The following is a 72,089-nucleotide window of genomic DNA, read 5'->3' as shown; positions in this document are numbered from 1 at the left end:
ATATAAATTATTGGAAAAGGTTTAAAAGTACGGGGTTAAGAGGGTCTTCGAACGATTCATAAAAATTGGCTGTGAAACCATCCGGGCCTGGTGCCTTATTATTTTTCAACGCTTTGACCGAGGCTGAAATTTCTTTGATTGTGAACGGGGCACCTAATTTCGCATTGTCGTCCTCAGAAACATGTGGTAGGTGGATGGACTTTAAATACTCTAGGCAATCCTCTGCATTGAATTGTACTTTGTTTTTATATAGATCTTCGTAAAAAGATTGGAAGGTGCGTAGAATATCCTTCTGTTTGGTATGGGTATTGTTAGTTTAATCCTTTATAGAGGTAATGTGGAACTGTTTCCTCTTGTGTTTAAGGTAGGACGCCAGGAGTTTCCCGGCTTTATTACCTTCGCAAAGTTTCTGCGCTTTAAATTTATTGAACCATACCCCAGCCCGTTTGCTTAGTATGGCGTTGTATTTATATTTCAGGTTGGTCAGGCTGTCCAAAATGGATTTATCTTTTAAATTAGTGGTGTGAGAGGATTCCAACCTTTTAACCTCCTTCTCTAGAGACTCCAGCTCCGAGTTTAGTTCTTTATTCATGCGTGCCCTGATCCCTATGATTGTGCCTCTTATTGTGGCTTTAAAGGCGTCCCAAACTATTGCAATATCTGCGTCTGGCCGGGCCTTTAAGTCAAAGTATTCTTGTATGGCGAGCTCTATCTGTTTCTTATTTTCCGGGACCAATAGGATCTCCTCGTTAAGCCGCCATCGTTTTGGAGGGATAAGAGTATGTGAGCCTGCTAGCTTCATGTGAATGCAGGAATGGTCTGAAACTAATTTTGGGGCTATTCCTGTCTCGTCTATGAGGTGTGTAAAGGGGTTTGAGATTAATAGGTAATCAATTCTAGAGTAAGAATTGTGTGGTGGCGAATAGAAGGTGTAATCACGTCCGTCTGGGTTTTGGAGACGCCATGAGTCATGTAAATAGAATTTAGAGGATAATCGTAATAATGCCTCGTGGGAGTGTGAAGGGGGATACGTGCATTTAGATTGCCTGTCTAGGAGGGGATCCAGGGGGAGATTGAAGTCCCCGACAACCACCAATAACTCGTCTTCGGGAATGTTCTCCATTTCTTTCGATACATACTGCCAGAATTCAGGCTCGTCTGCATTTGGCTCGTAAATATTTACCAAGTGTATGTGGTCATCATCTCTCTGTAAATGAGCTATGCTTAGCCTGCCCTCATTATCGTTGGTGTGGGAGATCAGGGCTATGTTTGATTTCTTTGAGATAAGAGTGATCACACCTTTCTTTTTATGAATAGCAGGGGAGCACAGCGTGTGGGAAGTCCAATGTTGTTTAAATAGATCTGCATCCTCTTTATCTAGCTTAGTCTCCTGTAGGAGAATTATATTGCCTATAGTTTTTGCAAGATAGTCTAAAAAAAAAATTGCGCTTAACGGGGTGGTTAAGACCCTTGACGTTCAGCGAGACAATGTTCAGGCTATCTGCCAAAGTTTTGTTGGGTATCATGACAGCTATGGGAATGGCAGGAAAGTGATGACCACAACAATCTGTGACATGGAGCCGGGGAACCCACTCAGAAGCTCCAGGATCAGGTAGCTACATTTTCGCTGGTAGAACATGTGGAATGGATATCGTATGAAGCAATAGGCTTTGGCGACAGAGGAAGATATAGAAAGAAGAAAGAAGAAAAAGACAAGGAGGAAAGAGAACAGAGCACAGCAAGACAGAACTGAAACATCCAAATTTACTATTCCTTTGTCGAACACCCTTCCCCCCCTTCCCACCCCTACCCTCTCACACCCGCCCTCCCTCCCCACCTTCACTCCCACCCTCCCCTCCCCCCCAGAAACTCGACCTTATGAGCTGCGACGGCAGTACTGTCTAAGCTCAACACAGGAATAAGTATAAATAACTAACTGAAACAGCGTGCATACTAACACATCTCTAGTTATTGCACTGGTTGAACTGTAATCCTTATACCCTCAGATAGACATCATGCAACTGGATGCGACTTTCTTATGGGATCATGACTAGTATAACAAAACACAACTAGTTATAGCAGAACTGTAAGGCAACTCTGTCCTACAAAGGACACTTATTTAAACTAATGACGAGAGTGGATTAGCTCGATTAGCTGGATTAGCTCGGGTCGACCATTTTAGGACTACCCTTCCACTTATGTGGGTATCAGCCCCTTCTTGGGTGACTGAAAGGGGCATGACATGCATATCCAAATCATGGAGAGACTATTTATAACTAGGGATTAGGAAGATAGAGCTAGTAGCATGTCGTATAACGGCGTACTAGGTAATTTAGGTATAACTGTCATAAGAGTATCTGACAACTAAGATATATGACCACTGAAATCTGGAACGTTTAACTACCTGTACTACATCGGTAGGCAGGCTTAAAAACACGTCAAGGAAGGTATCATGTAAGGCACAGTCCCTTCTTAATAACCTGAGTGACATGGCAACACTGACTCATACTGTTCCTGACTTCATTTTACTGATCCTGATTGACCGCTTCATGGGATTCAGGTTTCCTTTTATTGGAAGGTCAGCCAGAGGAGTCCATAGCTTGCTGTAGTGACTCTTCTAAATAACATGACAAGTCATGTGGGTTGAAGAAGAAGCGTGGTCTCCCATGGTCAATGATCTTGAATTTGGCTGGACCTGCAAAAGAAAATTGGATACTTCTAGCCCGCAGCTTATCCCGCAAAGACAGGAACCCTTTTCTTATCTCCACAGTTTCTCTGGAGTAGTCCTGGGTAAAGAGACTAAATTATTGATAGTGTTGCAGTGCCATCCGCCTCCCCTTCAAACCTGCTCATGAGCCGGTGACTTATAAGGGAACTCCTGCTTTTCCTTAGCATAACTGTTCGGTTTAGATTGTGTTCTTTGTAAGATGTAGGAATGGGTGCCACGTTTTTTGATCCATGGTGCTTATCCCAAACAGTACTTCAGTAAATATTACTGGTAGGCACAGCAGAGCAGAATCTTACCTCTGAAGTGTTTTATGGCTAAAACGAATTCCAGTCGGCGTGCCAGCCCGCAGCCAGCCGTCCGAGAATACAACATCTTTTTAACCAAGTTGCATCTACTAATTATCGTTGCAACATGGGGCTCGGTGCTAAGCACTATACAAAGCTCTACTAAACAGTTTCCTTGCCAAGCTGTCTAAGGTGCCAGCCTTTCACTCCAAGGCATCCTGAAGCATAGCTCGCCACTCATTTGCACACCTGGGATCATCTAAGTAGCCTGAGAAACAGCCCAAGAATCTGATTGTTTATTTAAACGTGTCTCTCTGTTTCATTTCCGAGATTCGCTGGTTTGGGAAGAAAGGGAGTCATCTGTTCACCCTGTGTACACAGCAGCAGGGAGAGGTGACATCAACCCTGCTGTGGCTAAAGAACCAGGCAGGCCGCAAGACAAGGCAAGAGCCATAAAGTATGTTGACTGTGGCCAAGGCATGCTCTGTTTCCAGGATTGTGTACATTGTATACGTGCAGAGTGCAAGTGAGCAGTATGTCATGTTTGAGTATGCATGTGAATTACCAATTGTGAAGCCAAATGTAAATCTTGTGTTTGTATTTATCATGTACACACATTATATGTGCACAAATATAGCATTTGTTGCCATGTGTGTGTCCATATTATGTGTACATCTCCACTAAATGCATTAAGTCAAGAACTTTTACATGATGTGTTCCGAGCCAAGCAGGATTTATGTTTGATTGGAAAATGTCTTTTGTTGAATGCCCGTTGGCTGTCCTCCCTCCCCGCCCTAACATCCTTTATTCTCAGGAATGGTGAGAAGTGCAGGATCCCTTTAACCCTTGAACCAAGCTGCAGGTTATTTAATTGCACCAGGTTTGCATCACTCCTTTTTTCACAACCACCAGCCTGCTGTTTAATCTGTGGAGTCGAGTCCAATCAAACAGGGGTTTGTAAAGCGCACTCCTCACCTGTTAGGGTCTCAAGGCGCTGTGGGGGGAGGAGGGGGAGGGGTGTGCCGCTCCATTGGGGTAATTCGAAGAGCCAGGTCTTGAGGTATTTCCTAAATTAGTGCAGTGTCGAGCTTCGCCGGAGGTGAAGGGGGAGATTGTTCAAGGTCTTGGCTGCGAGGTAGGAGAAGGACCTTCCACCCACTCTGTTCCTGTTGAAGCGTGGGACGTTGGCTAGGGCAAGATTGGCTGAGCAGAAGTTTCGATTGGGGACATGAAAGGAGAGGCGGTTGTTGAGGTATTGTGGTCCCATGTTGTGGAGGGCCTTGTAGGTGCAGCTTGAAAGTTATTCTTCTTTCAAAGGGGAGCCAGTGGAGGTCGTTGTGATGTTGGATGTCAAGGATTAGTCTGGCTGCAACGTTCTGGACGGTCTGGAGTTTGTGGAGGAGTTTTTTTGTTGATTGTGGCATAGAGGGCATTGCTATAGTCCAGTCTGCTGGTGATGAGGGCATGAGTGACCATTTTCCTGGAGTTGGAGGGTATCCATTTGAATGTTTTACGCAGTATGTGGAGGCTGTTGAAGCATGCAGAGGAGACGGCGTTGACCAGGCGATTCTTAGTGAGCGATGAGTCGAGTATGATGCCGAGATTACGTGCATGGTCTGTTGCGGTGGGTGAGTTTTCGAGGGTGGGGGGCCACCAGGCGTCTTCCCATATGGAGGGGGTGGAACTGAGGATGAGGACTTCTGTTTTCTCAGAGTCGATGTAATAAGTATAGATGTAGCCGAAGGTAAGTTGATTTAGAAGGTTTATTAAGTCTTCAGTACAGGATTACATGAAGAATCAGATCTTAAGAACTTGAATAAGAAAGCCCCACCAGGAGCAGCTCCCTTGCTGCTCAGCCCAATCTCCCAACTGTCATCCATCCACCAGGCATCCACCACATTCTACCATTACATCACACTTACCAACATTCCACTATTCATCCACACTGGCTGAGCAGCAGGACAGGTAAGCGGGGAAGGTACATAGCACCCAAACCAGGATACCACAGTTAAGTTTCAGGCAGCTGCTCTACATCCAGGTTGCGAAGACTTTCATTCCTTCTTGAAAATTGTGCCTGGTGATGTTGGGTTTCTTGGTGAGGGAGAGGATGAGCTGGGTGTCGTTAGTGTAGGAGACAATATTGTGGCGTACACAGCAGGAGATTTTTTAATCCCGGCTGGACCGCTAAATGCTACTGATACAATAGAATCAAATGAAAAATAAAAAGGAATTGATAAGGAAGAAGGTGTGAGAAACATAAAATACCTACAGGATTGGTTGCTTACTATTGGTGCAATTTGAAAAATCCCCTCTAAGTTTGCCAGAATCTTACTGGCTGTGGTAACTTTAAAGAAGTGTTTCTACAACATACTCTGGAGGCAATATTTTGCCACACTGACCAATAAGAAGAGAGCCCTTGAAGATTGTTGGGGTAACCTGTGTTAATCATGATGCACAGTCTTGGAATACATTTGTAGCAAGCCTGAAGAAGGAGGTGGGACCAATATAATCCTCCGAAACTTGAATTTACCTATTTTTGTGACTTGGATTCTCATATGTTTTTAATGTGCATATTGATGTGCTATTTTTAATAATTTTTAATGATTTTATATGAACTAATTAAATAAATTTTTCCAAGAAAAATCTTTTTTATTGTTTATATATTTTGACTTTCTGGTAACTGACGATACTGACCCAATGTATGTTTAACAACATTGTAGAATATTGAAGTATGAATGTGCTTTGAAGTATTGTATGTGTAAGTGGTATGCCAATAGAATATCCCAAAGGGAATCTTTTGTAGACTTAGGAGACAATATTGAGCCCATGGTTTCTGATGATGGTTGCGAGGGGGGTCATGTAGACGCTAAAGAGGGTGGGGCTGAAGGAGAATCCTTCGGGTACTCCGCATCTGGTCTCTGTCGGTTCTGAGAGGAAGGGCAGGAGTCTTATTCTCTGTGTTTTACCCGACGAATGAACGTATCCAGTCTAGGGTCTTTCCTTGGATTCCGGCGTCGTGGAGTCTGGTGTCAAAAACTGCTGATAGGTCCAGGAGGATGAGGGCTGCCATTTGGCCTAGGTCGAGGAGGGCGTAGATGTCATCATTGGTTGCGAGGATGGCAGTCTCTGTGCTGTGGTTGCTGCAGAATCCAGATTGGGAGGTGTCTAGGATGTTGTTGGCTTCGATGAAGTATTGTAGCTCTGTGTTGACAGCCTTTTCGATGACCTTAGGCTGCAAAAGGAAGCAGCAAGATGGGCCTGAAGTTCTTTAGGTGGGTTTCTTTAGGAGGGGGTTGACTTTAGCGCGCTTCGGGGAATGTGGTGGTCTCGAGGGAGCAGGTGATGGTTCGACGTAGCTTAGGTGCGATGGCTGTGGCGGCCCTGTGGAAGATGTGTGGTGGGCGGGGGTCTGTAGGTGCTCCAGAGTGGATGCACTTATTGGTCTTTAGGGTGTCTTCTTTCATGAGTGGGGTCCAAGTAAGTAGGGTCTGTTGGGTGGCATCACTGGGGGTGGGGGTTGAGGCGGTACAGAGGCCTTGGACGTCGAAGTTGTCATAGAGCGTCTAGATCTTGAGTGAAAGAAGGAGCTGAGTCTGTTGCAGAGGTCTTGGGAGGGAGGGACATTGGTTGTTTTTGTCTGGGTTTGGCAAATTCCTGTATGATGGAAAAAAGTTCCTTGAAGCTGTGGGTGTTGGAGAGGATTCTGTCTTGGAGGAAGTTCTTCTTTGTGGAGTTGCTGAGTTGGTGGTGTGTGTCATGGTGGCTGTTTTGTAGGTGGTGTGTGTTTCCGGAGTTTTGCTGTTTCTTCACGTCTTTTCCAGTCCTCAGCAACGAGCGCTTAGATTCTTGGAGTACCGTGATGAACCAGTTTGCTTTCTTGTTCTGTCGTCTTGTTATCTTCTGGAGGCGGGCGACAGTTGGTGATCCATTGATGAAGGTTGCTTGTCGCAGTGTTGGCGTCTGCCATAGTTGGGGGTGGAATACAGGTGAGGGCGGAGGTGAGGTGTTCTTCTGAGACTATGTTCCAAATTCAGCGTGAGAGGTGATGCGCATGTTTGTATGCGGTGTGTTTCCTAGAGGAGAAATGGATGCAGTGGTGGTCAGTTCAGATCATTTCCGTCGTGTGGCTGAAGAAGATGCTGTTTCCTCCTCCAAAGATGGGCGTGGGGTGCGATGAGGTTGGATTATGATGTTGGTGAACATAGCAGGGGGGCCAGGGGGTCTGTAGGCTAGGGTTTCACAGAGGGTTATTCTGGGCTTGGTTTGGATTTGGAAGTGAATTTGTTCCATGGGGTGGGGGGAGCGAGGCGTCGTCCGAGTCTGTGGTTGTCAAGCAGAGGGAGCTTTTGTGGATGATGGTGAGGCCTCCTCTGGGGCGAGTGGGCGATCTTTTCTCAGGCTCTAATATCCGTCAGGAATAGTGTTTGTGATGTTTGGTGTGAAGTTGGCATTTGTCCAGGTCTCTGTGAGGAAGGCAACCTCTGAAGTGTTGAAGAGGTCCCAGATCTCTATGGTGTGTTTATGCAGGGAGCAAACGTTGACGAGGATGCAGTTCAGTGGTTTGTGTGCGCTGGTGACCGGTGGGCTAGGGGCTACTGCTGGGGTCCGCAGGTGGGTGAAGGTGCGGTGACAGTGTTGGTAGGAGATCGGGCCTTGGCTATTGCTCGGCGTTGAGAGCGTGGAGGGTGCTGGGGTTGTAATGGCAGGAGGTCGCGGGACCGGGGTCTCTGGTGTTGGTCGCTGTTGGGTCGCCGATGGGCGTAGATGTGCACAAACGGGCACAGGTGTGCTTGCCTTTGGCTCGCCAGCAGCGCGCCCCCTGCACGTGCCTGCCATTAAGTAGGAGTCAGGGAGGGCGATCAGCTGGGAGGCGGGAGTGACATGCTGGGGGGGAGGGGCCGGGGCAGCAGCGTCGGGGAGCGCAGGGAGAGGGAATGAAAAAGAGGCAAAAGAGAAAAGAGGAAAAAGAGAAAAGTCAAAACCAGAAAGAGCAAGGCAAAAAGGGTAAAAAGAGAACGAGCCAAACAAAAAGAGCAAAAAGAGTCAAATGGGCACAGAGGACACAGAACAGAGTGGAATAGAAGAAGAGCAGAGTGCTCATCCACTAGACCACCAGGGATGAGGCACAGGCAGGAGCCTGCGGGTGAAGGAGGACCTTGAACACCCACCTGGCAAGGAGCTTGGGCTCAAGGGCAGTCCCTCAACGGTGGAGCTGCGCAGATGGAGAGCAGTGACACTGACCAGGAAGGTCAGAGGTCTTGCTCCAGAGTCTGGAGACCTTGCTCCAGAGTCTAAATTTAACTCAAACAAGATTATGAATGCCTGGTGCTGCCTTTGTTGAGCTGGATCGAATGTTCCCAATTAACCAACTAATATCTGTAGGCTGTGCTTTCAGATGCTTTGAGTGTACCATGCACGTTGACATCATTGCCCATGCAGGTGAGGCATCATTCAGCACCAGCATAGCACCATCTCAGCATTACTCAACACCACCTCACCATTACTCATCACAAGCGCAGCACCATCTGAGCACTACCTCAACATCACTCAGCACCAACACAGCACCACTTTAGCACCATCGGGGCACCACCGCAGCATCAGCGCAACACCACATCAGCACCAATGCATCAGTGCAGCACCACCTCAGCACCACCTCAGTATCAGCACAGCACCTCTTCAGCACCCGTCAGTGTTACTCAGCACCACTTCTGCATCACTCAGCTGCACCATCACAGCATCTCCTAAGCATCACTCAGCAGCACCTGAGTACCACCACAACACCACCAGAGTACCACCACAGCACCATCTCAGCGCCAGCGCAGCACCATATCAGCACCAGCACAGCACCACTTCAGCACCAGCATAGCGCCAGCTCTGCACCAGTGCGGCACCACCTCACGACCAGCGCTGTTTATGTCCCCCCTATAACAAGAACAGCTTTAACAATCAACCATTAGAACAGGCAAGAAGAATCTTTCAGCATTGCAAGGACAAAAAAAATAGAAGAAATTTTTATATTTATTAGTTTTTCAATAGGGTCATTCAGTTGTACATAATATCTTTTTGCTTATATATAAGGTAACAAAAATGCATATAAGACTTTTTTATATAACTTTTCAACATGCTGCACAGCAGCCATGCTGCTCTACAACATTGCTTAAAGACATTGGCAAAGCCATTAGCTCTGGCTAAACACTTTTAAGGTCCCAAAGGAAAGACTGATTGGCTATGCCAGTGCTTGTTAATTGTGGTTTCAAGACATCTCTAGCTGTTTTCCGAGCCACATAGTTGTATTTTCCAAATAAAATTATTAAAAACACATTCCTATAGAGAGGATTTTAGGCATCCCTCTTTACCCACTGGACTGTTTAAATATCACACAAATTATACCTCCTCCCACCACAGCACACAGCGTAAGACAGTGAATCAGCCCACTTCAGCCATTTCTAATTTCACTTTGAGTGGCTACATTTTGCTTTACATTGGCACCACTTAAAATAGCCCACCAGGTTCGAAATTTGAAAGCATTTGTATTTAGCAGTGGCTGCTGGTACCTATGTATGTCCTTGTATCATCACTTAATAACAATCAAGGCATTTATAGAAAGCTGCATTACTGACTTATCATCATAAATCAGCTTTGGCATATTTATTTATCCTAGCAATACAATCACAAATCATTAAACTAGCAAAAGTGTATATGCAAATGTATTTGTTAAAGCTACAACTCCAGAGCTTTCTGAAGGGCATTTCAAGAAACGGCATATGACACGAGGTACTGCAGGATGGAGAAGAATTTTCCAACTAGTGCATCTGACTCAAGAGGAATGTCTACCAATGAGTTGAGTAACAGCTGTTTAGTGAATGTCTTTCCACCCTCAAGTTTTCTAATTATGAGATCCTCACCTGCTCCCAGAATAATCAAGACATTTATTGAAAGCTGCAATATTGACTCATCATCGTAAACCAGCTTTGGCAGATGTAATTATCATATAAAAACAATAGCAAATCACTCAAATAGAAAAAGTGTATATACAAAAAAAATGCTGAAGCTACACCCTCTAAGCCTTGTGAGGGACACTTCAAGAAATCGCATCTCACTTCAGAAGGATATCTAGTAACAACTAGGTGCTACAGGTTTGCAGCGTTTGCAGAATTTTAAGGCTGCTGAAGGTGACTTGAGAGGGGCACGTAGTGACAACTCGAGGGACTGTAGGATTGTGAATATCATGCCCACCTCAAGTTTTCTGACAAATAGAATCATAGCTAAAATACATACATGTATAGATAAAATGATGTATCAACAAATATATTTATCCTTTGGTTTTGCTCAGCTGACTTTGACATTTTGAGATCTCTTTCACAGCATTGGACAAGAGTTCAGTAAAGGCAGGATTCATAATATGAACCTGCAATTGAATGCTCTACTTGTAGCATCAGTTAAAAAACAGTCTAGTAAGAAAAAGACTGCCCACCCCCACGCTGATTTCTACCATATGGTTTTGTTGTGTACCGCGATCCAGAGATATTGGGAATCTTTAACACAAGATCTGACAGGGGTCCTGGGCTGGGAGGTGCCTCTTGATCCCACTCGTGTTCTGCTGGGTGTCACTGACGGATTGGACGGCTCCAGGGCTGAGAAGCTCTTCCTCAACACAGCATTGGTGGTCGCCAAGAGGGACATTGCTGCGCATTGGCTGGACACTGCTCCTCCCACTCTAGGGCGCTGGCGCCGGGGGGTGGATTGGTGAGCTGCGCAGGAGCGGCCTTTATATGTAGCCAGGGGGTGTCCTGCGAAATTTCGCCGCATGTGGGGCAAATGGGTCGGACTGCTCGATGACTGAGATGGAGTGGTCTGCTCATCAAGTACACGTGGATATGCTCTCATTGATTTCCCTATGTAGCCTTGATGTCACTGCAATGTGTTTTTCTCCCTATTCTGATAATGTACCTGTAGCACTAAATGGTGCTGTTCGTTGTTACATCCAAAACTCAATAAAATTGATTGTCAAAAAAAAAAAAAAAAAAGACTGGATGCACTTTTACAGTAACTGCTAGTACTTATGGGTATGCACACAAAATATCGAGTTGGAAATGACGAACTACAGAAATATCGAGTCCTAAATGTCATGAATCAAAAATATCGACAGCAAGAATATCGTGGTCAAGGATATCGATTTGAAGGTAAGAAATATATTTTTTTAAATATTGAAGTCATTAATAACGTTTGCAAAAATATAGTTGTTTAAAATATCGATTTTTAAATTAGTGTTATGTATTTTAGTATATATTTTAACTCGTTCCGTACGCAGGTCGGCCAACGGCCGTTGCCAGCACTACCTGGCTAGTGCTGTGCACGTCTTTTGGCCGACGCGGCCCGCCCACTCATTAAAAGTCCCGCACCGTGGCTGAATATGCGCCGCGGTTAATGGGTTAAATGTATGTGATGTATTTGTTTTGTATAAGTATTGTTTATGTTTTTAATATATGTGTTCCATTTTTAGTAGTTATCAATTTTATTTTAATTACATTTTGCCTTTTTTAGTTCAGTAGCGGGATGTGGGTTTATCGGGGACTAGGGTGGGAAGGAATTTATTTATAATAAATTATTGATATTTTTTTATTTATTACTATTTATTTAATTGAGATTTTATAGTGTTAATTGTGGGGAGTCATTTATGTTTAATTAATTATTATTTTTTTGTTAACTAATATTAATTAATTGGTAATTAATTTTGGTAATTGTGTAATTCATTTTAGGTGCAGGTTGTGGGGTTTATAGGGGTAAAGGGTGGGAAGTTATTTATTTTTAATTAATTAATATTTAGTCGTTAATTAATTGATTGACAATTAAATATGGAAATTGTGTAATTAATTTTAGGTGTGGGGTTTATAGGGGTAAAGGATGGGACGTAATTTATTTTTAATTAATTAATAATTCAGTGTTAATTAATATTAATTAATTAATTGAAAAGTAACAATGGGAATGATGTAATACATTTTAGGTGTTGGTTGTGATGTTTATAGGGGTAAAGGATGGTAAGTTAATTAATTTTATATATGTTTTAATTTGTTTTTATTATTAATGTTAATTTAATTGATAATTAATTATGTTAAGTATGGAATTACATTTTATTTTTAATTTAGATGTGGGTTGTGAATTGTGTGGTGTTATAGGGTAGGATATAAATAAAATAAATTTATGTAATAATGTTTTTGTTTATACATATTTTCTAACTAAAATTATTTGTTTCTTTGAAAAATATTTTTATATTTTATTTAATATAATATTTGTAGGTATCTGTGATATGTAATTAACATTATAATATGTTTTTACTTTTTTTAAAGTTTTTAATATTAAATATATTTGAATTTTAATTTTTAACATATTTATATATTTTGTATTTTATTTTGTTTTTTAAATATTTATTGTTGTTGACATTTTGTTTGTTTTTAATTTTAAATGGACTTGAGTGGGAATAAAAATGTGTATTCCTGTGCAATTCAACACTTGCCCTACTGTTGCACTAACTGGAGTGGGAATAGTAAATGTTATCTCTCCGCTAGCCAAAACTTTCCATTCTGTTACACTCACTGAAGTGGGAATTGTAATTTTTACCCCTCCGCTATCCACCACTTTCCCTCCTGTTGCACTAATTTGAGTGGGAATAGTAATGTTTACCCCTTCGCTATCCAACACTTTTCCCTACTGTTGAATTAATTGAAGTGTGAATAGTAATTTTTACCCCTCTGCTATCCAATACTTTCCCTACTGTTGCACTCACTGCAGTGGGAATAGTAATTTTTACCCCTCCGCTATCCAACACTTTCCCTACTGTTGCATTGACTTGAGTGAGAAATTTAAGTGTAAATATTTTTAAATAGTTACATTTTTAAATAAATAATAGAATGATTTTGTTACCTAAATTTTAGGTTATTCGTATATGTATATGTATATTTATTTGTTACATTTTTATATAATTTTAGAATTATAAAATAAAATAAAATTAATAGTAAATTAATTGTTTTACAGTATCTGTATATATTAATGATTATATATGTGTGTTTAGCTTTTTTAAGTTAAGTTTATTTGTTATATTTGTTGAAATGTATATTAAATCTATTTTTAATGAATTGTATTATTTAATATATTTAATATTTTATTATATCTATATATATAAAACAATATTTTGTACATCTCTATTAATGTTGTTGATATTTTTTTCTATATTTTTGTACTTGCCATTATAAATATAGGATGTCAATATTTTTTACATCGATATTTATAATTCAATATTGTTGTATGGGGATGTTTTGGGTGTCAATGTTTTGTCAGTGAACCTACTTATGTATATTAGGGTATCTTTATAGCTTTCAAGCAATATGTATAGCATATTGACTCATGAACGTAAGCCAGCTTTTACATATTTATTTATCTTATAGAAAACACGCACCAATCATTAGAGGAGCAGAAGTGTGTATATCCATTCACCACACCTCCTAAGCTTTCTGATGGACATTTGAAGCAGTTGCACATGACTCAAGAAGGACATTTAGTACTGTCTGGAAATACTGCCGCTTTTTAAAGACTTCAATTTTGAGAAAGACTTTTGTAGTGGTTGCATCTGGCTCGAGAGGAATACCTAGTAATGGCTTGGGGTACCACCGTTTTGTGAACACTTCAAGCAGTTGATTTTTACTTGAGAGGGATGGACACTGTAGCATCGCGCTACAAATAATCACAGACACTGATTATGATTTGACTGGAGCTTTATTAAGTACATCCAGTATCAACCCTGTCCCTAGTCTAACTGTCCTAGTTCCTGTCCCTGGCTCCTCCCGTTCCTGCTCCTCCCTTTCACTCCACCCCCAACCACTAGACTACATCCCACAATCTCACATCTCCCCCTTTCTTAACAAAATGAACTTAATTTCCACAATGTTCGCAATTCTTCAATCAGCCGCACAGGTCGGCGGACGGCCTGTTCTTCAAGCATCAGTAGTGTCGAATCAGTGGTGGACCTAGTTTTGGTCGATCTTTCTGTCGTCTTAACTAGGTCATCCTTGACTACGGGATTGCACTGTTGAGGACGCAGACTATTGCATGTGTGTTGCTTATTCTTAGTTCCGTGGTTGCCATGTTTCTTTCTTGTTGTGTGACTGCTACTGCCTCAGCTCGGCAGTGACAGTCTGTTTTCTTTGGTGGCTCTTGTTCTATTGACGTTTGATCTCTCTCATGAATGGATGACGTTCTGGTTCTCTTCCGAGCTCCCACATGTTCGGCTACTTCCTTTTGTCTTGTCAGGTTGTGATCGGCACTGTTCTTCTGTTCACCGTCGGTCTCGCCAGACGTTAACGTACTGTCTGAAATGCGTGTCCTGGTTTGGTTCTTGGACTCATTTGCCGCCTCTGTTTGTCTCACCCACTCGTGTTCACAATTGGTGTACCCCTTGGTCATCCGGGCATGTACCTGTTTTTCTCTCAGCCGGTGACGATCTATCTCTTTCACCACATCTGGTCTTCCTTGCAGGGTGACAGGATGGTTCTTTTCCACCTGGTAGGTGCTGTCCCATCTCTTTGTTTTCCTTCTGTCAGTCCTTTGAGTCAGCCTCGCTGACCCCATCAGGGGTGACGGTATGTTACCCATGTCTTGATATGGCGATGACTGACATGACATGTTGTCTTTTGGTTCGATTGTGCGTTCGGGTGATTGAGGCCATGGACGTGGTCGGGACCATGACTTTGTTGACCCGAGTGATTGGACAGACATGCTTTCCCAGTCGGAGGGGTCGTTCGCTGATTCCCTTTGAGAACACTCCTTTGGGGTTGTCTTGACTGCTAAGTTTCTTGCATTGGTAGTCTGTGATGATATGCTTCTGGAGTCAGAGCTATCTGTAGGACATTCCTTTGGGTATGTCTCTTTACGTGTCTTCTGTGTTGTTGCTGTGGAAAGGTTGTTTGCTAACCACGCGTTTACTTCTTTAGTTTGATCTTGGAACATTTGGTCTCTGCCCCTCTCACGTGACATCACTTGTCTCTTCTCCGTTTTCTCATCGTCATGACTGTCTCGAGTGCACATGCCTCTCCCTTTTCGGTGTCAGAGTGGCTTACCACTCCTCATGTGGTCAATTTCTTCTCTTCGCTTGTGTGCCCCACCGCTTGATGCTTCCTCCGACTCATTTGCAGAATTTGGCAAATAGTGAGAGGATGCCCGGGGGTGTTCGTGTGCCGATTTCCAGTGTTGACAGGATTGGTCCCATCTGCTGTAGTCCGTCTTTCTTGCCCGCTTGTTGGGCAGATTGCCATCTTGTCCATGGGTGCAATCTGTCCAACTTGACACTTCATCTTCTTCAGAGTAGTTTGTGCCATACTTTGAATGACTCCTTGAGGTTGCGTCAGTGAGACTCTCACGATCCTGGATTGTCCCGGTCTGTTGTATTGTTGACTCGGAGTACTGCATGTCACTTTGTCTCTCCCTTTGTCTTCTCTCTGGTCTGCCTTCATCCTCCCTCTTTCTGGTTTCGTTTGCCTCTTGGATTTGATGTTCTGACACAAGGGATGTCTCCTTACGCTCATCTTCCTTTCTTGCATTGACATGCAATTCTCTTGACAGCTTTCTTGTTTCGGCTAGCTCTCCAGCTTTAGCCCTCCTGATGATTTCCTTTAACGAGAATTGTCTTCGTAGTATCTTGCGCTGTGCGTCTGGTTTTAGACAGCTCTCAATTGCCCGGAGACGGACCGCTTCCTCATTTGTGAATGTATTGAATTGACAGTACCGTGCTAGCTTTTGTAACCTCGTTATAAAGTTTGATAGTGATTCCCTTGGTTCCCGCCGTGCTGCATTGAAAACGATGCGTTCATGATCGACATCTTCCTTTGTGGTGAAATGAGCACGTATCGTTCTTTTGAGTGTTCTATAGGTTCCTGTATCCTTTGCTGAAAAGGTTCTGATCAGGCATCGGCCTTTGTGACCCACCAATTGGAGTAGTAGTAATAGACGTTTGCTGTCTCTTTGCTCTCCGGTAACGTCAAGAAATGCATCCAGTGATTCCAGCCACCGGTTCGATTCTGGACCCAGACTCTGGTTGCCGGTCTGTGTCACTGGGGGTGGCACTCCAATGCAGGGGCTCGATGTATGTGTTTCTTCTCCCACCGACATGATGGTGGAATGTGCTGGCATGGCAATGTCGCAGGATTGTTCCCTTACTCTTCTTCTTGTCTTCTTTTGCTGACCGTTCCCGGCCGCTAGTCTTTGTTTGGTGGTTTCCTTTGAATTCTGGTAAGGTTCCCCGCTCCCAGGTGACTATTGTATGTTGTCTGCTCCCGGCACGACTGTCTCTGTACGCTTCAGTGAGTTAAGCTTGGCTCGCCTGACGTCACAGGGTCGCCATTCAGCTGCACCATGTGTGACTCGTGGCTCTGCGATGTACCACTCTCTTTGGTGTTGCTTGCTAACTGCAGGTACTTTGGAGTTCTTCCGCGATGATATGCAACGCCGTTGACGTCTCGTTCTTGCGTTTCTTTTCGGGCTAGCACAAGTTATCCAGTGGTTTCAAGAATGAGGGAAAGCTTCACTTTGCTTCACTTTTATGTCTTGCTTATTTATTTGTTCATATGTTGCACTTCCTGTATTTGCTCGTGCTTATTTATTGGTTTAGCCTCTTGCGTTGGCTCGTGCTTGTTGTGTTGCTGTGGTTTTGTCCTTGTCAATGCTTGTTTGTTCCTTCCCGCCAATGCTTGGTTATTTGCTTGTGTCAATGCTGGTTTATTTATTTTCGCCAATGCTCGTTTGTTCGCTTTTGTCAATGCTTGTTTGCTCTTTTCCGCCAATGCTTGTTTATTTGCTTTTATCACTGCTTGTTTATTTATTTTCGCCTATGCTTGTATGTTTGCTTTTGCCAATGCTTGTTTGTTCCTTTCTGCCAATGCTTGTTTGTTTGTAATTGTCAGTGTTTGTTGAAATGATACAGAAAAGGGGGTGGTGATGAACAGAGTGTCTGAATTAAGCAGACCACTCTTACCCAGTCCAAAGATCAGGGCTTGATCCATCACCGTTATTTATCTCACTGCCCCATCCCAGCTCAGAACCTGGCTATATGCAAATTAGTCTGTCCCTGGCCCAGTGCATCATGGGAACAGGGCAGACCAAACTACCAAGCCAATTCTTCACCAGAAAGGAGACAAGCTACCGGGGACCGGTTTCTGGCATTTCAGCCTCTTCGGCCCGGCTTGCTTGAATCCTGATGGAGCAGTGAGAAAGGGACTCATGTCTGAGTATACCCTGCCACACCCATAGTGGCCAAAAAGGATACAGAAAAGGGGGTGGTGATGAACAGAGTGTCTGAATTAAGCAGACCACTCTTACCCAGTCCAAAGATCAGGGCTTGATCCATCACCGTTATTTATCTCACTGCCCCATCCCAGCTCAGAACCTGGCTATATGCAAATTAGTCTGTCCCTGGCCCAGTGCATCATGGGAACAGGGCAGACCAAACTACCAAGCCAATTCTTCACCAGAAAGGAGACAAGCTACCGGGGACCGGTTTCTGGCATTTCAGCCTCTTCGGCCCGGCTTGCTTGAATCCTGATGGAGCAGTGAGAAAGGGACTCATGTCTGAGTATACCCTGCCACACCTATAGTGGCCAAAAACGATACAGAAAAGGGGGTGGTGATGAACAGAGTGTCTGAATTAAGCAGACCACTCTTACCCAGTCCAAAGATCAGGGCTTGATCCATCACCGTTATTTATCTCACTGCCCCATCCCAGCTCAGAACCTGGCTATATGCAAATGAGTCTGTCCCTGGCCCAGTGCATCATGGGAACAGGGCAGACCAAACTACCAAGCCAATTCTTCACCAGAAAGGAGACAAGCTACCGGGGACCGGTTTCTGGCATTTCAGCCTCTTCGGCCCGGCTTGCTTGAATCCTGATGGAGCAGTGAGAAAGGGACTCATGTCTGAGTATACCCTGCCACACCTATAGTGGCCAAAAATGATACAGAAAAGGGGGTGGTGATGAACAGAGTGTCTGAATTAAGCAGACCACTCTTACCCAGTCCAAAGATCAGGGCTTGATCCATCACCGTTATTTATCTCACTGCCCCATCCCAGCTCAGAACCTGGCTATATGCAAATTAGTCTGTCCCTGGCCCAGTGCATCATGGGAACAGGGCAGACCAAACTACCAAGCCAATTCTTCACCAGAAAGGAGACAAGCTACCGGGGACCGGTTTCTGGCATTTCAGCCTCTTCGGCCCGGCTTGCTTGAATCCTGATGGAGCAGTGAGAAAGGGACTCATGTCTGAGTATACCCTGCCACACCTATAGTGGCCAAAAACGATACAGAAAAGGGGGTGGTGATGAACAGAGTGTCTGAATTAAGCAGACCACTCTTACCCAGTCCAAAGATCAGGGCTTGATCCATCACCGTTATTTATCTCACTGCCCCATCCCAGCTCAGAACCTGGCTATATGCAAATTAGTCTGTCCCTGGCCCAGTGCATCATGGGAACAGGGCAGACCAAACTACCAAGCCAATTCTTCACCAGAAAGGAGACAAGCTACCGGGGACCGGTTTCTGGCATTTCAGCCTCTTCGGCCCGGCTTGCTTGAATCCTGATGGAGCAGTGAGAAAGGGACTCATGTCTGAGTATACCCTGCCACACCTATAGTGGCCAAAAACGATACAGAAAAGGGGGTGGTGATGAACAGAGTGTCTGAATTAAGCAGACCACTCTTACCCAGTCCAAAGATCAGGGCTTGATCCATCACCGTTATTTATCTCACTGCCCCATCCCAGCTCAGAACCTGGCTATATGCAAATTAGTCTGTCCCTGGCCCAGTGCATCATGGGAACAGGGCAGACCAAACTACCAAGCCAATTCTTCACCAGAAAGGAGACAAGCTACCGGGGACCGGTTTCTGGCATTTCAGCCTCTTCGGCCCGGCTTGCTTGAATCCTGATGGAGCAGTGAGAAAGGGACTCATGTCTGAGTATACCCTGCCACACCTATAGTGGCCAAAAACGATACAGAAAAGGGGGTGGTGATGAACAGAGTGTCTGAATTAAGCAGACCACTCTTACCCAGTCCAAAGATCAGGGCTTGATCCATCACCATTATTTATCTCACTGCCCCATCCCAGCTCAGAACCTGGCTATATGCAAATTAGTCTGTCCCTGGCCCAGTGCATCATGGGAACAGGGCAGACCAAACTACCAAGCCAATTCTTCACCAGAAAGGAGACAAGCTACCGGGGACCGGTTTCTGGCATTTCAGCCTCTTCGGCCCGGCTTGCTTGAATCCTGATGGAGCAGTGAGAAAGGGACTCATGTCTGAGTATACCCTGCCACACCTATAGTGGCCAAAAACGATACAGAAAAGGGGGTGGTGATGAACAGAGTGTCTGAATTAAGCAGACCACTCTTACCCAGTCCAAAGATCAGGGCTTGATCCATCACCGTTATTTATCTCACTGCCCCATCTCAGCTCAGAACCTGGCTATATGCAAATTAGTCTGTCCCTGGCCCAGTGCATCATGGGAACAGGGCAGACCAAACTACCAAGCCAATTCTTCACCAGAAAGGAGACAAGCTACCGGGGACCGGTTTCTGGCATTTCAGCCTCTTCGGCCCGGCTTGCTTGAATCCTGATGGAGCAGTGAGAAAGGGACTCATGTCTGAGTATACCCTGCCACACCTATAGTGGCCAAAAACGATACAGAAAAGGGGGTGGTGATGAACAGAGTGTCTGAATTAAGCAGACCACTCTTACCCAGTCCAAAGATCAGGGCTTGATCCATCACCGTTATTTATCTCACTGCCCCATCCCAGCTCAGAACCTGGCTATATGCAAATTAGTCTGTCCCTGGCCCAGTGCATCATGGGAACAGGGCAGACCAAACTACCAAGCCAATTCTTCACCAGAAAGGAGACAAGCTACCGGGGACCGGTTTCTGGCATTTCAGCCTCTTCGGCCCGGCTTGCTTGAATCCTGATGGAGCAGTGAGAAAGGGACTCATGTCTGAGTATACCCTGCCACACCTATAGTGGCCAAAAACGATACAGAAAAGGGGGTGGTGATGAACAGAGTGTCTGAATTAAGCAGACCACTCTTACCCAGTCCAAAGATCAGGGCTTGATCCATCACCGTTATTTATCTCACTGCCCCATCCCAGCTCAGAAGCTTGTTTCCTTCCCAGTGTAAGAATTGGCTTTTGTAGTCTGGTCTGCCCTGCTCCCATGATGCACTGGGCCAGGGACAGACTAATTTGCATACAGCCAGGTTCTGAAACTGGGATGGTGCAATGAGCTAAAAAACGGTGTTGGATCTAGCCCTGATCTCTTGACTGGGTGAGAGTACTCTGCTTAATTCAGAGACTCTGTCCATCACCACCCCTTGTTGTAAATAGTGTTTGTTGAAATGGCAGGATGCCTGACTTCAAGATGGCCGCCCTACCATTGCTAAGGGGTCTGTCTCGAGAAATGCCTGACTTCAAGATGGCCGCCGTCACTGCAGACACACAAGGCTTTCTCTCTCTCGGCTCATTCAGTCCCAACTTGCTCTGGACTCACCGGCAGTCGACTTCAGGCAACAGCGCAGGTCAGGATACACTTTTCCTCAGTCACTACTGCCACCAGGTGAGGTTGGGGTGGGCTCCCGCCTTGCTCTGCAAGTTCCCGCGTTTCCTCGCCGACAGCATGCCACAACTCACGCATCGGGCGTGAGGTTGTTACCGTCGGAGAACGCTCGAGCCCCGATTTCAGCGCTCTCAGCGGCGCTTGTCAGCAGCACTTCCCAGACGTCGTTCACTGCTCTGGGGCGCTTCTTCCTCAGTCTTGGGCGCCACACAGGGTCGGAGTGGGCTCCCGATCTCTGTATTCGCGCCACTCATCTGGGGCACACGCTTCCAGCGTGAGAAGCGCTTTAGCGCGATCGGCTCCTTATCTCTCAGCGGTTCAGCGCTCGGTCATGCGGCCCCTCTCAGCTTCCTCCCGGTCTCTGGAGGAGCAGGGTCACCGGCTGCTGGCCTCTTTCCTCAGGCGGCAGCTCCACACAGCAGCGCCTCGTTTTCTTCGGTGCTGCAGGGGACAGGGCACTTTCGTGAGGTTCTGTGGGCTGTGTTTATGCCCATCCCACCCTCGTCGCCAGTTGTAGCATCGCGCTACAAATAATCACAGACACGGATTATGATTTGACTGGAGCTTTATTAGGTACATCCAGTATCAACCCTGTCCCTAGTCTAACTGTCCTAGTTCCTGTCCCTGGCTCCTCCCGTTCTTGCTCCTCCCTTTCACTCCACCCCCAACCACTAGACTACATCCCACAATCCCACAGACACAGTAACACCTTGCTGCACTTCAGTTTTGTTAAAGGCGTTTCAAGCAGTTGCTTTTGACTCAAAAGGGACATCCTTTAGCGACTTGAACTAATGCAGCTTTGAGAAAGACTTTTCATGCACTAGCTTCTGACTCAAGACAGACTTTTAGTTACGTCTTGGAAGACTATGGCCCTATGGAAAAATTTCAAACTGGTGATTCTATCTTGAGACGACCATCTAATAATAATTTGAGGTACTGCGTCTATTCAAAAGGCCAGGGGCTTCATTTATGAGGTTGTGCGTCACTTTTACGCCTCCGGTGCATCACTTTTTGTGACGCACCAGTGGCGTAAAAAATGTGCCTTGTTGCGCCATATTTACAAAGTGCCGCATCTAGGTAGATGCGTCACTTTGTAAACCCCTGCGCCACATTATACCTGCGCCAGGTATAATGTATGCAAGGGGTGCGTATTGACACAAGAAAGGGTCATGGAAGTGACGCAGTGAAATCTATGAGATTTCACTGCGCCACTTCTAGGACTCAAATGCATCAAAATCTCATGCCTGCCTCACAGCAGGCGTAGGACTGACGCAAGCCCTTTCACATGGGGCTTGCCCCATGTGAAAGGACACATTGCTGGAGTTGCGTCACTTTTGTGACACACTCCAGCAATGCGTCACTTTTGCGCCTACAGAAACGTCAGAAATACTGACGTATCTGTAACTCCTTGCGACATGATGCGTCATACTGTAAATATGACGCATCATTGGTGTCGCAAGGAGGGCGCAATGAAAAGTGACGCATCGCTATTTTCACGCAGCGATGCATAACTTTTCATAAATGAGGCCCAGATCTGTTAGCTTTGCCCATGCTTGTTCCTTTCTGTATTGAGGGATTAATTAGGTGACAATTTCACCAATGGGGGACATTAGTATATAGTGAGGAAGCAGTTACATTTTCATAGCTGGATTTATTTTTCCTCCCACTGTATCCTCATGTACTGCTTTAAACATTAACCTGTGGTTTAGATACAAATGAACACACATTGTTTCAGATATAGGAAACCTCATGTTTGCATCATTAATAACGTTGTCCTCCCTCCCTCACCCCAACCGATGTGCAATGACAATGAACTTTGGAAAAACGCAGTACAATATATATAGACCTTCACCCTCCCAAAAGTGCAAGCATTTTTTCACATTTAGAATGGAAATCCCTGATGCAACGTCAGCCAAGAAAAGCGAATAAATAGCTGAACAACAGTATGTTAGATTTGGCAGGGATTTTTTTTTGTTTAACAGAGTTTAAATAGCGTGAACTTGACCCAAATCGGGTATCAGAACGCCATACATAGCACCAGTTGCATTACATGACACGGGATGACAGGGATGTAGTGCTTGGTTCTATCTGGTGCCTACATTAGTAGGTATTTTCTTTCAGTTGGTTTTAAGTTACAAGAAAAACAAGCATTTACAATGCAACGGTCTCGCCTTTGCAAAAGTTAGAGCTATTGGCATTGTAAATGACAATATTTTAATTTATGTGTTGGTTTTGAAAACAGATAAATAAATGGCATGGTCATTTGCAATGCCAATAGTTTAATCTCTCGCAAATGCGAGACCTATTGGATTTGCAATGCAATAGGTCGCGTATTTGCCTGAGTTTGAGCTATTGACATTGCAAATAACACGTTTTACTTATGTTTCAAAAACACACACACACACACACACAGAGCCACACACACACACACACACACACACACACACACAGCCACACACACACAGCCACACACCCACACACACAGAGCCACATACGAACTGGTCGTCATAGGAAGAATAAAGTATAGGATCCTGTTAGGATTGAGATGTCATAGATAAATAAAACTGACGAGTATTATTGTGAATGTGCAGTATTAATGCATTCACCTCAAAGTATGCATGGTGCATAACAGTGTACATTCTGCTGTGTGCTCAAGACCAAAGCCCTTATCTCTCAATGCCACTCACGCGGGCCCTCAAGCTTACACCAGTATCCCCATTGCCTGATCCCATTATCAATCATCCTATTTGCCCTATTGCCCCGCAACTCTTCATCTTTATCCCCCTAGCTACCTCCTCAATGGCACACATCAGTACTCGTGCAGATGTGTGCCCGTGCCTAAGAAGGAATGTTTATAATCATGTAATGCACATACATGTACATGTAAGTACACACCCGTGCTTATTTACAGAGAGAGGGGGGCGACGCGTGGGTTGATTTTTTTTCTCATAAAAGCAGCGGTTTCAAAGCCCAAATTCCACGGTGGTTTCATGTTATTGAGCGTGTGACGTAATTGTGATGAACCACAGACGTTATACATGATGCCGGCTCTTCGTCACGCCCTTTGAAGTGTCTTGTGCATGACGTGTAAAGAAGGTCTGCCCCCCGTGAAAGCTGGGGCCCCTGAACCCTGCAGACAGCAGTTCAAAACTCTCGACCTCTGTAGTCGAAATATGCTGTTTGTAGTGCCTGTCATGATCACTGAAAGTACACATTGAAATATAGTATGTGCTGTGTATACAGACAGCAGAACAGTATGTGCAGGGTTTCACTTTCTGTTTAAAAAAATAAATAAAGTTTCTTGTTTGGGAAAACAAGCAACTTTCATACTATCGGCGCCCAAATAAACATATCACATAACTGTCTAAAATGTAAAAACCCTGAAATGCTAATTCGGGGTTGTGGTGAAATGCGAGTGTGTCTTCAGCCTGTTGGGTATGTGTCTCTGTCGTTGGACCAGACCCCACGTCACCTTGGTGTGTATTCTGTCTGCGTGGGGTGGGGCCAATGTGGTGTTTTGCCTCGAAGCAGCCCCAAGGCAGGCTGCAGAATGTCGGTAGCTTAATCTACAAACCCAATTTCCAATAAATGTATTAGATGCATGTGGCTGCTAGAGTGAGTGCAAAAGTTGAAACAAACCGTAAATGCAATTGTATAGCAAAAAGACGTAATGTAAACAATAAAAAAACACAACATTGTAAAAGTTGCCGAAGTGAAAGAATTGGTCAAAAACCACTCTTTCCGCTCGTTCCACTCTTACCTTGCCGGGCATAGATGCAGAGGGGATAGCCCATGCTGAACGTACGCTCTGCCTCCCTGACTACGTAAACTCTGCCTCAGCGAAGCCTGCAGAAGACAGACAACAGTCTTCAAGGGGCGGACTGGAAGGGCAGAGCAGTGGAAACAAAAAAAGCATTTGCAATGCAATAGGTCTCGCGTTTATGGGAGTTTGAGCTATTGCATTGCAAATAAAAATGCCTTTTATTTTTGTTTTCGTTTTAAAAACATAAATAAAAGGCATTGTTATTTACAATGCCAATAGCTGAAACTCTCGTAACTGCGAGACCTATTGCATTGCAAATGCTTGATTTTTAAGCTAATTCACTAATGGGTGCCACTTATAATTTGGTGCTAGGGCGTATGTGCCGTCCCAGTCCAATCCTGTGCCTTATTACATGTGCATTATATCCTACGGCACAGGTAATAAGGTGCACATAATCGTCAAGTTGTGACAGAGTAACCTGTCTGCCAACTCTAAGTCAGGTCTTAAATGTGAATGTTGTTGGTGGTGTTTCACAGGACACTAGTGGGGGGGGGGGGTTGTGTCTGCTTGGTAGAGGTGATTTATCGGCATGAATATACGAGGTGTGAATAGTTTGAGGATTTTTATGTTTCATGAACCATTACGGATTCTTTAATGGTGAGTCTAGGGAGCGTGGGGTCTGTGGAAGGGTACTGTGATGACATAGCACCTCTCATTAGCAGCAGCCTGGCAGTTGTCACACGCAGAGCTGCCAATGAGTGAACAGCTGCTGCCATAGGAGGTGTCAGACTGAAAGCACATGGCACTGAGATGGGCTCCGTGCTGGGTCTGTGCATGGGGCACCAGGTCCGTGCTTCTGGCATAGCGAGGTGGTGGCAAGTCCTCCACACAATGCGCAGACTATGCCTGGTATCACGACAGATGGCATGGGAGGAGGAGAGCTTGGTTGGAGTGGCAGAGCCTGGGTAGAGGCTAAGAGCTTCCTGGGCAAGAGCAACTGAGCCGAGGTGGAGGCGGCTGTGTCTGCAAGGGAAGTGCAGAGCCAACGTGGACGCCTCAGTCACTTAATTGCCTAACCCTTCTGGCCCTAGGCATTCCTTTTCACTAAGTTTACAGTGCTCATTGGCGCGCCTCTGGACAGTAGTGGCCCATCATTAAGGGTAGAGGGTCCATGTCTCTACTTTTTTCTGATGCATGAAGAGTGTCTCTCAGGACACTCAAGGATCCAGGCGATTTACATACGCGAATTAAACAGGTGCCTGGCTGCCTTAGCCGAAATGTGCATAGCTAAATAATTCACAGCCTGATAGGTGTGAGTGTGACCTCGTCAGCCCAGCAAAGATTTCTTTCGCCTCCCCCTCATGACGAGGAGGAGCGTCTCTGGTAGAATTGGACTTTAGTTGTTGTTTATAGTCTTGAAAATAGAGCTTTTGCAGCTATTGTAACACTGCCTTAAGCCTCCCTTGTGCTGGAGCATCTCCGGGTTAAAGTTCAACATACATTAATGATCCTATGGCTCTCCTTTGTGGTGATACCTGGATGTATAGGTTTATTCTAATTCTAGACTGTTTAGCCCTTATGTTAAAATGCACAGTTTGTCACTCTCTTTTTTTATGTTGGCTCTGACATTAGCTCCGCCCACACTGCTTGAAGTGTTAGGTCCCCCCCTCCTCAACTATTTGAGGTTTTGTCCCCCGAAGGTGGGGTCAAGTTATGCCCCTAGTACAGAGGATGGGCAGGGGGGCATATCATATTAATAGGATCCAGGTGGGCACAGAAGACAGTGCCTTGGTGCTGCAGAGGGTGGGTGGTGGTGACAGTGCCAGGGTGTTGGCAAGGAGCCTGTTGTGAAAGCCAAGGACCTTTTTGAAGGCTGCAGAGCTTGGGGGGGGGCGGTAGGGGGGCAGGGACAGAACCTGGATTGGGGCTACAGAGGCTGGGGGGGTCCCTGGGCCTGGACGTGCACTGCAGAGCTTCGGTGGAGGGCACGGAGTCTGGAAGAAGGTTTCCGACAGGGGTGAGGGCATAGAGCCTGGAAGAAGGTTTCCGAGCAGGGGTGGAGGGCACAGAGCCTGGGCAGATGGTGTTGGAGACCACTGGACCATGATGGCTACTGCAGTATTTGAGTGGAGGGCCCAGAGCTGGGTAGGGGCCACATACCTTGTTTGGAGTCTGCAGAGGAAGAGGAATAGAGTGTGGGTGGGGCGTTCCTGCTTGATGACATTGTGTGATTCTCGGGAAATCATAACACGCCATGAACGCGACACCAGGCAGCTGTGCCGTCTGGTAGGCTTGACCCAAATAGGCTGAAAGTTTTCAAACCATTAAAAAGATCTTGTTATCTTTGACAGCAGAGTTAAGAAAAGCACTGCTTAAGCGAGCAAGCAAATGCACATGATATGGTGTTTTTATACTAGTGGCCAATAGGATAGAAAGAGGGTTCAGGCCATAAACTGCCCCACATAAAGTGAAAGGTCATGAAGTTCTGTGCTAGAGTAGCATGAAAACAATACTTATGATTCCTCCCAATTAGACAGAATAGACAGGATACCACTAACTAATCTAAGCATTACCGCACCCGCCACATTACATCGAAATTTAATTCCAATTATATCTATGTCAAAAGTAACCTAAGCATCTGTTTCTACCCGTAAGGTGGAGGGAGATGCTAACACTTGATTTCAGGGATGACATCTCACTTTCAAACGCAAATACTAGCTCAAATATTTTAATCACAAACACTGCTCTGTTTCACTAACTTATGGGAGCCATGAATAATGAGATAATATAATTTTATGAGAGAATACTTGGTTCAAATGTGATCATGGATCATCGTCACATGACCAGGAAGAATGCTTTGTACATTGATGCATTTGCAATGTTTACTTGAAAGGCTTGTATGTAATGAAACAAGCGTCAATCGCACATACTACGCCCTACAGCAGACATACCGATGCAAAGCACAATGCCAGAGTAACTGTGCCACAAAGCTACCCATCTCCATGGTATACCAGTGCTTTAGTGGGATTAAAAGACGGAAGGATCTCTAAACGTGGCACAGGCAAAGAAGAAAAATTAGGAACCCTTCATAAGAGGCTTGGCATTATGCAGTTAAGGACATGGTCTAAAAAAAACATGTGAACTAAAATCCTTGGCCTGACACATCACGACACCTCACTAGTATATGGGTGCCTATGAATCCTATATTCAAGTAGCCAAACATATTAGGCAATAACAAAAGCACAGACCTAAACAAGTAAGACCTATTGAGTTTGCCAATAGTCGTTACCAGTGATTTTGATTTAATGGCGGGTAAATGAGTAACAACAATATTGTTACTAATTAGATTGAATATGTTCCAATTCCGTAAATATTAGATTGTGAACGTACGAGACTGGGAATTTAATATTACAAAGGTCTGCTTAAGACAGTGTCCTAATAAATGTTTCAGTCGCTCCTGCTTTCCTCTTTACATATCTCTGCCTTAATGATGCCCTTTTTAATCCCACATCTCCCTTTCTGAAGCCGCTTCATCTGTTTATCACACAGTTCTGCTCCTTCTTCATCACAGGTTTTCAATCTCTTTAGCTGCATGTACTGTCTTGTCTATTCCATGTAAGCATAATTTTCTCAGACACAAATACCCACTCCTCAAGGATAAGAACTGTCTATTATTCTTTCTTTGCCATCGTCCGCATCTCAACAGCTGCCGTCTTTGACGAACTTCGCAATAGAATCATGATTAATAGGTAAATGACCATTGCCTATGTGAACTCCGTAGAGAGGCCAAATATTGGATGAGCAGCATGTATTCTGGACACCGGTAGGACTCAGTGAGGGGCACTGTGAGTAAGCTGCACCAACTTTAGGCTCAACTTGAGAGCTCTCAATCGTGCCCTGTTAAAAACGTCCACACACAAGTCGCAGTATGCATTGTACAAGACTTATGTGCTGCACGAACAAATAAACTACAGAAACATCATCAGTGAAAAGGAAATAATCACCGGGAACACGGACACCTGTAGAAATCACTATTAGGTAAAATGTGCGAAAAGCACAGAGACCGCCTTGCTGACAGATTACCTTCAGAGTTTGTACGTTCAATGCTGAAAAAGATATCTGTATGGCTTTTTAAAAACGTTACACTGTCGTTTAGAATTCTTCCCATTTCGAAACTTGAAGCAACTCAAGTTCATCTTTGGATTTGGTGAGCCACCTAACCACATTATTTGCCTGTGCCTCTTAGTCAAGGACACCAACAGAAGACTCTGGAGGGACTCGTCTCAATGTCAGTTTTTAATGACAGCTAGTGCCGAGCACTGGGAAGACCCGCTCCAGTAGGAGCGCTGGAGAAGACTAGCATGTTTTTTTTCAGCTAATGGGACTAAGCATAAGGGTGCCATTAAGCCCTATTAATACTAAGAAATGTGAAACCACATGTCCCAGCATGCAAATCGCTGCTACCTTCAATAAGTACAATCATGATTCGAAATCAGATGAAGGAAACTGTAATCCCCGGCACAAAACAAATTATACAGGTCTAATACAAAAAGCGTTATCCAGTAGCAAAGCTATCGCTTCGAGATCAACTACCACGCCCAAAATCCCGCAGTTCTGAAGGAGACTGTCAATGATTATGTCAACAATATGCATATTTAGCCTTCTCAACTGTCCTCCTGACATAACACTCAACCAATGCAGGTAAGGGGACGAATAATAGTGTCCCTTTTTGTCCTACAAATCTCCGGCTGAAGAGTTCACCGATAATGGACGTATATGCTTGTCCCATAACAGCATCCTTGGCTACACAGGGCAGTTGAGTTCCCGGAGAGTCAAATATGCTCTATTTGTACAAACTTCTATAGCTGTCACTCACCGGAGAAGCCGCAACCGTTCCAGCGTCGACCTACCCAGGGGGATGATGGCAGGTCTTGGTGTGATGCTGAAGGAGGCTGTGCCGCCGTCCTTTCCTCCCTTCTTCGCTGATGACAGGCGCCAGTTCGACTTCAGGATTCAAGCACGCAGACGAAACACCGGCAACAATTACACAACCAGACCTCGCCCTATCCGCACTCCTCATTGGACAATCTTTCAGAGCTCTTCTTTTTTTTTTTTATTGTAAACATTTTTATTATGAGAAGCCTGCAGTCCATACACCATTATGAGTGAGAAATAAATTATGAGCCACTGCTCTGCGTTTTATCCGTGCACAATGTCTTTGATCTTTGGTCACTGCTCTCTTTTTTCTCGTTCTCCTCACTTTTCTCAAAGGGAACCTCGGGCCTGGTAAACATGCAGAGTTTTTCATTCCCAGGATCACCGGTGACGATAATCCAGTGGTTCACCGTTTCTTCAGCTTTATGGGCATCCAGGAAGGTGCGAGCAGTGACTTCATATTCCTTTTCAAAGCATGTCCACGAAACACATTTTCTAAGTACTGCCAGGTACTGGTTTGTTTTGCTGTGAATAATGAGAAGTTTGATGTTTGCGGGAACGGGTTCACCCTCAAACTCCATGCGCATCTGTGGGTCAAAGTATGAGGTTTGCCAGCAGGTCAGATATGAAGGTTCTGCCGTCAAAAACACTTCCTGCATGCGGAACTTCCGGGCACACTTCACAAATGTCTTCTGGTCACTAGCAAGATACAGATGCCCAGTAAAGTCGTCTGTAGTTTGAAGAGCAAAATTCTGGCCATATCTTAGGACGTCACCTTGAGGACTTCCATCAATGCTTGTGATGACGTAGGTAGACTTATATTACAGAGTATGAGAACTACATCGTTATTTTTAGGGAGCAGACATTTCTCAATATCAAACTTTGGAGCCCAGAGCAATAAAGAATGCGTACAAGACAAAATGGAAGCGGAAGGTAAAGGTAGAGAAAACAAGCCGTGAGCGTGCACGCTCCCAAACTTCCGGTTTCGGGATGTGCACGCTCACGGCTGTCGTGGGGCGGGACTTATGTCTTTCGGAGAAGCCCGCGCCCACGGAGTGGATGGCCCAGAGGACCGGTGGCAGCAGAAGGAGTGGCGGCTGAGGCCACTGATGCGGTAAATGGGGCTTGGCACGTGCGTGTGCGTGTGTGTGTGTGTGTGCGCGTGTGTGTGTGTGTCTGCGCGTGTGTGTGTGTCTGCGTGTGTGTCTGCGTGTGTGTGTGTGTGTGTGCATGCCTTCAGAAGCGCGTCCACAGACCCTGGTCGGCTCGTGCACCGCTCTGGTTTCCTTGACGGGCATCTCGGCAGCAATAGGTCTCGAGGACGAGACCTAAAAACTAAGCAGCCATGGTGCATGTGTGGGCTGTGTATAAATGTGCAAGCTTTTTTGCAAACAAAAGGAAACAAAGTGAACATTTGAAAAAAGAAAAACGTGTTCTGATTATTTAAATGTTCAATAGCATATGATTTACATGTTGTGAATCATGTAATATGAAACCTCAACAGATTTCGTGAAAAAATAAAATAACATTGATATTGAAAATGTTCATTATTGCCTTAACTGTAACTGCAGCAGCCATGTTTTCTTGGTCATGCTAAACATATCTAAAGTAAGCAGGTGCGTAACGCTCATTAGACTGAAAGGGCTTCAGTGCTTCCCCCCACCCTCCCTCCGTCATCTTCCTTAGCCCGGGCCGAAGCTGTGTGAGTGTCTGTCCCAGTGAAAGACTGGGGAGAAGTATGACTGAAGAAGAGAAGAGTGCGGTGGAATAAACATTTCCTTTTCTCGGACAGACGGCTTATCTTGCTACTGGTATGTGAGACCGCATCTGCACTTTAAAGGCAATCTCTGCCATCTTCTTGTGTTTCCAAGCAAGCAAGGCAGGAATCACAAATCGTCTTGATTTGTAATAGCATTTATGTAGTACTTACTACTCCTGTGAGGGGTAATAAGCACTAAATATATGGCAAAAAGTGAAGAAAGAGTTTTTTTTTAATGCAATGACCATCCAGCAATCCAGACTTTTCTGTCAATACCATGGGGGATGGGGGGGGGATTAAGGGTTTTGGTTCTAAAAGTGCCAAATATTGACTAAAACATAAGAACATGCAAAATTATGTTGGCAAAATAGGGGTAGGATGGACGGACAGCGAAGACGGCCCTTGGATATCAGTTTCAATCCTCTGGGTAAAATGTTCCTGTTGTTTTTTATTTGTGCAGTTTTATATACAGCAAACCCGGACCAAAGGCATGAGGATGCTTTACATGAGCACCAGATTACATTACACAAAATCAGATGTATTTTTTAGGCATGGGGAGATGAAGTGATTTGCCCTGGATCACAGGATGGTGAGCTGACGCTGGTAATCAAACCTCATTCTCCAGTTCCAAAGTTGGCAGCTCAGGACGTTAGTCCATATCTCTTCAGTTAGTATGGGGGTCAGTGGCGGCTGGTGCTCGTTGAATGTCGTGTGACGTAATACATCACAAGAGTTTTCCCCATTTTTTTTCAAAATTTGCCTCACACATTTGTGCTGAGTTTGTTTCACAAAAAGTGATGCAAACCTGCAAAAATATTTTTTTATTTACTTTCCAGTGCAAGTGCTGTTTTGCACCAGAAAGCTGCCTGAAAGTAACCTAAGCGGTACAAAAGGGGGTGGTGATGGACGGAGTATCGGAACCAATCATACATTCACCCCTAGTCAAAAGATCTGCTTATACACAGAACTGTGCATAGAGACTTGGAACCTGAGTGAATTAGGGTGTACCAAAACTCACCTTAGTAGCCAAAATCCCCTACCAGACTAGCAATCAGTGTCTCATTGGTTCTTCCATACCCCCAATGATTAGACAACCCAGATCATGGAACTTAGAATACCTCAGGCAATGTGGAACACATGAACACTCTTTCGTTATACTCTCAATCCAGTCCAAAACGGGGAGTAAATGAAGACATGTGCAAGTTCGAAATATTTATTTCTAATGCTGTGTTCTCAGGCGCAGTATCTTGGGTAATACAAGCAGACATATTATAAGCAACAAGATTATCAGCATAGTTACTATTCCATAAAATACAAAAGGAGAAAGCATGTTAAAATGCTAAATGGAAATAGGCTAGATTACACCTAGATTTTACCCTGCCTTGCTAGTAGGTTATTTTATATCTACAGAAGGTCTCTTGGGTTTACAAGGGCGGCCCCACACCTTTGGTCCTAGTAGAAATGGATCACATCATTTTCTACACCAGCTCTCTGCATGCGAATGTTCTCCAAAGTGTGTTTGCATGCCTGCGCAGTGCATTATTAAATGCGCCAAAATCAGAGGTCGCCACAGCTGCATATATGTTATGTCTAGAATGTACCCTGATCAGACGGAACAACAACCACTGTGTTGAAATAACCTTGAAGGCCTCGGCACTCAATGTTCAGACAAAACTTACCAAGCAAAGCTGCTACTATAGGAAAACATATTATTCTCGTGTGAAGCAAAACAGTCTGCTAGACTATAAACATTTGTAATAATGTGTGCCGTGTGCAAAGGCAGCAGAAAGGAAAAATGGCGTTTAAACTTTTAATAAGCTCATGCTAACTTAACACAGCGTAAATGCAAGGCTCATCACCATGACAACCTCCCTTGATCCGAGCACGGATAAGACAAAGGGCAAATTTGGAAAGCAGAGTTCAAGAACAACTGTCAGAACCAAGTTCAAATTGCCACAGGGAAAAAACGGGAACAAAAAACTCCATAACTTGAATGTACTTCAAATCAAGCAATTCTAGCCATGGACATAGTGAAGTCAATAGGTCAGGGCAGAAAAAAACGAAAGTGAGAAAAAAATATCAGATGTCCAACTTGTGACCTCGGTCATGGAAGAGAGAGAAGCGATGACACAACTCAATCCAATATTGTATATGCAAAATATGTAGCAAGAGCCTCCAATAGGAAGTCACTGTTCTCATCTGAAAACATGTCAGCCATCCAATTTAGCAAAGGGGAAGAACATACATGTTCTTCAATTACCGGAGCCTCTAGCACCATCAGAGCGCAACTCGGTGTATCCTCAATGTAGCTGCGTGTCAAGAAATCTTACGCCGCTGCAAAAACATTCCAACGTCCCAGGACTCCATGCATCGCTGCAAAGGCCATAATCCCTCCGTCAGAACAAAGCAATTCATGAGACCAGGGCCCAGTCGAAATCGCAACTCATGCAATGAAAGACAGGCTGGACGCATGTAAAGTAGGAAAATCTAAATAATAATCCATAAAGCGCAGTCAATATAGCAAGAGGCAGCGCTCCATAAAATTCAAGCATTCGGCCCCGGAGCAGCAGCAGTCGTGACAGATCTTCTCGCAATACAGGACGTGCATCCATTTTGAAACAAACAAAACAGCAGAAGTACGCCTGCAACCAGAGACCGCATTAAGGGAAATCCAACAAACAGGCTGGAAAAAATCGAATGAAAAAATGCCGGGAACACACCAAATATAGTTTGAAACGAAGACACACGGCCACTGCTAACAACTTTAAAAAATTGAGCCAGCCCTGTGGTGGAGGATGCATTAAAGATAGTGTGAATTAATTCACCGAAATGCAAGGGCAACTCTGTATTTAATAAAGCATGCACTTCTGTGAGGGTGTTTGCCACGTGAAGGACAAATGTTTCACGAGCAGATGTGAGGGCGACTTCTTTCTGGGACAATAGAGCTCTTATACGACTCATCTTGTTGAACTCTGCTTTCAGGGTCGGAATGTCGGCCAGATGGAAACATCAAGCTTCCCATGCGGAGGAGGAAACATCACATTTTTACAGCAAACCACATGCTCACTGACGGTAACCACGTAAGGAATTCCTCTCACCATCCCACAACAATCTTCATTATTTAAAAGTAAATAACTCCCGTTTGCCAATAATGTGAATGTTGGTATGATAGCAGGTGCTGGGGTACCTTTCAAAATACAGGCCAAATTTGGCTCATTCTGGTTACAAGAGCCATGCAATTGGAAATTCCTACACATCAATGAGTGATCAGGTATTGTAGTGCAATCCTCACCATTCAAGTAAACCTCTTTTCCCTACCCAAGGCATCTATAGGTAAATGGTAGCGACCAAGCTTCATGGAGATAAGTGGTGCCCAGAGGTTCATATCTGCCAATTACATAGTACTTCATACAGGCTTCGAATTTGAAAAGGGGAAAAGGTAGAGTTATTAACCGGTGGATAAGCCACGTTGCCGAATTGGTCTCAGCCACAGAAAATGGTAACGGTTCCAACTTTTCAATGTGTAACATAGAAAAAGTTGCATCTTTCATTGACATAAAACATTGGTTATCAGTCAAATTAAATGGAGCAAATAATGATGACGTATTCATGTAGTGCCATGGCACTTTTCCTGCTTTCAAGGTTTGTAAGGTCCATGCAAACTGCATAATGGAACACAATTGATTTTGACCGTGGTACAAAACAGACACTTCATCTTGCACAATATCAACAACAGACGACACAATGTTATCTAACGTGTAAATGCGGGAAGAAAGTGTGTTAATGCTGTTATCTACAACTGCTAGCACTTTTTCTAAATTTGCTTGATCTATAGCTCTGATGCGGGAAGCCGCCTCAATTTGGGACAACTTCCAAACTTCGTTGTAAATAGCATATATCCATCTTTTAGATCTGTCGGAAGCCGGGTCTTTCACAAAATCATTCAGATCAACATTGTCAGTCAATTTAGATAAATGTAGCTTAACTGACGCAAAAGTGGAATGTTTGAGCCAACTCTGACAGAATTTGCCTACAGAATAGGTAGTCACAGAATGACCACTTTCAAAACGGGGATGCACCCTGACCTGCGTGTAGCCTGGAGCTAAACCCAGAAAACGATGCTGGCAAGAATCAGCACTTTTGTGCCACAGCAACCAACCCTTTGGATCCAAACTGGATATGTTAAAGGAAGAATTCAGTAACAGAGTCTGTAATTCTCTGATGGAAAACTTGGTATTATTATTCCAACCGGAATATTCTTCTAATTCAGGAAAAGAAGGAGCATTTAATTTTTTTGTAGTAGCCAATCCAAAGCAAGTAGTTTGTGAAATTTTAGAATTCAAAAGCAACATATGGTTCGGTATGAGGCATGCACGATGCAAAGCCTCAGTGCCCTGCACTTGCCAACTTTTAGAACCGCAAACAGATTTAAGATCAATAGTATCTTTCAACGGCCAATTGGTCTAAAAAGGACTTTGAATACAATATTTCCGTGTGGGTAAGTCTAACCTTGGAAGTGGACTTCTCAGTCATTTAAAAAAAATGCATTGGGTTTTGACTGATTAAAATCAGTAAAATAAGAGAACCTCTTTAACAAAGAAGTGGAACAGCCTTGTACAGGAGCGGGACAATGTTTCCACTGGGTATAATTAACAGTATTCCTCCTGGTATTTGCTTTATGCAGGTAGTGATTGCCAAAATGTTGATAACAAAACAAATCACCATAATATGCGGAATCTAGATACAAATCTTCAGCATCAAAGGCAGCATAATATGGGCGTGGCTGAGCACGCAATGGTGGCGGACGTGCCTGGGTAGAGCTCCGTAAGAAGCTCCCCTCCCACAGGCCATTTCTCTGCCAAAATTGCCCGCTTTGTCCTATAATCGACAGCGAGTTTGCTCCAAGCACCCAACTCTCGACTGTCGAAGTTTGGAACTGCTAGCTCCTACCGAGCCGCCCCGACGGTGAGAAGCACTACCTGCCCCGCCTACGGATGCTCCCGACCGGCAAAAAAAAACACTTGAGGTCGGGGATGCAGCCGTCCGACTGGGCCTTGTGACGGAGGACGGTGTCTCGAGGCTCCCGGCGGACATCCACGAACACCGGAGCCCGTGCCTGGGGACACGGGAGGAGCCTGCGGTGACGAGGTGTGATCGGCCCCCGACTGATTGCCGCATGGAGGAGTTCGTGGACGAAGATCGCTGAACGCGGACCCCCGTGGCGTCGGGACGGCTAGTCTAGGCCTGGGGTCCACCACGGGGGGACCTGCAGGGCATCTCTCTTACCCGCCGGAGGCCAGAGCCGCCTTCCTGCCCTGGGCTACATCACTGGACTATGGCCGCGGCGCCCCGACGGAGACTGTTTCCGACTCCTGTTGAGGGCCACTTGAGATCGGGGACGCGGCCTACCCACTAGGCCCTGCGGCGCCACAGAGCGGCGGAGATCGACAGGAGCGACTACGCCTTCACCGAGACCTCGCTGGATGCGGCGCTCGGCGATGGGCAGTTGATGGCTCCCATGCCCCGCCAGAGACCCGGGGCCATCTGCGGTTTGCACCGGAGGTGACGAGATGCGGAGTGGGTTGCACCTGGCCCCCCCTCTGCTTGTTCAGAGATACGGGTCAAGATTACCATATGCACCGACACTGTGATCGGCGACACGACCGAAGGAGTGGGGCTGGAACCCGATCGCCACCTTGCCCTGTAATTTGCTCGGCCCTGACGCTGATGCGCTTTTGGGACACTTCACTACGTAGACCCCCGCCCTGAGCCCTGGTGGGTGCCGCAGGCCCGCCCTGGCGTTGAGCCGTGGCTGTATTCTGTGAGCTGTACCTGATATATACAACCCTGAGGTGGCAAAGACGGACCCTGGAGCTGCCTTGTCCCTACAGAGGAGTTTGCCCATCCACACTGGGATCTCCTTCGTGACGCTGGTCCTGGACACAGGAGGCCGCAGTGTACCCTAAGAAGCGGGAGAAGGATATAGAGGGTTGCGTGCTTGACGCAGTTGAACCAATTTCTAGAAAATTCCACTCCTATTCTGGACTTTACCCACAACACTCCCGCGGGGCGCAAGAGACCCATGCTCTTTGTAACTGAATAACATTGCCCACTCGGAGAGCTGTTCCCCCGTGGGCTGCGTAAAAGGAACCTCTCAAACATACACTGGGCTACACCCTGCGGAGCCTCCCATGTCTGCGGGGCCCAAAACAAGAGCCGTAGCCAGCGGCGCACAGGCAAAGGGTAAAACTATGAAGCAGGCCGAACAGGATCAAACGGCCTCCAAGCTGGACACGATGCTGGCGGCAATGGAAAGGCTGGAGGAGTCGATGCAACAAACCCGTGCCTCATTATAGACTAAAATTGATAGCGTGGCCATAGACCTGACGCACCTCCGAGCTGATCACAAAAAGCTCTCTGAACGGACAACCACCCTGGAGTCCACGGTGATAGATCTGACTCCCAAGATCGCCCAGATGGACAGTCATGTTCGAGATCTCCTCAACAGGGTGGAGTTCCTAGAAGACCGCGCAGAGGATGCGGAAGGCCGGACTAGAAGGAACAACATACGTATAGTGGGCCTGCCGGAGCGGTGGGAGCCTAGAGGAACGCCAGAACACGTGGAGCGGTGGCTCAGAGCCATTCTCCGGGAGGACACACTCTCGCAGCACTTTGTGGTAGAGCGGGCCCATCGTGTGCCGACCCGGCCCCCCCTGAAGGCTCGAATCCGAGGCCAATGTTAATCCGTGTGTTGAACTACGAGATCGTGACACTATTCTACGTGAAGTTAGGAAACTATCCGAAGTCTGGGTCGACAAAGTGAAAATTATGTTCTTCCCAGACTACACAATCCAAGCACAGCGTGAGTGTCACTCTTTCTTGGCAGTAAAACAACGCCTCCGCCGCTTGGCTCTCAAATATTCCTTGCTGTTCCCTGCTCACCTACGAGTCGTGGCTCAAGACAAGACACACTTCTTCAATACCCCGGAGGCGGTTGAGGCTTGGCTCGACTCGGTGTGGACACCGACCCTGGTGGGATGCCCCCGAGGACACGACGTGACAGAGGGACTAGACGATGACGCTGCAGGAGACCATCAATGGCGAATTCCACACATGCAGAGATGGACGTGGGCCCCACTCCTGAACACCGGCAAACTGAACAACAAGAGGCCCTCCGCATGGTGGCGGAGATCAGTGGATCGTTGCCGGGGGACCCAGCCCCAGAAACTAGCCCTGAATGACAGGTGAGCGATGATGAGTACCTCTACGGACTGCCAGACTCCCAGATATCAGGAGATCTTCCAGATGTTACACCTCAAACTGCGAATCTACTCCATTGACAATGCTTTCACCTATGGGGCCTGCAATTGGGATGTAAAGACGCACTTGCAGCCGATGTTCTACAGAATTTTTAGCTTGCTAGTGTGCTACTAGGGTTGCTACAATGCAGCGGCAGCGAGGTTTGGATTTGTTTGCAGCGCACCTGAGAGCCACATTTAATACCTGTACTCTGCCACAGTCGGTCCTGACAATGGTGAGACCCATGATTGTATAGAGGGAGTGGACGTACCCCACCCAATGTTACTGCCGACTACTGGGCTCCTGGCCTGCTAGGACTGGCTACCCCACCTACTGGAGACTTTTGCTATTGACGGGCAGTATAACAATGACTGCCTGTGGTGGGGAGCCTACACCCTCACCCTGATCACATGAACTCTTGATACACCTGATACTACAACCTCAGTGCACCCCCCTTGAACTTACGGATTGTTAGTGCTCACTAGAGCGTTTGGACGACAGCATGTTCCGCTGTTGTCCTTTTGGAATTATGATCATGTTTCCCAAGTTTACGAGACTGATACTCTTTTCCTTTCCCTTTGATGTGTGTTTGCGGGGCGATGTAAATGTAAATGTAAATGTAAAATAAACTTGTAGAGCGCATAAATCACCCGAAGGTCTCAGAGCGCTGGCAGAAAAACCTCAGGGCCGAAGGACAGAGTAGGTCTATGGGCTTGCAGCCGAAAAGAGACAGGTTTTTAAGTGTTTACCGAACCGTAGATGGTTAGGTTCAGTCCTGATCTGGAGGGGAAGAGAATTCCAGGCTACAGGGGCGGTTTTACTGAAGGCTCTATCGCCATTTCTGACTGTGCGTACCCTGGGGATTGTCAGCAGTGACTTGCCAGTAGATCTGAGAGTTCTTAACAGGTTGTGGGGTTTAAGCTTTTGTTCAATATAGATTGGTCCATGTCCATTGATGGTTTTGTGGACTAGGCAGCATAGCTTAAATTTTATGCGTTTTTTTATTGGGAGCCAGTGTAGGGTTTTAAGGCAGGGCAGAGATGGAGTGAGCGGGGGGAGATTTAACACCAGTCTAGCCGCAGTGTTTTGGAGAACCTGTAAGCGGGCCAGGAGGATTGAATTGGCTGAGGACAGTAGCGAGTTCCCATAGTCTATCCGACTTATGATGAGACCTTGGACAACGGGCATGCGAGATGGAAGAGGGATCCATTTGAAAATCTTCCTCAAACTGCGCATAAGGCCGAAGCTGGTCTGAACTACTTTGTTGACGTGTTCAGTCATTGATAGCTTATTATCAATGATCACCCCAAGATTTCTGACTAAAGATTTGGGAGCGGGGCAGGGGCCTAGGGAATTTGGCCACCAGTCATCGGACCAGATCTTATCGGCCTTTCCAAATAGTACAATCTCCGTTTTGCTGGCGTTCAACCTCAGGAAGTTCTTTGTCATCCAGTTTTGAACGTCAACCATGCACTTTTTAAATCTCAGTTTGGTCTCATCTGGATCATGGTTTATTGTAATCAATATTTGGGTGTCGTCTGCGTAGGACACGGTTCCAAAGCCATGTGCTCTAATAACCTTAGCCAAGGGGGAGACATAAAGGTTAAAAAGGGTGGGGCTCAAAATTGACCCCTGTGGGACACCCTTGTCATTAGCATGATAGCAAGAGGAGTGGGAGCCAACTTGAACCTTTGAACGTCTGTTGGTAAGGTAACTTTTTATCCATAATAGCGCAGAGCCCTCGACACCAGCCTCGGCAAGACGTTCTAAAAGAATGTGATGCGAGATGGTGTCGAAGGTTGCGGACAGGTCAAGTAGGACAAGTATGGCCGACTGTTTAGAATCCAAGGACATTCTGACATTATCAATGATCTCAAGCAGGGCAGTTTCGGTACTGTGAGATGCCCTGAAGCCAGACTGTGTTGGGTCCAGAAGTTTGTTTGACTCAAGGTGGGTGATGAGCTGCCTATTTATTAGAGATTCCATGATTTTGCTAAATAGGGGCAAGAGGGAGATGGGTCGATAGTTAGAAAGGGATTTAGGGTCGGCTGTGTTTTTTTTTAGGATTGGCCTAATTATCGCCTCCTTCCAATGAGTGGGGACGGAGGAGTGCAGGAGGGACTGATTGAGGACTTTGGTTAGGGCAGGGACCAGGACGGGGGCGATCTTTGCTACGATTTGAGGGGAGGCGGGGTCTCCAGGGGCTCCTGACTTCATTTTATGTAGGGTTGCCTCCACCTCTGTTTCAGAACAGGTTGAAAATTCTCTTAGGCTGTTGATGTGAGTTGTTGGGTCACTGGAGTAGTTGGTGGGTAGCAGAGTGGTCTGGGGCAGGGGGGTGTTGGGGAAAGAGTTTGTGTATATCATTAATTTTGACATGAAAATACAGGGCTACGGTGTCAACCCACTCTTTAGATTCATTGGGTGTTTGCTGGCAGGCAGATGGATTGGTGAACTCCTTTACAATTTTATACAACTCTCTCTGAGAGTTGGCTGCTTGGGAAATCCTGTTTCCGAGATACATTTTTTTGGCCGTGGCAATTTCACTCATGTAAGACCTGTGAGCTGCCTTATAATGTAGCCTGTCATTAGTGTCTTTGGTTTGGCGCCATTTTCTTTCTGCCACCCTGACCAAGTGTTTGGTTATTTTCAGGTCCGGAGTGAACCATGGGGAGATCTTAGAGGGAGGCCTAGAGACTCGTGCCGGGGCTATAGAATCTAGTGCCAGAGAGATGGCAGCGTCCAGGTCAATCGATGCAATATTAGGGTTGGTATTTTCTGTGATAAGGGGAGAGGAAAAATGAGTGGCAAAGGCAGTCTGGGTAACTTTGTTCAGTGGTCTGCTCAGTTTTTTTTGGGCAATTTTGTGAGGTTCAGGATGGAAACCTGTAACAGAGAATGTTATTACAGAGTGGTCAGTCCAGAGTATAGGGGAGATCTGATTGATTTCAACTTTGGTCGAGTTGGTACAGATCAGATCAAGTGTGTGACCAGCGTTGTGCGTTGGGCCGGTGGGTATTGGGTGGAGTCCAAGAGATGTCAAGTTGTTAACTAGATCTACGGTATGGGGGTCACAGGATAGCTCCAAGTGATAGTTAACATCCCCTAATAGCAGAAAATTCCCTGTGGCCAGGGAATAGGGGGGCAATGGCTTCAATCAGCTTATTTACAAAGTGGGTTTTAACTCCCGGGGGTCTGTAGATAAGAGCCACTTTCCATGTCTCTTTATTCCCAAGGGTTAGGGTGACGATGCCCAGTTCGCACCAGGGCTCTAAGTAGGAGTCATGGGGATGGAGTTTGATGGAGGATTTATATATGATGGCAATACCTCCACCTTTTTCTCTGCACCGGTCGAGGCTATATAATTGATAGTCATGGGGCAGGGCAATTGCGATGTCTTGGGTGGAGGACTCTTGAAGCCACGTCTCTGTGATAAATAATATATCGGGATTATCGGAGTCCAGGAGCGACCAAACTTCTAGAGCATGTTTGGGCAATGATCTCGTGTTGCAATACATGCACATTAGGTTTGTCGGGGAATCAAAGTCCGGTATGCTATTGTGAATTTGCACTGTTTTTGCCAGATTAGAACCATTCCGTATACAGTGGCTAAGTGGTTTGGGACTTTTATTTCTGGGGCCGGTTGTATTTAGGGAGTTGAGTTCCTGGCGTGTATAGCGTGTAATACCCATTGAGGAGTCTGGGCCCGAAGGGCAGTAAGGGAACTAATATAAGAGCTAAAGCAACAGGGTACCTGGCTTCTGGTATCGGCCGGGAGCGGACGGGCGCAGACGGGCTTGCCTTTGGCGCGCCTTCGGTGTGCCGCTGCGCGCGTCCGCTCGGCGCACTGGGTAATGTAGTACCAGTGGGCGGGACCGCAGCAGTGTGGGCTGAGACTAGAGCGCTACCCCAAGTGTGACCAGGAAGTGAGGGCGCCTAGCAAGATGGTGTTAGCCCCTCCGCGCAAACGGCACAAGCCGCGGCGGACCAGGGGGACACCGAACAAAGGTGAGGTACAGTTCAATTTTAAAACGATTCCGATTTGTAAGAGCAGCAATTTCCGATTTTTTAAAATCAATAACAGTGTGCAAAATTACAGTTATTAAAAGACTGGCGAGAGCAGCCTGGACCTGCTGTGTCATCTGATCTGGGGGTTTCTTCTGCGCACGTCCGCTCGGCGCACTGGGTAATGTAGTACCAGTGGGCGGAACCGCAGCAGTGTGGGCTGAGACTAGAGCGCTACCCCAAGTGTGACCAGGAAGTGAGGGTGCCTAGCAAGATCGTGTTAGCCCATCCGCGCAAATGGCACAAGCCGCGGCGGATCAGGGGGACACCGAACACAGGTGAGGTACAGTTCAATTTTAAAACAATTCCGATTTGTAAGAGCAGCAATTTCCGATTTTTTAAAATCAATAACAGTGTGCAAAATTACAGTTATTAAAAGACTGGCGAGAGCAGCCCGGACCTGGTGTGTCGTCTGATCTGGGGGTTTCTTCTGCGATGGGACCGTGCGGGCATTGCGGTGGACAGGGTGTGACGGTTTGATCTGTTGCACTGCTGGGTGGGGTGCTGGGGGTGGGTGGTGGGGGGCGGGGAGTCAGGAGATGGAACTTTAATGTCTACTGTTAAATTTTGCACCTGGAATGTGCGAGGCATGCACACCCCCTCGCGACGTTACCAGGTATACTCATATCTCAAGCGACACCAGGTACAGGTAGCGCTACTACAAGAGACACACCTGACAGAACAAGAGACGCACGTGCTGCGGCGCAGGTGGAGGGGACAATTGTATGCCACAGGTTTCTCAGCATATGCGCGCGGTTCCTTGATATGGATTCACCCAGGGGTCCCCTTCGCTCTCACTCAAAGTACGGTAGATACAGAGGGCAGGTATGTGATATTACAGGGTAGACTAGATGGACGACAGATAGTCATGGCCTCTGTGTATGCCCCTAACACTGAACAAGGGAGTTTTCTTACGCGTTTATCGTCAGCGCTAGCGCCATGGCCAGGTATCCCACTCTTACTTGGGGGCGACTACAATTGTGTGCTGGATGTCCAACTGGACCGCTCATTCCCCCCACTGGCAAATGCCCCGATAATCGGAACATCGCGATCATTCGCTGACTGGGCGGCACAGTGGGATCTCCACGATGTCTGGCGTAGTCGCAATCCCAACACAAGGGTTTACTCGTATTACTCAGGTGCACACACGCTCCACGTCAGACTTGACAGATTCATGGTATCTAGTGACCTGCTACCTCATGTCACGGACTCCTGCTATCTGGGTCACACTCATTCCGACAACAACCCTCACACCATTGACTTTACCTGGGAACACCCACACCCACCGATCCCCACATGGCGCCTCCAGCCAGATGTCTTACTAGACGCCCCATTCCGGGAGATACTCTCGTCTCACATTCTTCAATATTTTTAAGAAAACTCTGACACTACGTCCACTCCACAGGTTGAGTGGGATGCGTTTAAAGTGGTCCCACGTGGTCGTTGTCTGGGCACACAGGCAGGAATGAGACGTCAGGTGGACAGGGACCTGACGGAGGTGGAGACTACCCTACTGGAGGCCGAGCGGGAGGCAGTGGAGGGCGACGACACGAGACTAGTGACAGCCCGCGGGCATCATACGCAACATGTGGACAGATTGAAGAACTTGAATTATGCCGCACATTCAGCGGGCACACACCATGCTGGGGACAAACCAGGCAAGCTCTTGGCTTCGCTGATACGGCGAGATACACAAACGTTACCGGTGATGTCAATCCGTACTACCCAAGGTACCGTAGTATACACACAGAAGACCATACATGAGGCTTTTACTGGTCACTATGCGGCACTGTACCGCTCCCGATTGCGGGCAACTGGTGATGATATCTCCAGGTACCTATCGGACCTACAGCTGCCGACGGCCACCAATGCACAGCGAGACGAACTGGGCGCGCCGCTTGCGGCAGAGGAACTTCGAGCTGTCATACTCTCTCTCTCTAATGGTAAGACCCCGGGCCTTGATGGCTTGCCTGCGGAGTTTTACAAGGCCTATTCTACCATCCTCATCCCCGAGCTTTTATGGATGTATAGGGCGGCGATAGAAGATGCCACTCTCCCACCCACTCTTAACGAGGCGAATGTGATATCGCTTCTGAAGCCTGGTAGGGACGGGCTCAATATGGGCTCTTACAGGCCACTTGCCCTCCTTAACACGGACTACAAGATCCTAGCGTCCGCATTGGTTCAGAGGCTGGCGCCTCTAGTCCCCACACTAGTACACACTGACCAAAACGGTTTTGTACCCACCCACAGCACGTCATATAATATCAGGCGGCTGTTTCGTGTGCAGAGCCTGGCGATGTCCCGGTGGCCGCGATCAGGATGTGTAATACTGGATCTAGAGAAGGCGTTCGATTCAGTGGAATGGCCCTACCTCATCCAAGTACTGGGAAAGTTTGAGCTGGGTGCCGCCTACCTACAAATGGTGGAACTCCTTTACTCTGACCCTGTGGTGCGTGTACGCACAGGCAAACTTTTCTCTGACACGATCCGAGTGCGAAGGGGTACCAGGCAGGGTTGCCCCCTCTCCCCCCTGATTTTTGCGCTAATGATGGAACCCTTGGCTGCGAAGTTGCGTGCATCTGGCGCGGATTGGGGTATCCCCCTGGCTGACGGGATACACTTTGTGTCATTGCATGCTGACGATCTACTGATCTACGTCAGAGACCTGACCCGTTTTCCGTGCGCACTCACTGACATATTTAACACTTTTGGTGACGTGTCGGGACTTCGTGTCAATTGGGCGAAATCAGGGGTGTACTCTTTCGCCGCAGACACCCCGGAGTGCGACATTACAGTAATAGGTGAGCGACTCCTTTGGTTTCCAACCGCATTTAGATATCTAGGAATTCAAGTTTACCGCGACTCCGCTGATCTCTTGGACGGTAATCTCACAAGAGCAATCTCATCGCTCACAACCCAAGTGTCCTTCTGGAACTCTCTTCCGTTGAATGTCCCCAGTCGTATTACACTGACAAAGATGGTCACCCTCCCTCGGTTGCTGTACTTTTACGCAAATCTACCGATATATGTCCCTACTCGCGTTTTCCGTGAACTGGAAGCCCTAACCAGACGCCTGATCTGGAACAAGGGGCGCTCCAGAGTTGCATTGAAGACTCTATATGCTGCGACGGAGAGCGGTGGGTTGTCGGTCCCTAATCATGAGCTTTATTATCTAGCAGCGCAGCTGCAGTGGGTCACTTACTGGCTCAGTGGGAAGAATTTGGGAGATACGGCCATGGTGGACGAGGTCATGACGACCCCGCAAATACACACGTTATTCCATCCCCTAACTAAGGTCCGCTGCCCTGATCAACTACACCTCGCGGTGGCGAGAAAGTGTTACGTGAGGAGTCTGAAACTCACGGGAGCTACCAAGCCATACGCCCCTAACCTACCACTACTGGGAACACCTTGGGAGGGAGGGGCACTAACAGGGCCTGCGCTGAGCAGCTGGGTGGCAGTTGATTTGGAGAGCTTGGGTGACTTGTTTGAAGATGGCGCTCTGCTTCCTTTTGCAACTCTAGCGGACAGCACGGGCCTACCGGCTGGACAATTTCTGACACATGCGACGCTTCTGCACACATTGACACGAGCCTGGGGAACACTGATGGAGGAGCCACCAACACATCTCCTAATTCAATACCTACACGTAATGGGGAACGGCTCTCACGTGGTACACTGGCTTGCCCAAGCGCTGCACGCGCACACACAATTCTCGTCACAGCGGCTGCAAGACAAATGGACGGCTGACAGAGGCCGGGACTGGACGGACAGGGAATGGACGCAGATATTAGCCGGGACGCTTCACATACCGCGTAATGCCCGCTTTATGTTTATACAATATTATATCGTACATCGTGCCTATCTGTCCCCTGACAAGATCAATAGATACTTTGGATTAACAACATCAGCATGCCCCAGATGCGGACATGTAGATGCACCACTCCTACATGCACCCTGGACATGTCCCTCACTGCACTCCTACTGGTCTACAGTGTCAGATACCCTGGCAAAAGCGACAGGGGGCAGCCTGCCGCTTACATGGGAAGCATGCCTTCTGGGTTTGTTCAGAAGAACGAAACAGACAAAAGTCCGGGAGAGGTTCTGGGACCTGGGGCTGATCACTGCAAAGCGCCTTATCACCAAGCGCTGGAAGAATAACACACCCGTCCAAGCGATACACTGGCGTAATTCGTTTGACAATTGGGCAAGGGCAGAAAGCGCAGTGCTACATAGTGAAGAAACAGCGGGGCTCCGCAAGTATCCAATGGCACTAGACTGGAATAGCACTTTGACGACCTACCATCAGGTGTGCCTACAGAGTGGCATTGTTTGAACGATAGTATCTCCGCCCCCTGCGGAGCCCTGACCGGGGTTCCCCCCCCTCTCCCTTTCTTCCGGGCCCCTCTCCCTTCCCCCCTCCCCCCGCAGCGCACTTGGCGGGTCTTATGGTTGGATCCCCACTGTCGTTGTGACATGGTACATACCTGTCCCTACCCGCCTGGCCCGAGACCGATAAGCACACGCACGCACACGCTATTGAACGTCTTCCAGTCTCTAGTTTCCCCACCTTTTAGATTGTTCTTTACACTTGTTATAAAGCTTTGGATATATATTGTATTGGCAATGCACCCAACCTACTCTGATTTACTGCCATGGCATAGCCTATGCATCCGAACTGAACAACTTTCTGATGCGATATTGGGAAGCGAAACTTGCTTTATCACCATCTATGCAGGTCAATACTCCTTTTTTTCTTTTCTTCTTTGATAAGCCAGTACCTAATGATGTTGACATGTTATTCCGGCTCATTTGCTTTTCAGTTGCTCTTTACAATTGTACTCTTTCATGTACACAAACGTCTGAAGTGGCCGCTGACCTGTCTACTGTACTGCGGCATAATCATTTCAATTTCTTCATATGTGTACTGCTGTGATATGACAAAAATGCAATAAACATATTCAAACAAAAAACATCAAAGGCAGCATTATATTTCAAATCAGAAAACAAAGCTTCTACGGCCTGAACATCCCAATCATCAGAACGTATATTTTGTTTAATTACATCCCCCATAGAAACTCTTAGGACATTTGGGACATTTATAACCTCAGTGGGCCCATGGATTTGAAATCTAATAGCATCCCACACAATCCCATATAAGACGGGCCAAGCAGTGATATTAACAAAAGCCAGGTTCCTCTTCAATCTGTGTGATGAGGAATGGAGAGCCAATGTTCCATTAATATGTTGAATGCATGTTCTTTCTTCAACATAATGTCCGTTGACAAGGCGGACAAAATACACCACAAATCCAATAGACATGAACAGGTGAAATTGAAAAAAGCACCAACCAAATGTAGGTCCAAGGAGGAATCAAAAAATGTTTTTTAAACAGTGTTGCAAGAACAGAAATCTTGGAACTGGTCTTCGATGTGTGAGAGTCAGTGGCAAATGAAAATCTGGATTCTGTAGCCAAACAAGTTTGCAAATCAGGCATAGATAAGTCAGTGGGGTAAGTATATTCAGTCTCATCAAAGTAAGCACCAGGTAGTGAACTCAATAAAGGACTTGAAACTGCAGGCATCTCGAGGACAACATCAGGCCTGGGGTTAGGAGCCGGGGCCAAAACAGAATTTCTCAAAATCAATGGAGATGAGACTGCCGTAGTCATACTAATAAGAATCGGTCACTCTGTGTAGTTTGACATTGTCAATGGAGATATACCTTTTATCTTTATGACCTGGAAGTGGTGGTAAAATGACTGTTCTTGTGCCCTTCACGCCAAGCACTGGAACTGGAGCTCGATATGAGGGACCAAACTCCTTCTTGTTTTCGATCTTCTCTCGAACCAGTTCTCCAACTTGGGGTAGCCAGCCAACTACCGCAATCTGCAACGCAGCTTCAGATGTAGAGGGCAAGTGTTCCTTTGCAAGACTGCCTCTCGTCTTTTGTAGATCCTGTAAAACATTGCAATGTTCATCTACGTCAAAGGAGGCAGCAACTGCCACCTGGTCTAGACCGTCAAGGTCCGGGACAAACATCTTGATACCAAAGAGCATCACGTATGGGGTCCGCCGACCCAGAGACCTTCTAGGGAGATTATTAAGGGCACGCTGCACGCTATTAAGGTGGGCCAGCCAGTTCCTGCCAGGGCCTATAACACTAGCTGTCAAAGACTGCTTTAAATCTCGGTTCATTCGTTCCACAACACTATTACACTCAGATCTGTATGGAGACGAAAACTTGACTTGAACCCCCAACGAAGTCATAGCATCCCTATACGCCTTAGAGGCGAAAGCAGGAGCCTGATCCGAATGGAAGGTGCCACAGGCAAATATCCCTACAAAGACACGCAAGTCTCTTATGACAGTTTGTGAATCAGCGTTGCGGTGTGGCCACACTCACACAAAGAGTGTGCATGAATCAACTGCTACTAAGATGTACTTATACGCAGTATCAGAAGAAAAAGGACCGCAGTGATCTAAGTAAACACAACCAAGTGGTTTATTAGAAATGTACAACTGTGTCTGGGGCGGACGCGCAGCAGCTGAAGGTTTAATCTGCTGGCAAATGTCTCATTGAAGGACATAATCACGCGTCTGTTTGTACAGTCCCCGCCACCAGAAACGTTGTTGTAACTAAGAGACAGTAGCCGAAACGCCCGCATGTGCAGACGCAACACCTTCATGGGCAGCCGTAATCAGTGTGGACCTGCGATCCGCGTTGGGAATCAACCTTTCACCAACGTCCGGTATTTTCTCATAAGGAACTTTATCAGGACTTAAGTGGTATGAATACTTAGAAGGGAACCAATTAGGATATTTACATCCCTTCTCAGTCGCGGCTACAGCCGCCAAGATATCATCATCAATCTTACTCTTGGAACGTGTAACTGCTGAAACCAAATATGTCGATACTGCTAATTTTGCAGCCTCACAGGCCAAAGAATTGCCAACAGCGTGAACTCCCACGCCCTGATGACCGAGAGTGTGAATTACATGCACGAGTGGCAACTGCTCCTTAAGCTCAGCCACTCGGACCCAGATCGTTTTATGTTTTATTGTGCTACCTTCGGTGTCACGAAAATCATTCTGAATCCAAAAGAACAGGTTCTCATTGTAAGACTGGACACAGTAGTAAGAATCACTCACAATAAGAGTTGTCACACTAGGATCAGCGTACTCCAATGCAAGCATCAGAGCACGGAGCTCTGCCAATTGTGCGGTACAGTCCCCTAAAGTCTGCGTGTGCACGACTTTGGACTTTAATTAATCATTCACCATGGTACCTACCACAATGGCGTAAGCTGAGACGTATGCGTGCTTAGACCATGCGCAACTTGCGCTGAACCATCAGTGTATATGATACAATGGAAATCCTCCAAAGGTCGCATAGTCAATTGCGCAGGATGAACAAATTCATACTGCAAAAACTCTTGTGACTGTAAGGAGGCATCAAAAATAAACGTGACATCCGGAGACGTCAAAAATGCTGGCCATTGTATCCACCATGGGTGCGAAGCCTTAGAATTTCGTATACTGGCCTTCGTTACTGCCTCTAGTGCAGGATACGGGGTAACAACCAACATGCGTTTTCCCTACGACAATGCACGTTCTTTAAGAATCGCCATTTGTACTGCTGTCAAAACTTTTTCCACAGAGGAAAACCGCATTTCTGCTGAAGTGTACAAGTGTGACTTGTAAGCAATAGATACTGTGTCTCCTTCGTTAAAAGTAAGGTAGTGAAACCCACCGCCCCAGGGATGATTCTTATCACCAGGTTGGTGTGGTTATCACGAGTCAGTAAGAATTTACATTCTAGAAGATCAGCCTGCAAAGATTGCAAAATGGCTGAATGTTCAGGCAGCCAGCACGATTTGGTGAAAGTAGGTTGTATCAAAGCATACAAAGGCTTGATACGTTGGGCATATTCGGGAATGTATGTATGCCAGAAATTCAAAAATCCCAGCAAGGACTGTAGTTTTTTCAGTGTTGTAGGAGCGCGCAGCTGTGCGCATTTCTCCAAGAAGTGAGGAGCCAATTCTCGACCTTCATTGTTGAGCTCATAGCCCAGGAACAACACTGTGTACTCCGCAATGTGTGACATTGCAAAGTTAAATTTGTAACCGAAGTCCGCAAAGTTACAAATTATGCGGTCAACGCGACACAGATGCGCCCAAATTTCATCGTCCGTGAGATAGATGTCATCCACATACGAACACGCATCTGGGTCAACTCTCTCTAAGAGAGAGACGATACGGGCAGCAAACATACCTGGACAATTCTTATAGCCCAAAGCCAGGCGTTTAAATTGACGTTGTTTGCCGCCACAAGTGAAACTGGTCCATTGGGAACTTAGACCATCCAAATTGTGGGCAAAAGAAAACGTTGGATATGTCAACTGTGGTTTTAAACCGTTTTCGCACAAGACCATCCACTAGAGCAGAGCCGTGGGTATTCTGTACTGCACAGGTACGGCAATGCGAGTTCAAATGTCTATAATCCAATACCAAACGGTACGAAACGTCTGGCTTGGTCACAGTAAAAAGTGGTTTATTCATCGGTGACACGCAAGTTTCAATTACACCTTGATATTCCAATTGTTCAAGGATTTCCGCAACGGAAGGCTTAGCTTCACGTCGGATGGGATATTGAGGTTGAGGCTGTGGCATAGACCGTAAGGGAATCTCGTGGTGGGGGGAATATGTATCCCAACCACAGTGCATACGGTACAGAGCCGGTGCAAGGGCTTTAGCCCACTATTCTGCAAAATTCAGCGCATGCTCCTTCGAGACTGTGTGCGCGAAACTAGGGAGGATCACCTCCTCCCCTCTCGGAGCTGCGAGAACAAAAGGTGGGGGCCAGTCAGCCTTCGCTAACAAAATATCATAGGTAGTTGTAAGATTTTCCCAAAATACCCCTTTTATGGTACGTTGTATATCACCTTCAATTAACCCCTTGGACGCTCATGACGAGCTCAGCTCGTCATGGAGTGCCCATTCATTTCAATGGAAATTACATGAAGAGCCTGCAAGTGCCTTAGCATCCAAGTGGTTAAAAGGACTATTTCATAAAGTCTATCAGGGGGAGCTACTCTGGTATCAGCTGTCTCCACAACAACATATCGGTCAGTCGCTGTCACCTTCAGTAGTGGATGCAGGGCCTCTCGCACTATGGTAATCTCTGCTGCGCTGTCCAACAAAGTCATCGCCCATGTCTGATTCCGAAACTGCGTTCTCACTTTCTGTGGCATATCTCGCTGTTAAAGCGGCAACTTTCTTTTTCTGAAACTGGGGTCTTTTCTGTGAAGAATCGTCCTGCTTGCCTTTTCCGTCTTTTGGGCAGGGCTGGTCGTGACTCTGCTGGCCACCCCGACCTCTGCTGACGCCTCCACCACCGGACGATGAGGCCAATTTGTCCTGAAAATAACGAGGAGAGCGTTGATCAGGAACCTGAAATCTATCAGGCGAATTAATCGTAGTGCGGTCGCGCAAATCATAAACGCGCTCAGTAGACGCAGGCACTAGTGATGGGGAACGGGACTCCTGTTTCTGTTGCTGTTTCCCCTGTTTCTTATTTCTGTTCCAATTTTTTGTGGAGCTTTGGGTTGAACGTCTGTTTCAGACTTCGCACTCTGGGTTTACTTCTTATCTTTAGCAGTAAAGGGCTTGACACCCAAACTATTGCGGCCAATGGTTTTATACGCAGTCATAATCATTCTCGGTAACTGTCGGGGTTTGTCGGCATCGGGGACATCGGGTAAGGCATTAGCCACTTGAAAGTTCACTGCATCTCCTTTAAATTAGAAAGGACGAGATCGGCTACTACATCAAACATGCCAACGAGTCTCATTCCCAATTCAATCGCAGCCTCAGGTCCGTGTATGTCCTGAACACGCTTAATGAGCGTCGGTAGGACAGCCATTGACGGAGTGCCGAAGCACCTTGAGTACACCGCTGCAAAAATCCTACCCCATGAATCACAGTCACCGGCTTCTGGTACTAAATCTTGGGTAAACTAATTGTAAGAATCCTGTGTTTTTCTACGGGACTCGAATTAGGAAAAATTGCCTCCAGGTGGTCAAATTTCTCGGCAAGCCAAAAAGGCATATCATCCTTGTCTTGGGGACGCTTGCCCGTCACTGCATTGACCATCACTGGACTAAGCTTCACTCCGCTCGGTCCAGCTGGAAGGCCCGCAACACCAGGGGCCCGCCCTGGAAATTGCGGGTAATATATTGAGCTAGGGCCCGAATGACACTAATAGAAGAGTCATATAGGGTCTGTAACTCAGCAACGGGGACCTGCCCCGCTCGAGGATGCAGGGTGAATCCACCCAAAACCGGCCAGGAAGTGCCTGGAATGGACAAAGGACCCAATCTAGCCGCCCTTACACTGTGGGGAAGGGCGCCATCAAACCAAACACGGTGCTGCGATGCAGAAATTGGAATCTCCTGTGTCCTATAAGGGACATATTCCCTGGGCACACCTGTGTGAGTATAAGTGTGAAAAACCTGCGTAGTCGCTTCTACTGCAGGAAACGTCACCCAAGAGTAGAATATCTCAAACGGGTAAGCAACCGCAGCACTTACTACCAAAATCACTGCCATGCCCTCCAAACCAACATTGTATCCTTCCAAATGATTGAGAACTGCAATGCAACTATGTTGCGGTATAACAATGTCACCCATAGTGACACAAGAAAAAGCGACAATGTAAAACTTAGTAGCACAACTGGGTAGTAATTCAAAAGGACACTGTTTGAAAAGATTCAAGCTTGAAAAGACCTATGTAAGTATAGGTAGGTTTGTCCGACGCTACTATTATCCAGAAACAATAGCGAAGGGGTTAAGGACTTAATGAAGTACTACTCAAGTGTCATGTAATAAGACCACCAACGTCAGGGCGCCATGTAGCAGGGATTCTGCTCATACACAGAACAGTGCATAGAGACTTGGAACCTCAGTGAATTAGGGTGTACCAAAACTCACCTTAGTAGCCAAAATCCCCTACCAGACTAGCAATCAGTGTCTCATTGGTTCTTCCATACCCCCAATGATTAGACAACCCAGAACATGGAACTTAGAATACCTTAGGCAATGTGGAACACATGAACACTCTTTTGTTATACTCTCATACCAGTCCAAAACGGGGAGTAAATGAAGACATGTGCAAGTTTGAAATATTTATTTCTAATGCTGTGTTCTCAGGCGCAGTATCTTAGCTAATTCAAGCAGACATATTATAAGCAACAAGATTATCAGCATAGTTACAATTCTATAAAATACAAAAGGAGAAAGCATGTTAAAATGCTAAATGGAAATAGGCTAGATTACACCTAGATTTCACCCTCCCTTTCTAGTAGGTTATTTTATATCTACAGAAGGTCTCTTGGGTTTACAAGGGCGGCCCCATACCTCTGGTCCTAGTAGAAATGGATCACATCATTTTCTACACCGGCTCTCTGCATGCGAATGTTCTCCAACGTGTGTTTGCATGCCAGCGCAGTGCATTATTAAACGTGCCAAAATCAGAGGTGGCCACAGCTGCATATATGTTATGTCTAGAACATGCGCTGATCAGACCGAACAACAACCACTATGTTCAGGAATCTGCACTACACCCTGCCCGAGGTTCAGAAACTCCATCCTGTGAGAGGCTTCACCATCCATGTGGCCATTGAGTGCTACAGACAGTAACGGCTCTATCCAGTCTGTGTCCTGAGGAGAATCCACAATCCTTCTGTGGTTCGAAACGCGTTGACCCCGAGCCTGTGACAAAGAAGAAGGGTGCAACTAGGGACACAAATAATACCACGCTTTCTACCCCTAGTAGTGTAATCCTAAAAGTATCTAATCACAGGCTCAGTAAGACAGGCAGGCAGTATCTTTGAACTCTGTAGTCCGCCAGTCTTCTGGTATTTAATTTGAAGGACTGGTGCCTATCTAAAAATGATTGTTATGTATTGTACTAATTTATTTTTTGTAAATGCTCTTTTGGTGTCCCTGAAATCTGAGTATTGACTTTGTACATATTGAACACTTGTATATATTGCGCACATTGTTTTCTGAATGCATTCTTGATTGTTTGATAACTGTGCTTTTGATGACATACAAAGAATCAAATGAAAAAGTCGAATAAAATAAAAAACTAAAATAAAATAGTTGATCAGTTTACAGGGCGAGTGTCGGGGTGGGGCTGAATCCTGCAAATGCAGGATGACTGCAATGCTTAATTTGTAAAATAAATAAGTGCCAGGGTTCTCGTCAGGAGGCTACTGCAGCTTGCACCCCACATCACCCCTGCCATGGTGCCAGTGATAGTAACAACACAACAATTATCCCACAGACTCCTATAAGTGTGACAATTCAGACTATTCCAGGCCCCAAAGTTAAAAGAATGCCTTTGGCAGCAGATGCAAGGAAAGTGGTTTATACGTATAGGAAATGCTGGCGCCACAGGGTCATATTGCACTTATTGTCTCTTATCTCAATATTAGGTTCACGGTGCTAAAGGGTGTGGAGATCCACTAAACTCCACAAGGTAAGCACGAAGCTCTCAATGCAATTCAACTCCCAAGCACACGTATCACGTAAATTTAACGGTTTCCCTATTAGTGAAAAGCAACAAATAATACAGTGACAAATTTAAACACAATTCTTTCTTCTGATGTCTTGTTTGACGCTTTCATTCTGGGTCTCTTGGCCACAACCAACACGTGTTTCGTCGCTACAGGGTGTAATCCTGCGACTTTTTCAAGGCTGTGTAGACACAAATATACACATACCACTGTTTTAACAGATGCAAACTCTTCCTAAGACAGTTATAACAGTGTTGTACTCAATGTGGTCATAAATTATCAAAACATATAGAGGTGCTCAAGATTGAAACATTAAACCGTATAATGTATGAAGACGTATAAGGTAGACTAAGATAAAGTATACGATGGAGAGAGCGGGAAATAATTGGGGAAAAGTAACCTAAATATGCCACCTTAGCCCTGTTTCAGAGAGACGGCAAAATATCCCTCCAAGTGGTAGTCACCCGTGTTTGTGAATTTGATCGGTAAAGCGATTAATATACAGTGAAATAAAAGTGTGTTCGTCCATCAAGTGTTTGTACACCTTAGGCCCAGTGGACAACCGGTCTCATGCGTTACGACACAAATACCTATTGGGTCCAATAATATGTTCCTGAAAAAAGGAAGGTATTTGTCAAATATCTATTGTGTAAAATCAGTATTCCCCTAATCACCAGAGTAAACATGTGGCGGAAACCTACTTTATATGTGGTGTTCATTCCGACCCACACAGGGGTTCTTTATATGTACCTCGGTCGTTCCAGTATGTGGTTCCTTATGATTGGGTCCGCGTCCAGATCCTATAGAAGTATGTTAGAACATTCCCTGTAAATTAACATGTCTATTGTCAAAAAAACAATCACAAGAGTCTATTCTCAGTCAGTAATTCGTCAATGATAATTCTCCCTATATTGCCATCATAATCTATAGTTCCCTAGGTTAGTACAATTCCCCTGAGTACTGCTTATTAATCTTATCTCGCACGAGAGATCATTGCGGGTTCATATCTAATTTGTAAGTACAACGCTCTGCAACTGCCCTAATACCCATCTTGCTGCGGTCATATACGCCACGCGTCTGGATATCAGGAGTAATCACACAGTTCCGGCTGACATCGATCTATATCTACAGATGCCTCATTCTCACGTCCTGAGAACCAACTGTACATACTAAGTTCTGTTTGCCTACACACTGTTTATAACGTCTATTTAAAGGTTATCACTAACTGCAAATCGGATAAGGCGTGCACCTTCTAATATATATGGCATAGTCCTAATCTTACATGGTTATCACGTTGTAATCACTTGCACAAAGTCTTAAGCTGCTCCCGGTTCCGGCTGTTTCCTCACGCCCCACAACACGCTAACTACTATATTATATTCGGATACCAATTTGTGTCACAATAAGCTCCGCGTTAAACTACCTCTGTCAATATATACCTCTGAGTATCTACAGCCCTAGGAGCCGTTCGGTATCTACCATTATACTACATTCTTACCTCCAACGTCGCGCAGAGTCTCGCAGTAGTACTTGCTCTCAGCACACCGTGTACGGCGTGTGTCCTCCAATCTGTTAGGGCACTGTCCCACTTACACACGTTTAACATCTTCTCTGTCGGCATCCCACCACTTCCGGTCTGAGGTTCATGGAAATCGAAAAGGGACTCTGAGGTTCTATGGTGGACTATTACAAGGCAAACCAAAGTTTGATATTGACCCTCTGTGCACAGCTATGAGGAAACCCGTTGGTTTCTATTCCAATGCTAAATTTAAATGAAAAGGTTCAACTCAAATGCTTCAGTTCTGTTTATTTGGGATCATTCTCTTCATGATCGAATTTCTTCTTTTTTCATTGCAAATATAATCCAATAAATCATCTTAAATGCATCAATCACCGTAACTTGTTTCCCAATGCATTTCGGGCAGAACTACGCCCTTCGTCAGGGGATAATTCTACAAGTAAAGAAAGTATACGTATCAAAGACATGCTCCTACTGTAGTATAGCAATCTATTATCGTATCAAGGAATCCGTGCATGGTGTTATAGTGCCATCGTTGTGTTAAAAGGTGGTAACTCTGTGAGGTTACAGAATGCGTGTAAAAGATTCAAACTAGTGCTGGGTTAAATGGACGTGCTCCGGATGCTAGGTAAACGAACAACATGCGAGCGCTAGGCTACAATCATGCATCGTGTAGAGCGATCGGTGTTTCTGCTTTATGGTGCGCGGTGTGTGATGGTGAATTGAATAAAAATCATGCGGTTGTTTATCGTGAACGGTATGTGACATAAACAGAGAACAATGTGCATTGTGGCTGTTAAGGTATGAAATAGACATGACATTGAGAAAATGTCAACAAACTCACACGGTGAAACTTGTATCGGGTTATGCCTGTGAAAAATAAGCGCGAAGACGCGATAATTAATACAGTGCTGCACGTTCATCTATGAAGCGAGTCCTCAGGAGAGGTACTTACTTTAGTAGATATTGTAGTGATGATTAGCAATGTACAGGAACAGCGTCAAAGAAGCTCTTTTCGGCAAAGGTGAAGGGAAGTTAATAGCGTTGTCATGCACGGTCTTAACTCTATGGTGAGTGCGAAAATGGACATAGGACTAAGTTGATGGCCCCGGGTGCGGGCGCCATCTTTGAATGGTGAATGTGATTGATTGAATAGATAGTCATGCCATATATTGCAAAATGAAACAGGGTGGGTGTGAATTAAAGACATTGCCTAGCAAAAAGTATCAACAATATATTACGCAAATAAAGCTCTGGGTGTACTAAAACACTAGGTGTTGTGCACAAGTCATGTACTTAGTTCATATGGTTTATTTACAGATAACATGAAAATTCCATTCTGTCAATGAGCCCGTGCGGCTGCTTCGGGCTCATAAAACGGATCCAGTAGTTTTCTCTTTTGAGTAAAGTGTTTTTGTTATTCACACTGGGTTTTATGACCTCTAGAATGAGGAACTTCAGCTGAGCTACAGTATGGTTGCTCTCCATGAAGTATAATGCCATGGTGGATTTAGCATTTTTGGTCCTGATATTGCTCTTGTGTTCTAGTATCCGTGTGCGTATCTTCCTCGCCGTGTGTCCCACGTAGCAGGACCCACAGGTACATTTCAACATGTAGATTACATTCGATGTGTTGCAAGTTGCGTTCACTTTCAATTTGATCTTAGTGCCTTTCATGGGGTGGTGGGTGAAATTTCCTGGAATGGTGTTATGACAATTGCTGCAATTGTAACAAGGTACTAATCCTTTGTATGTCGCAATGGTAGGGCTCTCCATGGGTCTGGTCAACATTTCTTTAAGGTCTCTCGTGTATGGGAAGATGGACTTCTACTCAAACAATCCTTTAAAATCACGTTCTCCACTCAGCAATGGCCAATGCTTCAAGATAATGTTTCTGTATTTTTGGCTAATGATAGTGTATTTGGACACCACTACCATCCGTTTATTCAATTTCTTTTCTTTCACGATCAACAGGTCCTTCCTGTTTATGTTTTTGCATCGATCTTCTGCTTTTTTGAGAATGTCGACTGGATACGCTCTGTTTTTTAATCTGTTGAGCATGGCTGTAATCTCTTGTTCGCTCTCTATGGGTGAGGAGACGATGCGTTTCACTCTGAGGAGTTGGGAGAATGGTAGATTTCGTTTTAGACCAGGTCCATGGAAGCTGTTGTAGTGCAGGATGGAGTTGCGATCGGTGATCTTGCGAAATAAAGTTGTAGATAAGTTTCCATTGTTCAATTGTACTTTGACATCCAAGAAATGTATCAGTTCTTTGTTCATGTCCCAGGTGAACTGAATACGTTCATCTATTTGGTTCTTGTTAAATTTCGCATTGGAATAGAAACCAACGGGTTTCCTCATAGCTGTGCACAGAGGGTCAATCGCAAACTTGGGGTTGCCTTGTAATAGTTTGTGTCAATTACGATGTTAGGAGCAGACAGCGATACCACTGTAGCAACCTACAAACTGTACAATTGGGCACATTTGGATAACCTGGCTGTGCGCGTCCAATCTCCATTTGTTCATCCACAAGTTTCCGTCCCAGGACACAGCACGCCGCAGCTTTACGAAATGAATTACGATTCTATCACGAACCTTACTGACTCGAAAGCAGATACTTTCGCCTTCACAGTTGAAGACGCTACTAAAATCTATGGTCTGATTCAAGAAGATATTTCACCAGTAGCCAACAACAGAAGTAAAGAAAGCAATATTAAGCAGCTACTTTATTTATTGAAAAAGGAATCCAACCAAAAACTACATGCCAGCACACTCGTCAGGTATCATCGCACCCAAAGGATCCCGAGGGGCCTCAGAGTCCCCTTGAAACCATTACTGTGTAAAAACAACTCACACTTCGTTGAGAAATGGTACGCCATTCTCAACAAGTGTTCACTCGACTTAATCTTACTAATTATAGAGGAACTCTCAAAAGCATTGGAAGAACTAGCTTTAGAGATTTCAAACATAAAGACAGAGCTGACCAACTCCATGGAAACCACAGACTTCACCAAAATGTTAGAAGACATCAACATACAATTAAACAAACACACGCAAGAAATCCAAGACCGGAAGATTTGCAAATTCAAACGCGACACCATTGACTACAAGCTAGGCGAGGTATACACTTGGGCAGAAGTGTATGCTCGCCGACGCCCAAACCGTTCATACAACCCATACTCATAGAAAGAAAAACATAGTCTTCAGACGGAGAAACAAGACCAAGACCACAGACCGCACCAAGAGTCACCTGCACAGACGACCAAGTGCCAACAACATCTACCACCACGGTTCATTTTTTAGTGGAAGGCCAAGAAGAACAGGCAGGCCCAGGCAGACCCAGGCGGGGCAAAACCCGCAGAACCAGTCAAGACTCCAACAGAGACCAAGAACAAGAAGAGCAACAGAAGAAATTAACAGATTTTGATAATCTGGTGATTAACATTTCAACACACCAATTAACTGCACAAGAAATTCACACTTTACAAAAAGGACAAACCTTTGTTCCAACCACCATGACAAACACGTTAGAACTGGAAGTGAGCGCATTTAAATTGCTAAGCAACATCAGACTTCGACATTATTTCCAGAATGTGGCAGCCATACCCATTCAGGAAGAAGACATCCTCCGAGGCTTGAGACCACGCAGTACGTATATGGCACCGCAGAGTCACAAAATCATTGACACGTTCGAAAATTTAGTCAAGCATGATATAGCCGCTTTGACCTTCCTACAAAGCTCCGAACGATGCAATTTGACGACCGAGGAGAGAAACACTTTACATAACCTAGCTAACAACCCGTCTATCATTTGTAAAAATGCAGACAAAGGAGGAGCCCTAGTGATCATGGACGCTTCGTACTACCAGGAACAAGTTACCTTACACATATCAGACGTGAACCCATATGCACCCTTGGAGGAAGATCCAACTATGGAATTTTCTACCGTGCTCAACAACATCGTAATGAAAGCACTGAATAATGGAACTATAACTGAGAAAGCCAAAAGATTCCTCATCCAAACCAGTTCGAAAGCACCAGTATTATACATGGTGCCCAAGATACATAAACAACCTACAAAACCTCCTTTCAGACCGATAGTGTCTACCAACGGCAGCATCCATGAACCAATTGGAAAATTTAAAGACAAACACTTACAGCCATTCGTCATCTCAACAAGATCGTACATCAGAGATACAACAGACTTTCTAATCAAACTTAACGCTTGTCCCATCCTCTTTGAAGAAGATATATTACTGTGCACAGTGGACGTTCGATCTTTGTATACGTCCATCCCACACAACCTTGGCTTGGAAGCAGTAGAACAAGAACTAACCAATTCTACACTGGATGGAGATCTTCAAGTATTACTGATGGAACTATTGGTGTTTACTCTCTACCGTAGCTATTTCATCTTCAATGACAAGTGGGTCTTACAACTCTGTGGAACATCCATGGGGAATTGCGCAGCCCCTGCGTATGCTAACCTCTTCATGAAATTCTATGAAGAGGCGAACATCTTGAATGATCCCTCCTGGCAAACAAATGGAAAATTATATTTGCGATTTATCGATGATATTTTTATTTTATGGTCTGGGTCAACTGACTCATTGCAAAAATTTCTACACAACAAGAACAAAATAGATGAACGTATTCAGTTCACCTGGGACATGAGCAAAGAACTGATACATTTCTTGGATGTCAAAGTACAATTGAACAATGGAAACTTATCTACAACTTTATTTTGCAAGATCATCGATCGCAACTCCATCCTGCACTACAACAGCTTCCATAGACCTGGTCTAAAACGAAATCTACCATTCTCCCAACTCCTCAGAGTGAAACGCATCGTTTCCTCACCCATAGAGAGCGAACAAGAGATTACAGCCATGCTCAACAGATTCAAAAACAGAGGGTATTCATTCGACATTCTCAAAAAAGCAGAAGATCGATGCAAAAACATAAACAGGAAGGACCTGTTCATCGTGAAAGAAAAGAAATTGAATAAACGGATGGTAGTGGTGTCCAAATACATCATTAGCCTATCGTATTAAGAATATAGGTGACTCAGATGCATGCGCATTATTTACACTACCTCTATATATGGATTAAGATAACCAAGACTAGTTTGTATTTCACATGACATACTCATTCACTGAATATAGTTGATAAACAAGAGGACGGTTCTATAGATATCATAACGTACACTTTTCCTAATAACGATATATAAGAACTTCGGGCACATTAGGACATCTAATGTACAAAGGACGACTAAACTGGAACACAAGTAAACGACTTAAGACAATATGCGATATTCTCCCATAAACGAGATTTCTCTCATATACGAAATGCACAGTCCTTCTTTTAAGTACTTGCATATATATGTTACAAATATCTGACTGCTTATAATCCATCTCTGATTTAATATTTGAAATATGATTGGCTCAATACAACTTTTGTATTTTGTCTATACTATTATCAAATATGAGTGAACAGCTTCAGGTAAGTATACAATTACACCCTATGCCAAGATGGCGTCCACCATAGAACCTCAGAGTCCCTTTTTGATTTCCATGAACCTCAGACCGGAAGTGGTGGGATGCCGACAGAGAAGATGTTAAACGTGTGTGAGTGGGACAGTGCCCTAACAGATTGGAGGACACACGCCGTACACGGTGTGCTGAGAGCAAGTACTACTGCGAGACTCTGCGCGACGTTGGAGGTAAGAATGTAGTATAATGGTAGATACCGAACGGCTCCTAGGGCTGTAGATACTCAGAGGTATATATTGACAGAGGTAGTTTAACGCGGAGCTTATTGTGACACAAATTGGTATCCGAATATAATATAGTAGTTAGCGTGTTGTGGGGCGTGAGTAAACGGCCGGAACCGGGAGCAGCTTAAGACTTTGTGCAAGTGATTACAACATGATAACCATGTAAGATTAGGACTATGCCATACATATTAGAAGGTGCACGCCTTATCCGATTTGCAGTTAGTGATAACCTTTAAATAGACGCTATAAACAGTGTGTAGGCAAACAGAACTTAGTATGTACAGTTGGTTCTCAGGACGTGAGAATGAGGCATCTGTAGATATAGATCGATGTCAGCCGGAACTGTGTGATTACTCCTGATATCCGGACGCGTGGCGTATATGACCGCAGCAAGATGGGTATTAGGGCAGTTGCAGAGCGTTGTACTTACAAATTAGATATGAACCCGCAATGATCTCTCGTGCGAGATAAGATTAATAAGCAGTACTCAGGGGAATTGTACTAACCTAGGAAACTATAGATTATGATGGCAATATGGGGAGAGTTATCATTGACGAATTACTGACTGAGAATAGACTCTTGTGATTGTTTTTTTGACAAAGACATGTTAATTTACAGGGAACGATCTAACATACTTCTATAGGATCTGGACGCGGACCCAATCATAAGGAACCACATACTGGAACGACCCAGATACATATAAAGAACCCCTGTGTGGGTCGGAATCAACACCACATATAAAGTAGGTTTCCGCCACATGTTTACTCTGGTGATAAAGGGAATACTGATTTTACACAATAGATATTTGACATATACCTTCCTTTTTTCAGGAACATATACTTGGACCTAATAGGTATTTATGCCGTAACTCATGAGACTGGTTGTTCACTGGGCCTAAGGTGTACAAACACTTGATGGACGAACACACTTTTATTTCACTGTATATTAATCGCTTTACCGATCAAATTCACAAACACGGGTGACTACCACTTGGAGGGATATTTTGCCGTCTCGCAGACACAGGGCTAGGGTGGCACATTTTGGTTACTTTTCCCCAATTATTTCCTGCTCTCTCCATCGTATACTTTATCTTAGTCTACCTTATACGTCTTCATACATTATAAGGTTTAATGCTTCAATCTTGAGCACCTGTATATGTTTTTGATAATTTATGACCACATTGAGTACAACAATGTTATAACTGTCTTAGGAAGAGTTTGCATCTGTTAAGACAGTGGTATGTGTATATTTGTGTCTACACACGCCTTGACAAAATGCGCAGGATTACACCCTGTAGCGACGAAACACGTGTTGGTTGTGGCCAAGAGACCCAGAATAAAAGCGTCAAACAAGACATCAGAAGAAAGAATTGTGTTCAAATTTGTCACTGTATTATTTGTTGCTTTTCACTAATAGGGAAACCTTTGAATTTACGTGATACGTGTGCTTGGGAGTTGAATTGCCTTTGGCAGCAGGTAGTAATCATTTTAGGGTATATTGAATTCGTAATTGACTGTCATTGTTGTCACCTCTAAATTAGTCAGAAAGCGCCACCTTGTGGCAGACTGTCACAAGAACCAGTGTTAAAAATTAAGTGCCGGTGCCATGCACCGGAAACCACCAGCTCAAATAAGCACTAGACTGCCCTGGTGTATAGTGCACATGTCGGATTGGCTGGCTCTCTACAGCCCTCCTATCCAACATGCGTACTGTAGTCCAAGCAATACAAGGGCTATGAAACAGCCTAGAGATTGCTGGCACAGGCCCCCAGCTCTTAAAATGTGTGCTGGGTTAGCCTGCCTCAACCAATCCTGTAGCTGCTTTCGTGCTGAAAACAGAATGAGAGCAGCTCCAAGATTGGTTTGATTCATGTTCCACGAGCAGGAAGGAAGTCCTTTCCTTTCCTGCTTGTGGACACCAGGATCCTACAAAGGAGAGACACACCAGACGAGATGGAGGCCAGCAAGTACACCATTTATGATGTGTTTTTGGGCATCGTGCCCCACCATATTTTAATGTTTCCTGCCTCGACTGAGTTAAAAGCCACTTTAGCCAGCTACATCTCCAACCACACATACACTGCTGTTTGCTTAGACCCGGTACAGTGCTCCAATGCCTTTCGGTTAGGGTTGATCAGACATGCATAAAGTCACAAAAGGCAACATTCTACACAAATAATCATCCAAATCGAAAGCAATATACCAAGAGGCTGCCTGTTAAAACAAAGCCTCTAGGTTTACAAGGATTTCACTACAATGACGCTGGATTACCTTGAAAGTAAACCCAACAATTCTGTGCTACCCAAAACCAGATCCTGGCTTGTGTGGGCTTCCAGTAATGCCACAAAGTGAGGAAGCAGATTCACATATTCTCCATCTCAGCCTCTGCACTATGGAATGATCTCATGCTCTTCAGGCTCACCGCGAGTGTGTCATGATGCCTCTTCCCTCCCTCAACAATAGTATTTATTTATTTTATTTTAAAGGTTTTGTATAGCGCGAACAAGACCCTTACGGGTATCAGAGCGCTTCACAAGTGAGGTCGTTAAACAAACGAAGCATAGTACAAAAGAAGCATAGTAATTTGAGATAAAGACATATGTTATAACTGGATGGTACCAGGAATCCGAGATAATGTTCAAGTGAATTTCTGAGGAGGGATTTTACTTCTTTTTTGAAGTATGCAGATGATGGGTTGTGTCTGGTTTCTGGGGGTAGTGCATTCCAAATCCTTGGAGCAATTCCAGAGAAAGCGCGATTATATGTTTTCTTCTTAGCAAATCTTTGAGGCTTCAGAAGAAGGTTGTTGGTGTTCCTAGAGGATCTGTTCCCACATGAGAGCTCAAGTTTCTGGGCCAGGTAACTCGGGGTGTTGTGGTGTAGAGCTTTGTGTGTCATGCAGGCGATTTTTTGTTGGATTCTTGCTTCGAAGGGTAGCCAGTTGAGCGTTTGGAAGTCGGGGAGATGTGGCAATGCCTTTTGGAACCTGTGATGAGTCTGGCCGCTGATTTAAGAGCAGTAGACGATCTAGGGAGTCCACTAAATGTTGCACTACCATAATCTAGTCTGGGAAGTACCAGAGCTTGGACTACCAGTTTGAAGTCATTTGCTGGGAGTAAAGGTTTTACTTTTCTCAGGGTGTGCATCTGAAAGTTTGCTCCTTTTGCTGCAGCACTGATATGTTTTTGCATGTTTAGGTTGCTGTGCAGAGTTACTCCCAGTGATTTTGATGAGTCGATTAAAAGAGGTTGGCAGTTAAGCGCTGAAAGTTGTTTAAGCCGTGCTTGAATGATGTCTATTTGGTATGGGGGGGCGATTAGTACGAATTCGGTTTTGAGGGAATTTAGTTTGAGGTGGTTATCAGTCAACCAAGACTGAGTTTTTTGTAGAGTTCAGTCGAGAGCCTTGATGTTGCCTGGTGAGTTTATCTTTAAATAAAGTTGTGTGTCGTCAGCGTACATGTGAAAGTGGATATTAGATGAATTGAGGATTTAAGAGGTTCCATGAATAAGTTGAACAGTGTAGGTGAAAGGGAGGAGCCCTGCGGGACTCCTAATGTGACTGGGACGGTCCTGGGCAGGGATTGGTTGACCTTGAAACTTTAGGATCTATCCTGGGCAGGGATTGGTTGACCTTGAAACTTTAGGATCTATCACGGAGGAAAGAGCTAAACCAGTTTAGAACTGATCCTGATAAACCCATTCTGTGTTGGAGGAGGTCAAGAAGATTTTCATGTTTGACTTTGTCAAAAGCTGACGATAAGTCAAGTAGGATAAGTAGGCAGGCTTCGATCTGATCTAGTAAGCCTCATCTACTATGTGGGTCATGGCCGACTCCGTACTATGCCCTGCACAGATTGAAATTGAGCAGGTGGAAGTTGGTGATGAGGTTGTCTAGCTGGCCGAGAGCACATTTTTCAAGGAGTTTCACCAGAGTTGGGATGTTGGAAATTGGTCTGTAGTTATTCAGGTCTGTGGGGTCTGCAGTCGGCTTTTTCAGGGTGGGGGAAACTTGTCCCGATTGGAGAATATCCGGAATAACCCCTTGGACTAAGGAGGCATTGATGATCTTTGTCCAAAGTGGCACTAGCATTGGTATGAGATCTTTGAGGTAGTTAGCAGGGAGGGGGTCAGAGAAGTGGTTACAGGGGTTCAAGGACGTTAGCGCTTTTAGGATTGTTTCTTTGCTGTAAGTTGTAAAGGAGGCCCAGGAGGTGTTGTTTTTGAGGGCGAGCTTGGTTGTGCAGGTGCTTGTGGTTATTGGGGTGATCTTCTGCGTGTCGATCTGAGTTAATGAGGCCTTAAGTAGATCTGTTTTCAGGAGTTCCATCTTTCTCGTGAAGAAGGAAGAAAATTCTTCGCAGCTGGGAGGGAAGCATTGACCATCTTGGGAAGGGTGAGCTACGCCATGAGATTGACTTTTAACTAGTTCAAAGACCTTCTTGGGTCGGTTTTTGGCTTGATCTAGCTGATTCTTGAAAAAGTTTGCTTTGAGTGTCTGATCTTTCTAAAGTACGAGTTTCTAGAGGATCTGAGCAGTTTAAGGTGGTCGATGGATGGGGATGACCTCCATCTCTGTTCAAATAATCTTAAGGCTCGTCTCTCCTGGTTGAGTCTACCATCATACCAAGGTTTAGAGTCTATTGTAGAGAGCCTCTTCAGTTGTAGATGTGCAGTAGTATCTAGGGTTGTGGTCATGGAGTTAAAGTAGTACTGTGTCAAAGCTTGCACCTCAGTAAGGTCTTCCGAGGGAAGCAGGAGACTGACATTGGCGGATGAGGATAAGTCTGTGAGGGGGCTTTTTAGGTTTCTCTTTCATACTTTGGGTCTTGTTGGTTGTGCTGAGCATAGTTTAACTGGTACCTTGATGGAGAAGGTGATGGAGTGGTGATCAGACCAGTCACAGGGGAGGATTGCGTTAAGCTGAATGGCTTCCGTGTTGGCGATCACCAAGTCGAGGGTTGAACCTTTGACATGTGTGGGGCTTTTGCAGATTTGGGTACGGTCAAGGTCCGACAGGGATGTTTTGAGGCTATTAACTGCCGGGTCCTTAGGGTCGTTCCAAAGGAGATTTAAATCTGTGAGGAATATTTGGATATTACGATGATCCGAATGCGTGGTCAGAATATCCATGAAATGCTCGCTGAAGGTGGGGTTATCGCCTGGTGGGTGGTAAAAAGTGTGCAGTAAACAAATTAGTATATTATTACTAATGATATTTAAGCAAAGATATTCACATGAGGAAAGATCTAGTGAGGGTGAGCAATTCACTGTGAGGTTGTTCCGGTAGATGCAAGCAATTCCGCCACCTGTTCTAATAGGTCCGTCTAGTCTAGTGATGTCGTAATTAGGGGGGACCAGTATGTCAAGGATCGGGTTGGACGATTCATTTAGCCATGTTTCGGTAAGGATTAGGAGGTCAGGTTCGTGAGTAAGAATAAGGTCAGCAATGTCAGCAGCATGTTCTGAGGCTGATCTGCAGTTTAGAATGCATTTGAGACACTGCTTGGAGGTCGTTGGAGGTGCCAGTGTTAATTAATAAAATCTTATAATTTATGTATCAGCATTTATAGTGGTTTATGACATGGCCTTGTCATGTGTATTTGTTTTAATGTGTCCATTTAAGGTGTCCGCCCTGACATCGTCAGAAACGGTCGCTCCCTCAAGTCCCCTGATCTTGTGGTTTCAGCTGTGCCTCGCTGCTTCCTGATCAACGCTGTGCTCTGCCTGGGTATTGTTTGCGCTGTGCTGCTGACCTGCACTGTGTGCCTGCTCGCATTTGACTGTCGACACCCCCCCCTACCTCCAGCATTTGCCCACTTCACTTGCGCTCGCATTACCATATTGTGCATTAGTATTTGTGCCCCATTTCGCTAGCGCTTCTCTGCCCACAGCGCTATTTGTTAATATTCCCCAACCAGCTCCGGTTTCACTTGTGCCGCCATTTGTGTTGTGATTTGCCTCGGAGCCCGCCCTCTCCACGCACGCACCCGCCTCCCAGCTGCTCCTCCCCCCCACTGAGTGGCTAGGCTCTCTCTGACGATCGAAGCGCTGTGTCCGCCCTGACATCGTCAGAAACGGTCGCTCCCTCAAGTCCCCTGGTGCTTGTGGTTTCAGCTGTGCCTCGCTGCTTCCTGATCAACGCTGTGCTCTGCCTGGGTATTGTTTGCGCTGTGCTGCTGACCTGCACTGTGTGCCTGCTCGCATTTGACTGTCGACACCCCCCCCCTACCTCCAGCATTTGCCCACTTCACTTGCGCTCGCATTACCATATTGTGCATTAGTATTTGTGCCCCATTTCGCTAGCGCTTCTCTGCCCACAGCGCTATTTGTTAATATTCCCCAACCAGCTCCGGTTTCACTTGTGCCGCCATTTGTGTTGTGATTTGCCTCGGAGCCCGCCCTCTCCACGCACGCACCCGCCTCCCAGCTGCTCCTCCCCCCCACTGAGTGGCTAGGCTCTCTCTGACGATCGAAGCGCTGTGTCCACCCTGACATCGTCAGAAACGGTCGCTCCCTCAAGTCCCCTGGTGCTTGTGGTTTCAGCTGTGCCTCGCTGCTTCCTGATCAACGCTGTGCTCTGCCTGGGTATTGTTTGCGCTGTGCTGCTGACCTGCACTGTGTGCCTGCTCGCATTTGACTGTCGACACCCCCCCCCTACCTCCAGCATTTGCCCACTTCACTTGCGCTCGCATTACCATATTGTGCATTAGTATTTGTGCCCCATTTCGCTAGCGCTTCTCTGCCCACAGCGCTATTTGTTAATATTCCCCAACCAGCTCCGGTTTCACTTGTGCCGCCATTTGTGTTGTGATTTGCCTCGGAGCCCGCCCTCTCCACGCACGCACCCGCCTCCCAGCTGCTCCTCCCCCACCCCTCCCACCTCCCCTAACTATATATGACAGATGCATTTGCGCGCAGCGGTCACGCGCAGCGGACGCGCCCCAGTCGCGCCGAAGGTGCGCCAAAGGTAAGCCCGTCTACGCCCGTCCGCGCCTGGACCGCACCCAGCGCCCGTCCCCCTGCTCTATGCCGCTCCCAACCCCCCAGAGTCACTTATGATGCCGCTACTCTCCTCGCCCTCAACCCCGGACGCACCCCACTTTGCTGCGCAGCAACCCCAGGACGTACCCACGGCCCATTCTCTTGCCTCTCCTGTAAGTTCAACTGCTTCAGGACCCTCACCAAACACACTTCCTCCACACTCAGCTCCGAACCCAACGACTTGAAATGCATCCTACTGAACACCCGCTCGGTCCACAGACATGCAACCGAACTCTGGGACCTAATCGACACCGCGTCACCTGACATCGCTTTCCTCACTGAAACATGGATGAATGCATCCTCTGCACCTGACATCGCCATAGCCATACCGGACTCTTACAAGATCATTCGGAAAGACCGCACCGATCAAACTGGGGGAGGCATCGCCATCGTCCATAGAAACACCATCAAAATTACAACCAGCTCTGACGACAATCTTGCATCCGCCGAACACCTCCACTTTCAGATCCACACCGACCCCAGGACCACACTTAGAGGAACCCTCATTTACAGACCCCCAGGCTCCCGATCTCAATTCAGCGACGTCATCACTGACTTCGTCACCCCGCACGCCCTCGCCTCAGAGAACTACATTCTTCTAGGAGACCTCAACTACCACCTTGACAACATTCTCGACAACAACACCACCACCCTTCTGGACAACATGGCCAATCTCGGACTCAAACAACTTGTTAACGCCCCCACTCACACAGCCGGACACACGCTCGACCCTATTTTCACCTCCAGCAAACACATCTCCTTCGATCACACTACAGCTCTCCACTGGACGGATCACAGCTGTGTTCACTTCAGCTACAAAACAACCCTGACCCACAACCGTCCACAACCCATTCCCCGAAGAAAATGGAACAAAATCACCACCGACCAACTCCTCACATCACTCAGCCTAAATACTCCCACCCCTGCAACGGACCCAGACCAAGCGGCCACCAACCTCAGGCAGTGGATTACCCACAGTGCAGACGAACTAGCACCCCTGAAAAAACACCAGTTGAAATCACCCAGCAAACACCACCAACTGATTCGATCCGCCAAGAAATCAGCATTTAAGGACCGTCTCGACAACAATTCTCATAACAGCAAGGAACTCTTCAATATCATCAAAGAATTCACCAACCCTCCCGCAGCATCCAACGACATCACTAACTCCCAAGTCCTCTGCGATGCGTTATCCTCCTTCTTCTACAACAAAATTGCCGACATCCACAACAGCTTCAAGAATACTCCCAACGAACAACTCATCCCACCCCCTTCAGATCCCACCCTTCCAACTAACTACCTTAACTCTTGGAACCCAGTCACCATTGAAGACACCATTCGTCTCATGAACTCAATCCACTCCGGCTCACCTTCTGACCCCTGTCCCCACTACATCTTCAACAAAGCTAACTCCATCATCGCCCCACATCTCCGCGACGTCATCAACTGCTCCTTCAACTCCGCCACCTTTCCAGAAATATGGAAACACGCCGAACTCAGCGCCCTTCTGAAAAAACCAACAGCAGACCCCTCAGAACTGAAAAACTACCGACCCATTTCCCTCCTCCCTTTCCCGGCCAAAGTCATCGAGAAAGCCGTCAATAGCCAACTCTCAGCCTTCCTTGAATCCAACAACTCCCTGGATCCCTCACAGAACGGCTTTCGAGCCAAACACAGCACCGAAACCGCCCTCATTGCGGCGACCGACGACATCCGAGCACTCCTGGACAACGGTGAAACAGTGGCCCTCATTCTACTCGACCTCTCCGCCGCCTTCGACACTGTCTGTCATAACACCCTCATACAACGCCTCAACAACATCGGCATTCAAGGTAAAGCCTTGGACTGGATCATCTCGTTCCTAGCCGGGAGAACCCAGAGAGTCCGACTCCCCCCTTTCTACTCAGAGCCCACGGAAGTCATCTGCGGCGTACCTCAAGGCTCCTCACTCAGTCCCACCCTCTTCAACGTCTACATGAGTCCCCTCGCCTCCATCGCACGTCAACACAACCTCAACATCATCTCCTACGCCGACGACACCCAGCTAATCCTTTCCCTCACCAAAGACCCCAACACCGCCAAAAACAACCTCCACGAAGGTATGAAAGAAGTAGCCGAATGGATGAAACAGAGCCGCTTAAAACTCAACTCAGACAAAACGGAGGTGCTCATCCTAGGATCCTCCCCCTCAGCTTGGGACGACTCCTGGTGGCCTTCCGCTTTGGGATCAGCGCCCTCACCCACAGACCATGCACGTAACCTTGGCTTCATTCTAGACTCCTCTCTCTCAATGTCCAGACAAGTCAACGCCGTATCGTCCTCCTGCTTTAACGTCCTTCGCATTCTCAAAAAGATCTTCCGCTGGATCCCCCTCGAAACGAGAAAAACTGTCACCCATGCACTGGTCACGAGCCGACTGGACTATGGCAACACACTCTACGCCGGAATTACAACAAAATTGCAGAAAAAGCTCCAGCGCATCCAAAACGCATCAGCGAGACTCATATTAGACATCCCGCGCCAAGAGCACATCACCGGTCACTTAAAAAACCTCCACTGGCTTCCCGTCAACAAAAGAATTACTTTCCGCCTTCTTACCCACGCACACAAGGCCCTTTATAATCTAGGACCCGAATGCCTCAACACCCGACTGTCCTTCTACTATCCCACCCGCCAACTAAGATCATCCAATCAAGCCCT

General features: G+C 45.9%; 1 pseudogene; it reads right to left on the bottom strand.

Moving 5' to 3' along the window:
• Window positions 1-29,590: 29,590 nt before the first annotated feature.
• Window positions 29,591-58,074, bottom strand: LOC144752832 (cilia- and flagella-associated protein 161 pseudogene; annotated as a pseudogene).
• Between the last annotated feature and the right edge of the window lie 14,015 nt (window positions 58,075-72,089).

The sequence above is a fragment of the Lissotriton helveticus genome, chromosome 5_1 (assembly GCF_964261635.1).
Source record: "Lissotriton helveticus chromosome 5_1, aLisHel1.1, whole genome shotgun sequence".
In the NCBI taxonomy this organism is placed as follows: Eukaryota; Metazoa; Chordata; class Amphibia; order Caudata; family Salamandridae; genus Lissotriton; species Lissotriton helveticus.
The sequence above is the reverse complement of the archived record's forward strand: the minus strand, read 5'-3'. Positions and strand labels throughout refer to the sequence as shown.